Below are 72,089 nucleotides of genomic sequence, written 5' to 3'. Positions count from 1 at the left end.
TAACATCTGGTGGTCACTATGACATTGGCGGTTAAAGTGGCGGTAATACCACCAACAGGCTGGTGGTAATTACTGCCAAATTATGACCATGGCGGTGATAACTCCCATGGACAGACAATGTACCATACCAACCGCCAGGGAGTGAACACCACTGACCACGGCATTAGCCACCTACAGCCAGGCGGAAGCCAAGGTACTGCACACAAAATTATGACATAGAAAACTGCCAGGATTTCTGGGATGGTACCAACGCCATCAAAAGCCTGGCAGAAACACAATACAGAAAAAGAAAGACTCACCATCAGGGACACAGAGAAGACCACCGTCACAATGGAACCGGAACTACAAGTCTTCCTGATGCTCTTCTACACCATGCTCCACCTGGAACACCAACGCTGACTAAGATGACGACGGTGAGTACAGCCGCCTAGCACACAAGAGAGGGAGGAAGAAAAAGGAGAGTGACACAAACACGCACAACACACACTATTCACACAACCAGATGCAGATGAAAAACAATGTCACAGGATACATGTCATAATAATGCAAGGACAAAAGTTAGGCAGTACTGATTTTGTAATTGTATGCCAACAGCCACCATATTGTCTATATGACAAAAAATACTTGATTTACTGTTCCAAAAGGGCCAATGGCCAGTCCAAAGTAGAAAAAAAGGCCCACATGGCCACAGGGCACAGTCCAAGGCCCAACTTGTTCCGTGACGTAATCTGCACTACAGTGAGCAGGGACATCATGTTGTTAATGGCCACGGACCTCAGGGGGAAAGGGGGTTGGGGGCACCTCAGCTGAAGTGGGGGACTTGCTCACTGGTTCTTTAGGGGGCTCTATACCCATTACAATTAGCTAGAGAGTGAAAGGTCACAGTCTCTGAGTTGTGGAAGTTGCCCACTGGTTCTGGATGGGGCTCCATGCCCATTATCCTTTGCTGGGGAGTGCAAGGTCACAGTCTCTGAGGTGGGGAACTTGCCCACTGGTTCTGGATGGGGCTCCATGCCCATTATCCTTTGCTGGGGAGTGCAAGGTCACAGTCTCTGAGGTGGGGAACTTGCCCACTGGTTCTGGAGGGGGCTCCATGCTCATTATCATTTGCTGGGAAGTGCAAGGTCACAGTCTCTGAGGTGGGGAACTTGCCCACTGGTTCTGGAAGAGGCTCCTTGTCCATTATCCTTTGCTGTGGAGTTCATGGTCACAGTCTCTGAGGTGGAGAAATTTGTTACTGGTTCTGGAGGGGGCTCCATGCCCATTACAATTAGCTAGGGAGTGCAAGGTCACAGTCTCTGAGGTGGGGAACTTGCCCACTTGTTTCTGAAGGGGGCTCCATGTCCATTATCCTTTGCTTGGGAGTGCAAGGTCACAGTCTATGAGGTGGGGAACGTGCCGATTAGTTCTGGAGGGGGCTTTATTCCCATTATCCTTTGCTGGGGAGTGCAAGGTCACAGTCTTTGAGGTGGGGAACTTGCCCACTGGTCCTGGAGGGGGTTCCATGCCCATTACAATTAGTTGGGGAGTGCAAGGTCACAGTCTCTGAGTTGTGGGAGTTGCCCACTGGTTCTGGAGGGGACTCCATGTACAACAGTCCCTGGAGGGCGGCCTACATACCCTCTGCTGATGGTGAGGGCTGCTGTATCCCAGCTGGAGGTGAGGGCTGCTGTGTCCCAACTGGAGGTGAGGCCTGCTGTTTTCCAGCCAGAGGTGAGGGCTGCTGCATCACAGCTGGAGGTGAAGGCTGCTGTTTTCCAGCTGGAGGTAAGGGCTGCTGTGTCACAACTGGAGGTGAGGGCTGCTGTTTTCCAGCTGGAGGTGAGGGCTGCTGTGTCCCAGCTGGAGGTGAGGGCTGCTGTTTCCCAGCTGGAGGTGAGGGCTGTTGTTGTCCAACTGGGGGTGAGGGCTGCTGTTTCCCAGCTGGAGATGAGTGCTGCTGAGTCCCAGCTAGAGATGAGGGCTGCTGTGTCCCAACTGGAGGCGAGGGCTGCTGTTTTTCAGCTGGAGGTGAGGGCTCCTTGCCCACTGCTGTTGGAGGGGGCCTCTTGCCCCTCTTAGTTGGTAGAGTGAGAACCTTCCATTTCCTGGGAGTGTAGTGGGATCCTTCCCTCTCTTGGGTGGTGGAGTAGCATCCTTCCCTATCTTGGGTGGTGGAGTGGGATCCTTCCCTCTCTTGGGTGGTAGAGTGGGATCCTTCCCTCTCTGGGGTGGTAGAGTGGGATCCTTTCCTTTCCTGCCTCCATGACTAGGAGGTGCCTCCACTGTCCCTGTGTACTGTTTGGCTAAAGTGCTGGGCTGGGTCCTTGTGACCCTGCTCTTATGGGCAGGACAGGGGGAGGGGGAGGGAAGAGGTCAAGTTGGGCAGGGAAAAGCTTCTTAGGGAAGGTGGGACGGGATGAGGGAGGAGGGATGGTAGTGGTCATTGAGAGAGTGGTTGTTGGAGGTGTATGTCTGCTGACTTTGGATGCAGGTCCATGGGCAGTGTGTTGATGTGAGGTGGATGGTTGTTGGGTGTCTGAGTGAGTGCGTTTGTGTATCTTCGGAGGGGAGGCAGTCAGGGTGGGAGAGGACACAGGGGACGCATGGATGGATGTTGTGGAGGTGTCTGCAAGTGAGGTGTGTGTGCTGCTTGGTGTGGTGATGGTGGTGGTGGCTGTTGATGCAGTGCATGCATGTGTGAGTGCGGATGTGACAGTGAGGGAGGAGGGGGAGACAGTGGAGGCAGTGGATGTTGTTGTGTGTGCAACTGTCTGTTATTTGAGTGAATGCTTGTGGAATGAAGTGTGATGCCTGTGTTTGTCAGTGCCACTCTTGTGTGAAGTTTTGTGTGCATGTTTGTCTGTATGTGTCCATGGGATGGGTTGGGGTTGAGGAGATTGGGACTGGGAAGTGGTAGTTGGAGGGGGGACGGTAGCAACAGGGACAATGGCTGCCATCAGAGAGGAGGCCAGAGCGTGAAACGATCTCTGTTGGGCTGCCAGTACACTGTGAATGCCCTTCAGGAATGCATTGCATTGCTGCATCTGGGATGCCAGCCCCTGGATGGCATTCACAATGATTGGCTGCCCTACAGAGACGGATCCCAGGACCTCAATAGCCTCCTCACTGAGGGCAGCAGTGCTTAGTGGTGCAGGGCCTGAGGTGTCTGGGGCGAAGGTGATGCAAACCCTCCTGGGTGAGCAGACGTGGGCAACTCAGTGAAGGGCTACTGGGAGGGTGGTGCTGGTACGGGGGTGCCATCTGTACTTGTAGCTTGGTTGTCACAGAGGTGTCCACCACCACCAGGGAGCTTCCGTCGGAGGAGGAATCAGAGTTAGTGTTCTCACCTCCTGTCTTTGCCGTGGTGCTCCCCTCGCCCTCTGTACCACTGGTCCCCTCGGCGTTGGTGGACTCTGCCTCCTGTGTCCTGTGGAATGCAGCTCCCTCTGTCGCAGGTGCCCATGCTCCTCTGCCAGATGATACTAATGCACACATGGACAGGATGACAGAAGAAAAAAGTGGGGGACAGAAAGGGAGCACTGAGTCAATTACAGCACCAACACCACAGATGGCATACACATTACCATCACACACAGGGATCAGGATTGAGCACCATGCATCACACTGGCATTACATTTGCTAGGTACCACAGCAAGACCTGAGCAAAACACCACCAACGGCACCCCTCCTGGGAGTCACTTAGCCCTGTCACACATGGAATGCAATCTAGCTAGGTTATCAGATTTAGCAATACAACCATTATCCTTCAGCTGGATCACGCTGTGTTGTCTGAGCAGGCATTAAGGGGCACCCACTAACTGACACCCACCACCAGGTTCCCATGCCACCTGCAAATCATAGTTGTAATGCACACTGTACTCACTCACTCCCTTGTGGCTGCTGTGAAGCCCCCATCGCCCATCCAGCTCTGGGTAGGCCACCGTCAGAATGAGGGCCATCCGGGGGGGGTCAGGTTCTGATGGACACCCTGCCCTTGTTGGGAGGCCATCCCCAGCTTTGCCTCCGCGGTCGTCCGGGCCCAGCATCTCAGGTCCTCCCACCTCTTCCTACAGTGGGTGCTCCGCATGCTGTAGACTCCCAGCGTCCACACGTCCTTGGCAATGGCATGCCACAATCCCTTCTTCTGATGGGCGCTGTCCTGCAGAGGAAACACAGACAGGAGGACACCATTAACCAGACAATCCAGCCTGTTACACATATGGGCCACAAATCCCCTTCCATCCCCATTGACACACCCATCAGCCAGCGCCCACTATGTACACCACCACCAGACATACAACCCCCCAAATGACATGATGTTTGCACACACATCTCCATGCAACCTTGTCACATGCCTCGTGCCCAAGGTGTACTCGCCTCTTAGTCTGGAGGCCCATACAGCAGCCCTTACTGAGGTAGGACCCCATCCACCAAGCGTTCCAACTCCTCCGAAGTGAAGGCAGGGGCCCTTTCCCTAGTCACACGGGCCATGGCAGGATCCAGACACAGGTTTCAGCAGCACATGCAGTCAGGAAACAAGTGAGGTTATAGGCAGAAAATGGCTGTCACGTGCACCGCGGTGTACACCGTCACTGCCACCGGTGATCCTTATTGGGCACTGTACTTCATAGAGCCCCATGTTATCCAATGAGGAATTGCACAGCGGTGCAAGACCGCCTTCCACCATGACGTGCAACACCGGCAGAGTTAGCTCACTTCCACCTGTCCCTACATACTGGAAAGGCGTTCCCCATTTTATGGTGGTGGACAATATTCAGATCATCGAGAACTGCGTCATATCTATAATTTGCACATACATTGCCATTACCAATGTCCCATCATGTTACTGCTCTATGTACACTGAGGTGGTGGTTCCATTGTTCAAATTCTGACAGCCTACTCACTCTTGTATCCCTTAGATACATTCCACTGTGGAGGAGTCGGAGGAGGGGCAAGACCCTGTGTACAGACCCCTTGTGGACTTGGCTACACTGGAATACAGGCACATAATACTCACCTATAAACTTGACAGGGCCACAATCACAGAGCTCTGTGCTCAATTGGAGCCTGATCTGATATCTGCTATCCGTCATCCCACTGGGATCCCGCCTCTTGTGCAGGTTCTATCTGTGCTCCATTTCCTGGCAACTGGCTCTTTCCAAGTGACAGTGGACTTGGCAGCAGGAATATCTCAATTGTGTTGGCAAAGGTTTTGTCTGCCCTGGTAAAAAACATGTGCAGCTACATTCCTTTCCCCCAGGTGGAAGATTTGGCCACTGTGAAGGCTTGATTTTATGCAATGGGACATATAGCCAACATTATTGGGACAATTGACGGTACACATGTTACGTTTGTCCCCCTCCTCTCCCCCAGAATTAAAAAGAGTTCAGGAATCGGAAGAGTTTCCACTCACTCAATGTTCAAATGGTGTGCCTGGCTGAGCAGTACATCTCCCACGTCACTGCCAAGTATCCTGGATCGGTGCATGATGCCCTTGTCCTGAGGAATAGCATCATCCCAAATGTGATGGCACAACTACTAATTTACAAGTACTTGCCAAGCCTTAAACTCCCCTTTTTCTACATATAGGTCACCCCTAAGGTATGCCCTAGGTAACCCATAGGGCAGGGTGCTATGTAGGGAAAAGGCAGGGCATGTACCTGTGTAGTTTATATGTCCTTGTAGTGTCAAACTTCTAAATTTGTTTTACACTGCTATGAGGCCTATTCCTTTCATAGGCTAACATTGGGCTACCCTCATATACTGTTTGAGTGGTAGATTCTGATCTGAAAGGAGTAACAAGGTCATATTTAGTATGGCCAGAATGATAATACAAAATCCTGCTAACTGGTGAAGTTGGATTTAATATTACTATTTTAGAAATGCCACTTTTAGAAAGTGAGCATTTCTCTGTACTTACATCCTTCTGTGCCTTACAATCCACATCTGGCTGGGTTAGTTGACAGCTCCCTTGTGCATTTCAGTCAGACAACCCAAACACAGGATGCTTAGTCACACCTGCACACATCTGCATACTGAATGGGTGTTCCTGGGCTTGGAGGGTGGAGGGCCTGACACATACATGTCTAAGGACAGTAGCCTGCCTTCTGACAATGGATTGCCAAACCCTGTACTGGGACCCTGTCAGACAGGATGGAACTGAAAAGGGACCTTTTGCACTTTTAGGCCACCCTTTGAAGTCTCCCCCACTTCAAAGGCACATTTGGGTATTTAAACAGGGCCTCTGACCCTACCAACTCAGATATTTCTTGACAAAATACCTACTGGGAAAGGAACTCTGAACCAGAACCTGCAACCTGCTAAGAGAAGCGGCCTGACTGCCCAAAGGACTCACCTGACTGCTTTGTTGTAAAGGACTGCTGCCTTGCTGTTTCCCTGCTTCCTTGCTGCCCACTGGCTCTGCTGAGAAGTGCTCTTCAAATGCTTGGATTGAGCTTGCCCCATAGTCTCAATGCTATCCTACAGTAGGCCCTGAATGCGGTCAAAGTCATGTTTGTCATCAATATTAGGCACATAGATATTAAGGAGAATGATGGGATGACCATCCAGCGTACCCTGGAGCAGAAGGCAGTGCCTCTCTACATCCACCTTGCTATTTGTGTGCCAAAAGGGGACTCCAGGTGCAATCCACATGGCTTCCCCCTGGCATTACAGGAGCACATGGCTAAGAACAATTGATCCCGCCATTTCTTTCCCAACTTCTGTGATTCGTCCCCATTAAATGTGTTTCTTACAAGGAGGTTATCTGCACCTGGTGACACCAGAGTAATGAATGAACCCTATACCTCTTAGAGTAGCCTTTCAAGCCCCTAACATTCCAGGTTAAGATATTTGTACTTTCAGCCATGCAAAAATACAATAACTTCTCTGAGGTACCAACCTCAGTCCCCTTCTCAGCCAGCTGCTCTTAAGTTGCATTCCAGTTGACTGTCAGGAAGAACTAGACTGCTCATATGCACTGCAACCAAAAACTCAAACTCCATAACTAGTAGGAGCATCAAACAATGTAAAACATCCAACTCCCCCACCTCAGATAGGCCGTAGAACAACAATAACACATACTGCATATCCATCGGACCCAAACTCATGGCCTACTGCTTGATGTGGAAAAGAAAGTCCCCCTAGCCCGGCAGTAGAGTTTTTCCATACCTAAAAATAAACAGACATATCTGCTCAGGTGACCTTAGGCGGCAAAGCTTCATCACCTTTCTGGGAATGGCCTCTTGCAGCTCCCAAGGAAAAGAAGTTAGAAAGGACAGAGAGAACAGAAGAAAATTGCAAGTACACATATAAAGGAGACCATTTCAAGTAGCAGAATCCACCTTGTCCAGGGCTGACCCCAGATCGGGCACTGTCCCCCTAGTGATGTGCTCAGAAGCCCGGGGTACCAAAGCCATGTTGGCGGCACTCTGGATCTGAACTCTAGGCGGGCTCCCCTCCATGAGTGATGATGAGCCTTTAAAAAATCATCCTCTCTGGTTCTCCAGCTTGAACTGCAAGCCCTGCGGGCACTGCCTGGGCCACCCCATAAGGAGCCCGCATGTTATCTGGGAGCCTCGTCCCATACCTCCAACCACCTCCACACATCTTCAGGAGTATCAAAGAAGTGGGACCCACTTGCAGGTAAGACCCTCAGGTGAGCCAGGTACAGTAGCATTAGTGTAGACCCATCGATCACAGCTTAGCCTTCACCACCCTGAACCTTGTTGGTGTAGCCAGGATAAATGGAGATCCTATGATTTTCAACGTTGGCAGTGGCTGTCTCACAGGATGCAGAGAGGATAAAGTTCCTGTCTTTGCAGTTCAGGATGCGGGCAATAATAGTGCACGGAGGTGCCACAGGCCTCGGAGAGACCACCAGTGCTTGATGTGGCCTTTCATTCACAAAACACCGGGGAGACCTCAGACAGTTTCAGCAACTCCCTGATCCATCGCTCCACAAACAATTCCATTGCACTGCCTTCGACTCTCCCCAGAAACCCAAGAAAATAAACATTATTGTAGTAGGACCTACCCTCCACATCCTCCACTCATGCCTCAAGGGTCCTAGCTTTAGAGGTGACCATGGTCATCTGTTTCTGCAGAGTAGTGACCTCAGATTGAAGTTTGGAGATAGAAACCACTGCGATTTGCACCATATCCGATACCTTCCTGAGGTCCACCTGGAGAAGGTGGACCTCATTTGCCACCATCTCAATCTTTCCCTGAAGGGCTGCCCTCGGTCTATGTATCACCGGCAAAGGTTGAGCCCCTGGAGGGCTTCTCAGCAGACGAACTAGATTCAGGATCTTCCCTGTGACCAGCTTGACGCATATGCCACTGTGCCCTGTAAGGGGGCCGGCTGCTTGTTTCTTCCCATGAGAAGAGATTAGGGGTAGCCCACACCTGTACCATTCCTGGAGAACTGTAAGGCAGGACCTCCTCCCCGTGAACACAGGGAGTCACCTCTTTTCCCCACAGTCACCAGCAGAATGTCTGGTCTGGCATCCACCAACTCAGCAACCGTATAGCCCCTGCAGCACCACTCTCAGCATCACACTGGGCCCTCAATTCTCACCATTCTAGGAGAGGGGGAGCACAGACATGCCCACCTGGGTCCATGTCATACAGCTCCAGTCAAAAAGTGCACAGACATCCCACAGGCTCAGGTCAGGTGATTGGCCAGCACTATCTCCCCAGTGGCCAGGTGACCAGCAACGCCATAGAGACAACATCCCTAAGGTCACACAAGGATATAGGGCACCAGATGTAGGGCCTCCTGTTCCAGCTCCACAGATGCTCAGCAGGGCCCCTGGGGCCTCAGCAGCACAGGTCCGCTGCCAGCAAATGCCTCCAATGTGCAGGGCACCCCTATCAAGGAAATCAATCCATCAGGGGACCCAGGGCCCATGACATATACAGGGCCCACACCAGCACCTTTGCTGCAGCCCCCTCAGGCTCTCACCAGTGCTGACCTCTCCACGAGATAGAAGTCAGTCCGTAGGCAGCCGTCATCCACTGCTGGAGGTCAAGTCCACTGCATGCAGCAGAAGATTTTGGCAGCCATGCGTCACCACAGCTCAACTTGACCCACACAGTTGCTGGTCCGTGGGGGGAAGACAGCCCCCACGACTCAAGGCCACGGCACAGGTCCCCCCGCACACCATTTACATGTCTTCTTGACTCTCGTTCTGCCCTGTACAAGCACTACAGGCCAAGTGATACCCTCTGGCCCCGCCTGCAGTCGCAAGCCAGCACAGGTCCCAGGCAACTAACCCCGCCCCTCCAACTGATGCAGCAGGAAGCAGTCACCTGTCTGTCAAACGGCCTCTCTCCACCTGTAACTTCTGTTGTCAGTCATGCTCAGGGCACCAGCACAGAGCTGGACATCTGCTGCATATTATCAGGGACAGTAGGTGGGAGGTACAGCAGGATGTTAGATGATAAAGTCAGGCCGCATGGAGTTCCCTTGAAGCACATCCTGCTAGCTATCTTTCATGGCCATGCCCCCACGCAGATGCTATAATTAAGAAAAAGGCACACAAATTTTGTAGGGACTAGAAGGACTATGAGAGTGAAAAAATGTACACTTTTAAAAGATGTTTTGACAATATCAGGAGATAGAAGCTGAGTGGGCAGAATTGTGAGAGGCAGGAAGTGGTGCAAAGTAGTAATTATAGCTTTGACATGGATTATAAGGATGCTGGAAGGCTGGAGAATCCCACCACACTCAGGAATGAGTTTCATTTTTTAAGGCAGGACATGCGATCAAACCACAGGCCCTGGATCCGTAAGGCAAAAAGGAAATGGAGGAGGCAGCAAAGAAAAAGATAAAAAGGCAAAAGGTGTGATGGGAAATGGCAATGGGAAGATTGCCAGGAGCAACAAAAGATATTAAAGGAATTCAATACAGTAATCAATTTTACAGATATGGAACTTTCTATCAAAGATATGTCTAATTGATCTTTAGGACGATCATTTTTTGAGAAAAGTCATTTAGATTTTTTACAGGAAAGAAATTACCTATACATGTTTTCTAGGAGGTCGAAATTATGCAAAATACAGAAGTTAAAAATGTTAAATAAAACTTGTAACCCATCCCCAGTGACAGAGAACCCCTCTTGTAATTTGAAAACAGGTGATATGGAGTTAATGAGAGAATTGATGAAATTAGAAGAAGGAGGGGAGGTGACCGAGAGTGATGTGGTGGAAACGCTTGAAAACCAAGGGGTTTGGTTGGGGGAGGAAGGAGGTTCTTCATTCAAACCAAAGTCCAAAATAACTTTACTAAATGTGAATGACTGTATAGATCAATTGGTGGAAAGTGTGACGAAGGAATTTAAAAACATACCGAGAAAGATTATGAGAACCAGACCTAAAATTGATAAAACCTTTAGGAGTACTTTGACCAAATTAGCCCAAAACAAATCCATTGTGAACAGAAGTGCTGATAAGGGTGGCCATACTGTTTTGTGGTCACAAGTAGCATACATGAGAGAGGCCTACAAGCAATTGAAGGACCCTATGTGTTACACCAAATCAGATTTGGTAGACTTCAATAGAACATGTGAAGGTTTCATCAATGTGTTAGTGGAATGGAAAGAACAGGGTCTATTGACCAATTTGGAATATATTTTTCTGATGCGTGATTGTCCTAAACTCCCTGAGTTCTACTTGATCCCAAAAATACATAAGGACAGGACAAGACCACCGGGCAGACATAATATAGAGGCAAAAGAGAGTATTTTTGAGAATGTGCCCAAATACATTGACATTTTGTTACACCCTTTTGTAAAGAATCATTCTTCCCACATAAAGGAAACAACTGATTTGCTTAGGAGGATATTTGATATTAGTTGGGAAGAAGGGTAGTTATTAGTGACTTTGGATGTTGTTTCACTTTAAACGAGCATTCACCATAAGGATGGTCTAAGGTATGTGGAGTACATTTTGAGAACTAGGCCTATCAGATTTTATAAGCATACCAAGGTGCTTCTCACATTGATTGAGTGGTGCCTTAAGTATAACATCTTCTTCTTCTATTATGACATCTATCAGCAGTAGAGGGGAACATGTTTTGTCCCAAATTTTGTGAATCTGCATAAGAGGTGGTGGGAGGAACAGGTGCACAGTAAGCACCCCCACAAACAGTTGGAGTGAGAATATAATCCTATAGGTGCGATTCATAGATGATATCTTTGTGATATGGAGAGGTGACACAGAGTGGACAGAAAGTGTTTTAGTGGATGTGAATGAGAAACTTACATTTACCAGTCATATCAGTGATTCATCTTTGGAATTCTTGGATGTGAATCTGACTATTAAGGTGAGGCAGATAACAAAAGAATTATTCAGAAAACCGACAGCAGGAAATAGTATCCTACATGCCAATATTTTTCATCCTGTACCATTTAAAGAGAGTATTCCTTATGTGGAATTTTGGAGAGTTAAGAGACTATGCAATCAACCAGATGGCTTTCACAAAGCACAGGAAGATATGGTAGTTCGATTGAGGAGTAGAGGGTATAGTGAGCCCACCTTAACCAAGGCATGTAGTAAGGTCCAACAAGTGACAGGGAGAGTTTGTTGTTAAAAAAATCTAAGAAAAAGAACAATAATAATAAATTAAGATTCATAACTATGTATAATACAGAACACACTTTGTTAAATTCTGCCTTGAGAAATCACTGGTATCTCCTGAAAAGTGATGTGATTATCGGGAAAGACCTTCAAAGAAGACCACTGATCACCTACAGGAAAACCATATTGATGAGGGTCTCCCTCTTCAGAAGTGATGTGAGGGAGGAGAAAGGTTCCTAACTCAAACCACAAGAAGGTTTTACAAAATGCTTCAAGTGTAAAGCTTGTAAGAACAGAGAAAACATTACCAAAGCTGAGATTTTTATAAGGGGGACACATAAGATCAGAGGACATTACACATGTAAAAGTGTATATGTGGTGTACATACTTAAATGTCTATGTCCTAAACAATATGTAGGTAGTACCAGTACATAAGAAATAATTACAATATCTTCAAGCCATCAAGAATTTAGACACCTTTAGCGAGACGTTTTCATGCTGAGCACAAAGGCAATGGACAAGAGCTGAAAGACAGTGTGATAGATGGGGTCCCTAAGAATACGAGGGGAGGTATTAGAGAAAAACACCTTAGAATGATGGAGTCGAGATACATCATTGCCTTTGACAGTATGGAACTAGGTGGACTTAATTTTGATGAAGAGTTGTTGGTGCATATATAAGGAATGAAAGATTACCATAGGAAATATAATTAGTAACATCTATTGAATGTTTAATTAACTGGTGTTAATAAATGATTATTTGACTTTTTACAGTAAATGTTCCAAATGGATATCCCCTGTAATGGAACTGAAGAGCTATTATATCTATCTTGGGCAGGGCCAAGATTGTCAGGAGCCAGAACAACAACATTACAGGTCATGTTTTGGAACTGGTTATCTAGGTTAATTACTGTGTGTAGCCCATAGGGGTCAGGGAGATTTTTATTTCATTTTTTGAATTTTGATATGGATAACATTTGGATTAATATTGTTCTGCGCATGAAGAATTCTTCAGTAGTGCCCACTAGCGAGTGACATTTGCATTCAGCAAAGGGATGATTTGTAACCTATTGTTGTTGTTTTCTACACTTTAATAGGGACATACACTTAGAATGGTAAATGTGTATTCACATCTCTATACAGGACTGACAGGTCAAAGAAAGTATGATGAGGGAAAAATAAGTAATGTTTCTTGTGTCTAATATTATTGTTTAACCCACAAGTTATTATTTAGTATGGCTTTCCTTCATTTCCATTGCAACTGTATGAACATGTGAGAAGTGCCTACTGGGGCTCAATATTGAGATTATTGAGAGCCACAAGAGTGACTTTTGCTTTTAACAAAGGGGTGTTCTTGTAACATATCATGATCATTTTATATACTTTTAAGGGGACATGTACACGGAACGACAAATGTGTAATCACATTTCTACACAGGAATGTTATTTAAACATATGCATAATAAGTGAAAAATAAGTATAATTCATTGTGCCCAACATTGTTGTTTAAACCCACAAGTTTTTATTTGGCATTATGGCTTTCTCCCATTTCTAATACAACCTTATGAACATGTGATTATTTATGTTGTCAGCATTAAGGAAAATGTGAAATTAACGAAGGCAGTTTTCCTGCCGAAACGCGTCTCTCCTTTTGTCAACTTAACTGCGATCAAAGGTTATTGAAGTGCCCCAAGTGCCTGTCGCCCTTTCAAGATTGCGGAAGGAGTTTGTTATTGCTTCGATTCTGAATTTACTCCTATAAAACTATAGAAATTCATCGGTAATAGTTAGTTATTTCAAGTAACTATAACTCCAGCCCTGAGGTAACTATATATAGCGCCTTCACCATGCACATTTTTTCTCATCAATAATTTTATTGCAAATGTTTCAGTGATAATATTAAAGATGCCATAGAAGGTGTCATTAATGATATAATATGTGGAGTAATTAGCTGTGCATGGTGAAGGTGCCAGTTATAGTTACCTTAGGGCGTAAGTTACTTGAAATGACTCTAACTGCTGAAATTCAATGGTTTTAAACGAGTAAATTCACAAACTAACTATAACGTCCCTGTAACATTTGTTTTTTTTCCAGTGAATTTTTATTTTTTTAACATAATGTATTTTTATTACTACACGTTAATCCAACCACCTCTGAGCACGGCCTTAGGCCGTGCATGGCAGACAGCGGCTGAAGAGTCTTGCCTGTAGCCAATGCAGTGCAGCCAAGCTCTTATAACAACCTTAACCCATGCATGGCCTTTGGCTGTGTACAGTGTAGGTTTGCCACAGAGACTGTCTCTGTCAGTGAGTCTGTGAGTAAGTGTCTGAGTGGGTCTGAAAGTGGATGTGTGAGTCTATGAGTGGGTCTGAGTGAGTGCATGAGTGGTGTGTGAGCGAGTGTGTGAGTCGGCACATGAGTCTCTGAGTGCATCTATGAGCGAATGAATTAGTGCATGGATGAGTGTTTATGTTTAAATATTTGCTTATTCAAAAATGTTCGCAATTAATCCCAATTAATCAGGATTAATAGCTAATATTGCCCATGGTGAAAAATAAAATAATTTTAAATCGATTAATAGGACCCTCAAACACTCCTATATCACAGCCCTGGGTTTCTGCCTTGGAGACCCTGTCCCCTTCCCTAAAATGGCAGCTGCAACTTTCAAGTCAGGTTGCTGCCAGCCAATCACAGCAGTCCTATTCACATGCACGTGCACGAATACGTTACGATCGTCATGAAAATATCAGGATGAATTTGTGACCTCAGATATAAAAATGTTTTTCCCCTTCAATATTTCAGGAACTACTGAACAGATTTACACCAGACACCCCAAAGCACAATCTGCTTACCGACAGCTAGCTTTCTGACAGAATTCTGCCGAATTTGGTATAATTCCATCCAGTAGTTTGGGCTGTAGTTGTGTTCAAAGGTCCTATGGGAATTAACATGGGAAACACAACTTTTTGACCCTCCCTCCCCATTTTACTCATCCCCCATTTGACAGATTGCCCTGAAACTTTTAATGTACAACAAGAATCACAACGCACCTTTTTTTTGGGAAAATCACATTAAGATTCGTAAAATGGTGCCAAATATGTAAGCAAGTTAAAAAACACTTTTTATGGAAACTAGGTCCCAACTATAACTACCTATTGGTGACTAAAAGTAGGTAATTAATATATATATATATATGTGTATATATATATATATATATATATATATATATATATATATATATATATATATCAAAGTCCCAAATCCTCAATAAAGCACTCACTCAGGCACTGAATAGTTGAATAGATCACAAAAATGTAATCACCCTCCAAAAATGTTGTGATCTATTCAATGCCTGAGTGAGAGGTTCATTAATGATTTGGGACTTTGATATATTTCGCCAGTGTGCTTGTCTGGTTATGCACTCCACCTTTCTTGGAAGCAGGGTCCTGCATGAGCGTTGTAAATTTATATATATATATATATATATATATATATATATATGCATATATATATCTTTGGCACGCTACTTGACAAATCCTTGTGAAATGTGATGCTCAGGTCAGCTGTTGTCCCTCAGGGCAGCTTTTGTCTGGAAAGTTTTGGCATGATCCACCAAAGAAAAAGGGGGTGGTCAAAAAAGGTGAGTTTACCATGTTAATTTCCATAGGGTTTTTTAACAGGTCTGTAGCTCGAACCGATGGACAGAACTATACCAAATTTGGCAGAATGGTAGGACTTGGTGCAAAAAGCGACCTTTTTCTTATTTGGTGTGAATCTGTTCAGTAATTTTGTAATTATTTTGTAATTAAGTGAAAACCAAATTTGTATATATAGAGATGTGGATCTGGCACAACTCCTGCACAAGGGATGGTTTGATTGGCTGGCTGCAACCTATGCAGAATGTTGCGGCTGCCATTTTATGAACTGGGCAAGGTCTCAGAGGATGATAAGGGTAAAAAGTATAAAAGGGGTCAGGGTAGAGGTACTCTGACGCCATGGGAACATCTAACTGATGTCTGAGGAACCCCATATTAGTTTAAAAAATCTGAAAAGTATTTTTTCCCACATGCTTGGAGTTCTGACTCCGTCATGGCATTGTGCGTGCCCCTCCTTGTAACGTTAATGGGGTACCAAACCTTGCTGAAAAATTTAAACACTCAGACACTCCTGCACCCTCTCACAGACCTAGTCAAAGACCCACTCACAGACTCATGCACCCACTCACTGACCCACTCATAGACTAATGCACCCACTCACAGACCTACTAAGACAATCATACACCCACTCACAGACCCTCATTCACAGAACCCCTCCTACACTCATGCATCCACTCATCCCCGTAAGACATTCATGCACTCACTCACAGACCCACTAACACAATGATGCAACCACTCGCAGACCTACGTACAGATTCATGCACCCACTCAGAGACCAAGTCAGACACTCTTCAACCTACTCACACACTCATGCACCCACTCACAGACCCACTCATATATTCAAACACACACTCTTACATTCATGCAGCCATTCACAGACCCAATCAGATACTTATTTACCCACTTACAGACCCACGCACACACTTATACATCCATTCACAGTCCCATTCAGACACTCTTCAACCTACTCACAGATCCACTCACACACTCATACACCTGCTCACAGACCCATTCAGAAAGTCATACACCCACTCACAAACCTACTCACACACGAATGAACCCACTCACAGACCCACTCACACACTCTTCAACCCACTTACAGACCCACTCACACACTCATGCACTCACTCACAGACCCACTCATGTACTCATGTACCCACTCACAGACCCACTCATACACTTATGCACCCACCCACCGACCCACTAATACACTTATGCACCCACTCACAGACCCACTAAGACAGTTATGCACCCACTCGCAGACACAATCAGACACTTATGCACCCACTCACACACCCACACAGACACTGATACAGCCACTCACACACCAACTCTAACACTGACACACCCACTCACACTATATTGGCAGTTATACATTGAATGTGTGATTTTGGTTTGCAAATGTGCGATGGAGTTGAGACTTTAACATGTTAGATAAAAAAGAATGCTGATTTTTAAATAAAATTAACAATGATTGGGAAGTAGGGTGGCGCTAAGAAGAGCCTTTGTGTTAATTGTGTGTATATGATTAATACACATAAGAGTGGATGCAGAGTTTGAATTTACTCAGAAGCACCCTGTTGCTTTCATATGTAGAGTGAAAACCATCTCTTCTATATATTCCTTGTCTGTCAAAGCGAAAATTATTTTGTATATAGAGCCCACTTTATGGTGTCTGAGGAATGCTGAAACAGTTTTATTAACATGTTTCCTGGATTTCTCAATCTGTGGACAGAATGTAGTTAATCTTAAATTTCTACCTCTGGCATATGTTAGAGAACACAAAGGAAGTGTGAAGGAAAGTGTCATTAACTGACTAAAGGTATCCTTCATTAGGATTTCCAGTCTTACTCCAGTCAGAGTGCCCAGGTCATTACCACCACAGTGCACAATCATGAGGTGAGGGGGTTGGCAATCTATGAATTGAACAAACCCAGGTCCCTGCCAATGGCAGTCGTTCTAGCATACTCACTTGTCCACAAAACATAGCTGTTACCTACAATCTGACCATTTTGAAGGGAAGAAGCAGTAGCACACAGGAGAAGGCTGCAGCTGAATGAGGCAGTTTTCAAAATGTAAGGTGGATAAAATGGAGAGAAGCACCAGTTTAAAAAAAAAATCATTGGATGTTGTAAACACATTGGTAGATAAAAGTAGATAGTAATTTAAAAGATTAAGACCCTCATTATGACCCTGGCGGTGAGGGATAAAGTGGCGGTAATACCGCCAACAGGCTGGCGGTAACTACCTCCAACTTATGACAATGGGTGTGATAACTCCCATAGGCAGCCAATGTCCCACACCAACCGCCAGGGCGGAAACAAAACTCACCACGGCGGTAGCCGGCAACAGCCAGGCGGGAGACAAAGTACCACCCTCCATATTATGGCACAGGAAACCGTCACATTTTACAGGGTGGTGCCAATGCCATCAAATGCCTGGTGGAAACACATCACTGAAGAGAAAAGACTCACCATCAGAGACACAGGGAAGAACAATACCGCCATGGAACCCAAACTGAATTTTTTTTTGATGATCTTCTATGTTATGTTCTACCTGGAACACCAACGCCGATGAAGACGATGACGGTGAGTACAGCCACCTAGTATACAGGGGAGGGAGGGAGGAAAACGAGAGTGATACACACACGCACAACATACACCCGACACACACACACCATACACACATCCAGCGCATACGAAAAACAATTTGCACCTGATACACGGCAGAATAATGCAAGGACAACAGGAATGCACGAAGGTGAATGTATTAATATCAAAAGCTAATAAATAATCAAATTGTCCATGAAACAGATATGTACACATGTACACAACGGGACACTGCCCAGTCCAATGTTCAAAGGGCCCTTATGGCCACAGGGCACAGTCCAAGGCCCAACTCGAATCCTGACTTCATCCGGATAAAACTCTGCAGGGGCATCAGCTTGCAAGTGGGAAGGCACCTCAGGTGCATGGGGGGCACCTCAGCCGGAGTCAGGAACAAGCCCACTGGTTCTGGAGGGGGCTCCATCCCCATTACTCTGTCCTGGGAAGTGCAAGGCCACAGTCTCTGGAGTTGGTGATTTCCCACTGGTTCTGGAGGGGGCTCCATGCCCATTTCTCTGTCCTGGGGAGTGCAAGGCCACAGTCTCTGGAGTGGGTGACTTGCCCACTGGTTTTGGAGGGGGCTCAGTGCCCATTGTTCTGTCCTGGGAAGTGCAAGCCCGCAGTCTCTGGAGTGGGTGACTTGCCCACTGGTTCAGGAGGGGGATCCATGTCCATTGCTCTGTCCTAGGGAGTGCAAGGCCACAGTCTTTGGAGTGGGTGACTTGCCCACTGGTTCTGGAGGGGGCCCCTCATACAGCAGCTCCTGGAGGGTGGCCTACATGGTGTCTGCTGGTAGTGATGGCTGCATGTTGGTGGCAGTTGTTAGTGTCTCCTGGGCAGCCTCTGCACTTGGTGATGACTGCAGTGTGGTGGCAGATGGAGGTGCTTCCTGGGCAGCCTCTGCAGATGGTGATGGCTGCAGTGTGGTGGCAGATGGAGGTACCTCCTGGGCAGCCTCTGCAGGTGGTGATGGCTGCTGTGTGGTGGTGGCAGATGGAGGTGCCTCCTGGGCAGCCTCTGCAGGTTGTGATGGCTGCACTTCCTCAGTTGGTGGTGGGTGCCCCATGACCGCTGGTGATGGTGGAGGTGTCACCCTGACAGCCTCTGCTGGAGTAGAGGGCTTCATCCCCTCCATGACATGGGCTGTGGATTCCTTACCTTTCCCTTCAGGGGTTAATGGCTTCTTCCCCTTCTTGGCTGGAGGTGCAGGCTCTTTCCCCTTCTTGCCTGGAGGTGCAGGCTCCTTCCCTTTCACAGCAGGAGTTGCAGGCTCTTCCCCTTCTTGGCTGGAGGTGCAGGCTCCTTGCCCTTCTTGCCTGAAGGTGCAGGCTCCTTCACCTTCTTGCCTGGAGGTATGGAATCTTTCCCACCATGACTGGCCACCACTGTCCCCGTGGACTGTTTGGCTGAGGTGCTCGGCTGGGTTGTTGGAACCCTGCTCTTATGGGCAGGACGGGGGGGGTGGAAGAGGTCAAGTTGGGCAAGGAAAAGCTTCTTAAGGACTGTGGGCCGGGAGGAGGGAGGAGTGATGGGAGGTGTATGTCTGCTGGATTTGGGTGCAGGTGCATAGGCAGTATGCTGATGTGAGATGGATGGCTGTTGGTTGTGTGAGTGCTTGAGTTTGTGTCCTTTAGGAGGAGGGACAGACAGGGTTGGAGAGGACACAAGGTACGCATACATAGATGTTTTGGAGGTGTCTGCTAGTGAGGCGTGTGTGCTGCTTGGTGTGGTGATGCTGGTGGTGGAAGTTGGTGCAGTGCATGCAGGTGTGAGTGTGGAGATGACTGGGAGGGAGGTTGAGGAGGAGGAGTAGGGGGAGACAGTGGGGGCAGTGGATGTTGTTGTGCCTGCAACTTGGGTGTTGTCTTGTGTGCATGCTCATCAGTATGTGTGCCTGGGATGGGTTGGGGTTGAGAAGAATGGGACTGGAAAGTGGTAGTTGGAGGGGAGATGGTAGAAACAGGGACAATGGCTGCCATCAGAGAGGAGGCCAGAGCCTGAATCGAATTCATAATGGTTGATTGCCCAACAAAAATGGATCTCAGGAGGTCAATAGCTTCCTCACTCAGGGCAGCAGGGCTCACTGGGGCAGGGCCTGAGGTGCCTCGGGCGAAGGAGATGCCCACCCTACTGGGTGAGCGGGCACGGGCAACTTTGTGAGGGGTGACTGGGAGGGCAGTGCTGGTACGGGGGTGGCGTCTGTACCTGCAGCTGGGGTGGTCACAAAGGTGTCTGCCACCATCAGGGAGCTGCCATCAGAGAAGGTATCTGAGTCTGTGTTGTCACTTCCTGTCTCCTCTGTGGATCTCCCTTCACCCTCCATCCCACTGGTTCCCTTGGCGTTGGTGGACTCTTTCTCCTGGGTCCTGTGGGATGCAGCTCCCTCGGTCGCTTGTGCCCCTGCTCTGCTGCCAGATTATGCTAATGCACACAAGGACAGGATGACAGAACAAAAAAGGGGGGGAGAGACAGAGGAAACACTGAGTCAGTGACTGCACCAACACCACTGTTGGCATACACAGTACCATCATACACAGGGAACAGACTTAAGCACTATGCATTGCACTGCCAGTGATATGGCTAGATGCTAAGGCAAGATGAGGGCCACATACCGCCACCTGCACCCCTCCTGGGACCCACAATGCTGTGCCTAAAATGGACTGCTAACAAGCTAGGTTATCTGTATTTGATATACTTCCATTCCCCTAGCGTTGACCCATGCTGCAATGTCTGGCCTGGCCTTAGTGGCACCCACTAACTCACATCCACCACCCAGATCCCACCCCACCTGCCAATATTTGTAATAATACCCACTGTACTCTCCCGCTTGTGGCTGCTGTGATGCCCTCAAGCACCCATCAAGTTCTGGGTAGGCCACCGCCAGTATGCAGGCCCTTCCTTGTTGGGAGCCATCCCCGGCTGGGCCTCCGCGGTCTTCAGTGACCAGCATCTCGGGTCCTCCCACCAATTCCAACACCTGGTGCTCTGCCTGCCATAGAATTCCAGGGTCTGCACGTCCTTGGCGATGGCACGCCATATTCCCTTCTTTTGATGGGCGCTGACCTGCAGAGGCAATACAGACAGTAGAACACCATTAAACAAACAGTCCAGCCTGTCACACACATGGCCCACCATACCCATTTCCATCACCATTGGCACACACATCGCCTGACGCACACCATGTACACCACCACAAAACATCACCCCGCCCCCGATGACACGATGCTTGCACACACATCCCCATGCATCCTTCCTTCATGCATCATGCTCAATGTGTACTCACCTGTTGGTCTGGAGGCCCATACAGCAGTCCGTACTGGGGTAGAGCCCCACCCACCAGTCGCTCCAACTCCTCCGAAGTGAAGACAGTGGCCCTTTCCCCGTTCACATGGGCCATGGTGGTTTCCAAACACAGGTCAGAGCAGCACACGCAGTGTAGGTGTTCTCCTGTTGAAGGTCCGGAAACAGGTGAGGAATCAAATAGAAAATGGCGGCCACATCTGCGGCGGTGTACACAGTCACCGCCGGCGCAGATCCCCATTGGCCACTGTACTCCATAGAGCCCCACATTATCCAATGAGGAATTGCACGGCGGTGGAAGACCGCCTTCCGCCACTTCGCCCAACGTCGGCAGAGTTACCTCACTTCCACCTGTCCCTATGTACAGGACAGGCGGTCACCCTTTCAAGGGGGGGAAATAGTCATATCAACATTAACTGCATCACAGATCAGATTGGCACATACCTCGCCATTAACACTGTCCCATTACATAAGTGCACCAAGTATACTGAAGTTGTGGTTCCATTGTTCCAATTGTGACAGCCTACTCACTCTTGTGTCCCTCAGATACCTACCGCTGTGGATGAATAGGAGGTGGAGACATACTCCCCGTGTACAGACCCCTTGTGGGCTTAGCTACACTGGAGGACAGGCACATTATCCTCACCTATAGACTGGAAAGGGCCACAATCACAGAGCTGTGTCCCCAATTGGAGGCAGACCTGATCTCATCTATCCGTCATCTGACTGGGATCCCCTCTCTTGTGCAAGTGCTATCAGTGCTTCATTTCTTGGCAACTTGTTCTTTCCAAGTGACTGTGGGCTTGGCAGCAGGAATGTCACAACCAATGTTCTCAATCGTGCTGGTAAGTGTTGTCTGCCCTGGTAAAACACATGTGCAGCTACATCTCTTTCCCCCAGGTGGAAGAATTGGCCACTGTGAAGGCCGGATTCTATGCAATGGGACATATCCCCAATATTATTGGGGCGATTGATGGTACACATATTGCGTTTCCCCCCCCCCGCAGAATGAACAGGTGTTCTGGAATTGTAAGAGTTTCCTCTCACTGAATGTGCAGATGGTGTGCCTGGCAGACCAATACACATCCCATGTCAATGCTAAGTATCCTGAGTTGGTGCATTATGCCTTTGTTGTGAGGAACATTAGCATCCCCAATGTGATGGCCCAACTACAGAGGCACAGGGTGAGGCTAATAGGTGAGCCTTGGTCCCCACTCACTGTATGTTAGTGTATGACTTCTGGTGTTAACCCCATAGGATTGTGTGAGGCTAAATGTTGACCCTCACTACTTGCAGGTGACTCTGGCTATCCAAACCTATCATGACTGCTGACCCCTGTGAGGAATGCCGGGACAGGGGCTGAGGAACGTTATAATGAGGCACGTGGGTGAACCAGACGGATCATCGAGGATTCCTTCGGCCTCCTGAAGGCCAGGTTCAGGTGCCTCCATCTGACAGGTGGATCCCTGTACTACTTACCTGAGAAGGTTTGCCAGATAGTAGTGGCATGCTGCATGTTGCACAACCTGGCCCTCAGACGCCATGTACCTTTCCTGCAGGAGGAGGAGACTGGAGGTGCCCCTGTGGCAGCAGTAGACCCTGAGGACAGTGAGGATGAACAGGCTGAGGATGAGGATGAGGACAACAGAACATCAGTTATCCATCCGTACTTCCAATGACACACAGGTGAGACAGTGCAACTGCACAATCCTATGACTATTGGTGTATTCTGTGTTGCTGTAGCATGATGGCATTACTTACTATTACCTATGGTTTATCATTTTACAGATGTTGGTGCTTTGACAAGTATGTACTGATGTACTGATGTACTGACTACAGACAGTTACAGGTCATTATTTCAATGCTCTCACAGTGGATAGTTCATTTGCACTAGATGTGACTGTTTCCATAAATACACATTTTCAAAACATAAAATACTAGTAGTCAAGTTGTGTTCAGGGGTGTTTATTGTAGTGATAAAAATGTGAGGGGAAAGTGCAATGGAATGGGGTAATGATGGAGGAAAGTCCATGGTATTGTTCCAGTCTGTTTGTAGCACAGGTCCAGTGTCCAAGAGGCCATAGAAAGGGGAGCAAAGGCAGTTCAAAGTGGACAAGGGGACTGAGTCGGACACAAGGGGAACAATCAGGAGAGTCTCATTTCCTGGCAGTGGTCTTGGCAAGTGTCTCTGGCTTCTGTCTGGTTCACAGGGAACATTTGCAGGGTGGTTCACCTTCTGCAGGGGGAGGGTTGCTGGTGGCCTGTGGGTCCTGTGGGGGGGCCTCCTGCCCACTAGCTGCAGCGGAAGCTGGGGGCTGGTCAATGGACTGGCTAGTGGCAGGGGCCTGCTGGTGTGCTGTTGCTTCCCTCATGATGTTGCCCATGTCTGCCAGCACCCCTGCTATGGAGATCAAGGTGGTGTTGATGGCCTACAAGTCCTCCCTGATCCCCTGATACTGTTCCTCCTGCAGACACCGGTTCTCCTGCACATTGTCAAGGATCTGGCCCATCATGTCCTGGGAATGATGGTAGGCCTCCTGGAGAGTGGGTTCCCTGGTCTTGTCCTCCCCCGGTGCACAGAAGTCCTCCCAGTGTCCCAGTTGGTCTGTGACTCTGTCCCCTGAATGGTGTGCCCACTGCCACTGACCCCAGGTCCCTGATTGTCTTTGGTATGAGAAGTGGCCTGAGGTCCCTGTACAGGTGGGCACACTGCTGATTGACGTGTCCTGGGGACGGAGGTGTGGGTATGCTGGGTGGGTGCTGTGGTGTTGGATCCTGATGGGGGAGGCTCCGTGGTGGACTGTGATTGTGGCCGGCTGTCCAGTGGTCCCTGATGGGCCAGGTAGGTAATCTAGATCTAGAAGTCCAGAGTTACTATCATCACAGGGGGACATCTTCTGTTGGGCGACTGGATAGTCGTGCACCTCCTCTCCGCTGACATTGGCTGGGGTACCTGTGGAGATGTAAGTGATGTATTATGCTTCATGTGTGTGACATATTGTACATCCCTGGCTTCCCCTCTATCGTTGGTGTTGACCTGCCACCTTTTGCTTGTGTATGGTGATGTATTGTGGGATTGTTATTTCCTCTATGCTGTGCATGCTTTTGTGATTGATGTCCATGCAGGGCTGGGAGGGCTGTCCATGCATTGGTATAGAATGCAGGGCTTGGCATTGTGGTTAGTCATATGTGTATGTGCAGTGTGTGGGATGGAGTGAAGTGATGGGAGTGAGGGTGAGGGGTGGTAATGGCATGTAGGTATGGGGTGATAAGTAGTAAATGTTGACTTACCAGTGTCCAGTCCTCCGGCTACTCCCTCAGGATGCAGTAATGCCAAGACTTGCACCTCCCATGCTGTGAGCTGTGGGGGAGGAGGGGGGTCCACCGCCCATCCTCTGTAGGGTGAGCTGGTGCCTTGCTGCTATGGAATGTACCTACCCCCGTAGGTTGTTCCACCTCTCCTGATGTCGTCCCTTGTTCTTGGATGCTGTCTCACGGCATTCACCCTGTCCACGATTCTCCGCCATAGCTCCATCCTCCTTGCAATGGATATCTGCTGTACCTGTGCTCCAAACAGCTGTGGCTCTCCCCTGACAATTTCCTCCACCATGACCATTAACACCTCATCAGTGAAACGGGGGTGCCTTTGTGGGGACATGGGTGTTGTGTGGTGTGTGTTGGTGAGAGTGTGTTGAATAATGTTGGTAGGGGTGTGTGATGTGAGGTGCGTGAGGGATGTATGGGTGTAAGTGGTGTGTGTGTCCAGTTGTCACAGCAGTCTTGGTGTCAGTCTGGTGGCAATGATTTGTATTCGTAAAGGGTTGTGGGTAATGTGGTGTGTGTTTTATAGTGCTGGAGGTGTGTGGGTGTGGTGTGCGTATGAGTGTCATGTGTGTCTTTAGTATTGACCAATGTGGTGGTGTTTTGTATGTAGGTGTCCATTCTGAGTGCGGCGGTATTTACCGCCAATTGTTTACCGCCGTTGAATGTCCGCCATGATGATTCCTGGGTCATAAGGTGATGGGCATTGTTTTGTTGGTGTAACGGTATGGATGTTGGGACCGCCACTTTATCATTGACCTTCGGGCTGGTAAATTTGTGTATGTGGCTGTATTCTGTTGGATTGGTGTGTGTGTCATAATATGGTGAACGGATTTTCGCCACCGCGGCGGTAGTTTGGTGGCTGTCAGCGTGGCGGGAAGCATGATTTACCGCCAATGTCATAATAAGAGCCTAAGTTAGTAGATCTGTAATTGGCTCTGATTAGTCCACAAAACACCAATGGCATTTTGGACATGCTTACATTCTGTAACAGTCAACCACTGGAGAAGAAATTGAAGCTAGTATGCTGTTGGCAGACAGACTGTGGTGAGAACTTTTGAACTACTAGTACAGTGAAGTGTTCCAAACGAAGTTGGTATAGCAACTGAGGTGAAACACTGTGGTGAGAAGGGTGGTTCCATTGAGTCGGATCTAAAATGTTCAAAAAAGAGTGTTTTTGGCAGAGTCTGAGTTGGAAAAAAAGTATTTTTCCAAATCAGTACTATAACTATATATTATATCTACATAAACAATGATTGAAACAGGATTGTAATACATTTAAGATCCCCTGTCTGGTGTCGTGACTCTGTTGCAAAGTTGCACAAGGGGCCGTGCTGAGCACCATAACAGAGTCCCAACTACAGTGTCATACACTACCAAATTCGGCTTCTTTATAGAACAAAAACAAAGGCTAAACAGCCACTAGCCATTCAGATGTTGGATATTAGAAATAAAATATTAAAGCCAGTTTTTGATTTGTTCACTAGCACAATATCACTCATAGCAAAGTTGAAAAGGTTGCCATTCATACTTCTTTGTGTGTGAGTGGTGTACCATTCTTATGCTGAGATTTCATGCTTATACAAAGAAATGAGTTAAAGTGATATGGTGAGAGTATGTTAACTATCAACAAAAGCTATTTAAGAGGTATATGAATTAGAGTATATGTTTACAACCAGTATATATACACAGGTGTATGTCTAAATAAGAGGAATAGAAAATGTATATGACATTGAGAAAAGTATAGTGTGTCAGAGAGGGCTACACAGATATTGAAACTCTCATTTAAATTTGTAGCAAGGTATTTATTTTTTGAAAAAATGACTAAAACTAGTAGTCTTTAAACTATGATTTTTCCATGCTACAACAGACTTCAAATACCAACTTCAGTTTGAATTTCTAACCACTTTTCAAGACTTAGGCCCTAATTACGTGAGTGGCGGTCTCAAGACAGCCACAATCGCAATGGTGGTTGGACCACCACAGACACGGCGGTCGGACCGCCCTATTATGACCGTGGCGGAGCTGACACACTCCAACCGCTGATACTTCCCGGCTGCTGTCAGCCTGCAGCCTGGCGGTCCGGGCGGTTGTATTCTGCCAGGGCAGGTCTGCTAGCAGCGCTGCCCTGGTGATTACGAGTCCCCATCTGCCAACCTTTCCATGTCGTTTTACACCACCATTGAAAGGCTGGCAGAATGGGGGTGTTGGGGGCCCCTGGGGGCCCCTGCACTGCCCATGCAATTGCCATGGACAGTGCAGGCACCCCCATGAACAGCCCGTCACGCATTCCACTGCCCGAATTACAGGCAGTGGAATGCGTGACAGGTGCTGCTGCACCCGCCACACCGCCACATTGCAGCCCGCTCGATTATGAGTGGGCTGCAATGTTACGGCCCTGTTCCCCGCTGGGCTAGTGGGCAGAAACACTGTTTCCGCCTGCCGGCCCATCTGAAAACTCAAAACAGGGTGGGCAGGGTTTAGCCCGCAATGGCGGTATAGTGGAGAAATGAGTTTGGCGGGCGGCCTCCGCCACCTGACAAACTCATAATGAGGCCCTTAGAGTGTCTTTTTAGTTGAAACAAGTTATATCTAAAGTATGCTATATGCAGGTTATATTGAGTATGATATGTGCTTATAAGGTAAGAGATACAGTTTGAATTTGCAGGTTTTCACTTCTCTACTTTGAGAGCTTCATTTAATACGTTTTGACACAGGGTAGTGCTGAAAACCTTTTTGCTGTACTCCCCTGTGTCAAAAAAAGGTTAGGAATGCACCTTATCTAGTACGTATGGTGCATTCTTGTTCCTGTCTCCTGTGCTGACACACAAATTGCTCCCTAGTACCAATGTAGAAACCCTTTTACCATAGTGTAAGGGTTCCTATGTTGCACAGATGAGTGTTTATGTACATGAAGGACAGCTTACTGTACATTAGCAATAATTAATGGTGTTTCAATCTTTAATATGTGTGCTGTAGAATGCACCACACATAGTAAGAGAAAAAAACTGGGAGAAATAATGCTACTTGTCTCTGTTCTGGCATTTTAACACCACACATGAGGTGGCATAGGAATTTGACACATTTCCAACTTTGTAAATGTAGGAATGCATCAGATTCCTTCATGTTGCATGGGTGTTGTGTGGGGACAACCCAAAGAACACCCATTGAACACCGTTTTCACACAGTATTATACATGGAGGGGATCCATGTTTGCTAGTCCTTTAAAAGCCATGCAAGGTAGGTTTTCATGCCCTTGTAAATATTGGCTGGCACATTACCCCACTTCAGTGACAAACAAAATTATGCTCCGGTGGCGCAGTGTGCTGCTAGCGCCTCATAAAAGAGGCATTTACTTCAATGTGGTATATAATGGGTCCAGTATGTCATCTATATTGTATGCCAGAAACTTTTCCCTAAAGCTTAGTGCTACTCACCCACCCAGTCAAAAATATATTTAGGAAATTATATATTTGAGAACATACACACAGAGCAGACCCAGCCACATACTCTGCATATAGTACAATGGCTAGGCACAGACTTATTCAAACACTAACACACCCAGGCATATACTCTTTGTTGGACCTGGCCCTTTTACAGGGTCATTCCCCAGACTTTTTGATTTTTGCCTCCTTATTTTTCTGACCTTTGTTGGCTGACGTTTTAACTCTGAGCACTTTTTCACTGCTAACCAGTGCAAAAGTACATGTGCTCTCTCTGACAAATTTTGTATGATTGGATTATACCTGATTGGCATATTTAATTTACCTATAAGTCCCTTGTAAAGTGGTATCCCTATGCCCAGGGTCTGTAAATTGAATGCTACTAGTGGGCCTGCAGCGCGGCTTGCGCCACCCACTGAAGTAGCCTGTCAAACCTATCTAAGGCCTGCTAGCGCAGGGCCTGTGTGCGCAGTTTTCTGCCACAGGGACCTGGCATCTAAATTTACTTGCCAGGCCCAGAACTCCCCTTTTACTACATGTAAGTCACCCCTAAGGTACGCCCTAGCTAACCCTTTGGGCAGGGTGCCATGTCTGTAGAAGGCAGGACATGTGCCCTGTTGCGTGGCCTGTCCTGGTAGTGACAAACAGCCTGACTTGGTGTCTCACTGCTGTGAGTGTTGCCTCCTCATAGGATTGCATTGGAAATGCCCTGCCTTATGTGTAAGGGGTATTGTCTGATTTATGAGGGGTAGCGTAGGCATGTTTGGTATGGTTGTGATAGTGGTGAGAAATGCTGCTTACTGGTGTAGGTGTATGTTTTATTACTATCACAGAAATGCCACTTCTAGAAAGTGCACATTTATCTGTGCTTATGACTTTGGTGTTTTGCAGCTTGTCTCCAATCCACGTCTGGGCAGACTGACAGTTGGGGCTTTGTGCATACTTCTCAGACAGCCTGAACACAGGGAGGGTAGAGGTGTCACAGAGGTGCATCTACATATTGTAAAGCCTTCCTGGGCTGAGAGAAGGGAGAGGCGGGGCACACCTGCATTTGTAAAGACTGTGCCCTGGCCTCACACAATAGGGTTGTTAACCTCCCACTGATGTTTGGAGCCTGTGCTGAAAGGAGAGAGGGGGCACTCCCAGAACCAGTTGTAACTGGTTGGCACCTCCTCTCCCTACCATTGTAAAACACACTGTAACCCTAGAATAAGTACAGGGGAATTTACCCCACAATTTGAACATTCTTGGAACTTGGAACTGGACACAGAACGCTGATGAATGGACTCACCAGGAAACCACCTTGGACTGCTGCTGCTGTGCTGACTTGTGACCTGCCTGGTCACTAAGAGGAACTGCCACCATCTGCACCCCTTGTGCTGGCCTGTAGCTGGGCCCACCAGCCCTCTGCTTTTTCTTGCTTTATTGTTCCCAGGGGCAGGGTGCTGTGGCCCCTGATTCCTGACACGATCTCTACAGCTTGGTCTGTAGCACTTGGGAAAAGCGCTCTTTCTTGAAGTCCTGCAGAAAGATCACTGCCGCAGCGCGGGCTTTACCTTTGCCCTAACGCTTTGAAAAGCACTTTACTTTTGCCAAAAAGTCACTGCCCCAGCCCGGGTTTATGATCGAGCTCCTCGCGCTCCCCACGGCGCCTCTTCTTTGGTTTAATCACCGCCACATCCCAGGCGCCGCATTTCGACTTCAGCGTGAGGATCGCGCTGACCCTAGCGCCCCCGGTGCACTTACCAAAGATAAAGGAAGGAGCTCGCACGCTCCTACCGTGACCCCAGGTGACGTGCACTTTTCAGAGCGCCACCGGGGCACACCTCGGCTTCGATTCCTCACGCTGCTTTCCTCGCGGACGAGGGAAGGCAGAAACGCGGCTCGCGCACTGGACCGGGTGCGGCAGCCTGTGGAAGCAGGTGCAGAGCCTCATCAGAGGCCCCTGCTTCCACCGTTTCCTTATTAGGCAGCCGCACCGCGGAAAAGGCCATCTGCCTCCTGTGTTGCGCATAGGAGTGCCGGGGGCTCCAGTGCTCATCTTTCAGGCACTGGGAGTGCCTCTTCAACTGGAAATAGGTACTCTTTAGGGAATCTAGGCTCTAGGAGCTTAGTACAGACTTTTAGATGTTTTAGATTTCCTACCTGTTTACGGTTCCTACATATATGTGCTTATGTCCCTTTTTATGGGCATGTCTGGCTGATATGTATTTATTTGACTTGGGAGATATTCTCTAATGTTCCTTTTATGGGTATTTAGGAATTGTTCATGACAAGTGCATATATCTTTTGCTATAATTCCTGACTACTGCTTATGTTACAGAATCCTGAGTACTTTCGTGTGCTAATGTGACAACTGCATATTCTTGCAGAGTATTAGTAACTTGTGTAACATTCTGACAACTGCTAAGGTAGCAGGGTATTACTTATGTGTAATGTTGGTCCAATTATGTTTTGTGCAGTACAGATTATTTTTACATAGCTCAGTGTTGTGTTTACTTTGTGGTGTACATTTTGTGTCAAATGTGTTGTGTGTGTTGTGCAAACGCTTTACACATTGCCTCTGGGATAGGCCTGACTGCTCGTGCCAAGCTACCAAGGGGGTGAGAAGGGGTTATCTTGGACGTGTAACTCCCTAGCCCTGACTAGAGTGGGTAGGTTCTGCCTGGCTGAGGTGCATGCCCTAGCCAACCAGAAACCCCATTTCTAACACTCTTGAATGCAATAACGTCCTCAGGTTCACACTGATACTTACACTGAGACACCCAGATACACACTGATGCATACAGCTACACTCTGATGGTTTTACAGAGACACCCACAGACACACTGATGCATACACTTACATCCCCATATATACACTGATGCATACAATGACACACCCAGGGACACGCTCATGTATACACAGACAAACCAAGGCACAGATGAATGCATACACTGATACGATCAGGCTCGCACTTATGCACATAGTTACATACTCAAAACCACACTGGTGCATGTGATAAGATATCCAGACACACACTGAACCATACAGTTACACACTCCAGTATACACTGATGTAGAGGAGGAAAACACTGATCAGTGATACACCCAGACACATTCTGATGCATATACTTATAAAACTAGGCACACACTGAGGGACACACTACCACACTCATTCATACACTGACGCATACTCTAAAACACAGAGCTGCACACTGATATATACCATATGATACACGAGCACACACTGATGGATCAACTGACACACCATGGAGAGACTCATGTATACAGTAGCACACATAATGGCACACATATACATACACTGATATACCAGTCACATAATGATCCATACAGTAATACACCTAGGCACACACTTATGCATCAACTGACACACCCAGGTATAGACGCATGCATATGGTGACATACCAAGAGACACACTTATGCAGACACTAACATATCTAGAGACCCACTGATGCATGTCATAAGATACAGAGGCACACACTGATAGATACAGTAACATACGCAAGAATGCACTGATGCATACAGTGAAACATTGAGTCAGACACTGATACTTATAAGAACAGAGACTAGCATATTCTGCTTTAAACATGAAAAGTAACACACATAGAGTGCCTACAACATACTGATGTGACTGTCTAAGAATGAAATGCTTATAATATATTATTGAGTAGTTTGAAATGCAAATGTAAATATGTTGATATATTTTTTTCTTTTTAGACATCTATATATATTAAAAACAGATATCTAAAATGCCAAAAACAAACAGAAAGGCAAAAGAAACTGAGGAAAGCATACTATGCACTTGCAACAGAGAAACAAAAGGGAAAACATGAGGACAATGTGGTTAAAGAGAAAGAAGCTACTGGTATGAAAGCCAAAACATGTCTTAAAGTTGTCTGTGGGAAATTGCAAAGTCTACAAAGGGAAGTACATGAAAAGGAAGGTTTGAAATCAGCCAGAGAAGGCCAAAGATCACGTCAGATGAAGAGGAAGGAAGCATTGAAGAAAGCAAATAGCATTAACCAGAAGACTGCAGCAGTTCAAACAAATTAGAGTTAAAATGTTCTGTGGCAGGGTAATTCAGAATCTAATGAAAACTATGAAGTAGTATAAAAAGAGAACAAAAGCAATGTGTTGATGGTGTAGTTGATAAGACATTTGCCTTAAAGAGGAAGCTTTTGATTTTAATACTCAAAAGAATGAAAACAGTGGACAAAATAGTGTTGTGTATGAAGAGATGCAGCCAACGGAAAAGACTTATTAATAAAAGTATTTTTTGCAAAATGTTTAGTGGTGAATGGAAGCATTGCTCCAGGACAGAGCCTTTGCTTAATGAAAAGGGGTACATGCAAGAGAACGCATCAGTGCATGCAATTAATTCAACTGGTCAATGTTATGAGGTGAAAGATGAGAGTCCCATTGAAACAGAATAGATTGTTGCAAGGAATGTTGAAGAAGTGATATCTGAAGAGGCTCAGGGAAGGCATTAGCAGGCTCCTGTATATAAGTGGAAATGTAGCAGTATTTGTAGTATTCAGCAGCAATCAATTGTGTTACTTGGAAATTGTGCATGTGATTTTCCCTGCAGAAGTCTGAAACAAAAAACTTCAATTTTGCAAGGATTGGATCCATGCAAAGTAAGAAAGCATAGTAATTTATAAAGACATTCATTAGCATACCTATCAAAGAAAATGTGCCAAAGCACCTTTCATCTTTTTAAAATATTGGCAGTTCACCACTCAGACATCCAGGATTTCTTTAGGAGACTTTACTATGTGAAGACTCCAGCCTATGTTTAGGAGAAATGAACAGTGTACTTTTGCACGGTACAGTAGGAGAGGTAGAAAAAGTTTGTGAGGAGATGCAGTTTTGTTTCTTTGGTGCTAAAGAGGATTGTAGGGAAAATTAAGAATTTGTAGGTACATATATTGATTAAGAGAGCTCAGGTATTAGTACTGTGAATTGTGAACAAGAGGTCACAAAGTGAAACACAGCTTGTTCAGAAAGAGAAAAAACGAATGATGTTTATATTTGTTGTAGACACACTCACTACAAAAGTCAAACACACAATGTAGATGTATTTTCTTAAACTGGAGGGGAAAACAGAGAAAAATGGCAAGAATGCACTGCTTATTTATTTGTAGAGGAGTGGTTTGACTTGTCCATGCAGCAAGTTATATGTAAGTACTGCTATGATAAGTTAGAGAATCATAAAGCACCAGCTAGAGCAGTACATAACAGGTTGGAACCAGTGACTATTCCAGAACAGCTATGAGAATTAAATGTATACAAATCAATCCTTATACAGTATGTACATCCATTTCAATCAATTATACAATTGGAACCAAAACAGGTATATTACATTCAACAGAGTACTTAAAGGAAGAGTAGTGTATTTGCTATTAGACTTTAAAAAGAATATTGAAACTGTGGGGGTAGACAAAGACACTGATGAGCCACTTATTATTCTAGTAAATGGCGTGCCAACTAAGAATAAAACAATTTGGCAAGAGTTAGTTAATGTTAATAAAGTAAAACAGGCAATGTAATACCTGGTACAAAATAATGTTTATTATATAAATGTTGATGTTGAACCTGATGTACCAAACGTTGAAGATGACAATTTACCAACAAGCGGACAAATAGAAAAGTGGGTTGATCCCAATCCGAACAAATGTATGAGCACTACAGCATTCCTCTGTTACATTCCACAGAAGTCATTGGTGGTCTATTGAACTGTTTCAAATGAAACAAGCAAAGAGAGCTCTAATGAGTGTGTTGGAAAAAAGTTCAGAGGCTTGCTGTTTTAACCAAGTGTTTCTCACTAGAGTAGGTGGTCACTATGATGACCCTCCCATACAAATACCAGCAGCTGAATACCAGTCAACACGATTATATTCAGAGGATCCAAGATTCAGACAGTGAATCCCATACATATTTCACCTTCTATTTGAGAGTGACTTGTCTGGACTCTCATATGCAGTAAATCACTTTTTAAAACAAGACTTAATCTTCAAAATCTTTCTGCGTGATTTTGTTTACAAAGTTCAAGTAAAGAACGAAAACTTAGAATACAACTTCATTAATTTAATGCCGTGTCGCCGTGGCATCAACGAATATTGGTTCCGTCATTATAGAGAACTGAAATGCATGCTGAGAAACCTGGGTGCTCCCACCTGGTTTCTGACACTCAGTTGTGCTGAGTATGTGTGTGATGGCCTCCTTTGATTCATGAGAGAGGAGAACTCAAACCTAAAAGACATCTATGTAAAGACAATTGGAGAACTTTATTCATTAGATCCTGCTAATGTTTGTAGATATATCAACCACAGGTTCTAAGTATTAATGACTTTTATCTGCAACAATAGCAATCCTTCTCTTGTAGGAGTAACTGATTTCTTTTCACGGAAAGAGTACCAGGCAAGAGGTGCTCCTCATATTCATATGCTGCTATGGATAAAAGATGCACCCCAATTTTGAATAGACACTCATGAGTCTGTAATGTCTTTCATAGAACAGTATGGGACATGTACCATACCAAAACACACTGGTGAAAGAGGTCTCAGAAAACACGTTTTGCATTTCCAAACACATAGAAGTGGGAAGTACTGTTGTTTTAAATACAGATCCAAAGGACATTTTTACACAAGATGTAGATTTGGATTTCCAAAACCTGTCATTTCAAAAGGAAGAGTGAACAGCTTCTTGTCTTCAGTCATACATACACTAATACAGGAAATCACCAAAGAACACTTATAACCTATCAAAAACAGAGGCTTCCAAATATATTAATGACTATAACCCTGTGATTTTAAAAATGTTGAATCCTAATATGGACATTCAGTTTGCTGCAGGCAACTCCATGGCTGTGGCTCAGCATGTCATGTCATACATTACAAAATCTTGAAAGATAGAGATGAAGGAGATGTGGGAAGAGATTTCTGAAAGAAGACACTTAACACGAAATTGTATTCCTTCAGCTTGAAAATGCTTTCCCATAGGGAAATGGGATCCTATGAAGCCTGTGACAGTTTGAGTTTAGCAAGTTTGTTCGCAAAATTGAAAGTAATTGTCTGGGTAAATCTTGGTCTAGCTAGTACCACGAAACAGAGTGGCAAAGTCTTTCCCAGAAATTCAGCACCTAGCAGAGTTTGAACTACTAAGTATAGATTTTGTGAAATCAGATATGTTAGATACATATTATCCAAGAAGAAGTCCACATCTAGAAGAAAAGTGCCTTTATGAAATTCTTCAAAACTACAGATATAAAAGCAATGTAAGTGAAAACATAGACAAAGGGAAATATGCAGACTTTGGATGTGACAGTTGTTTAGTCAAACATGCCAAAGAAAATTGAATTAGCCATCAAAAACGTATTTGCCAAATTCCTTACAAAAGAGAGTTTTTCTATTTTACTCTTCTTCAACTGTTCAAGCCTTGGTGTAGTGAATTGGAATTACTTGGAGACTATAACAGCTATGAAGATTCTTTTAATGCTGTCAAAGATACTATTCACGGTTCCATTTTCACAAATTATTTACAAATGATAAATGATGAGATACAACAAGAATAAACGATTGCTGGTGAGATAACTAAGGATAGTTCTCAAAGCAGCTAACATTCAACACCACTGAGACAGGATCATCTTGGACAACCTACGATTAAAAACAAACTGCAATAGCTATGAATGAAGTGGAAACTGAAATTGAACAAGTGAGACAGGAATCTGTAGATCTATAACAGTAAATTGCACAACTCAGCAGTGAACCGAAGGACATTTATGTTGAAGTAAAAGACAAAATAGAACATGGATTTTGTCGTGAGAAGAAACACTGCAATTGCTCATCATTTAATCCAATACTTTTATAAATCAGTAGCCAGCTGGTACCGGGAAAAGCTTTTTAATTAAACTTCTGTCCACTTACCTACACAAGACTACATAATCAAATTTATTGTGTGTATTAACAGCACCAACTGGATTAGCTGCACACAATATCAAAGGAATAACTTTACATAGATTACTTATGGTACCAAATTTAATGATTGCCTTTGTTCACCTCAGAATGCAACAGATTTTCAAAACTGAATACGTTGTCTTATTTGGAGGAAAGCATTTAATTGTTTTTGGTGACCTACTACAACTTACCCTTCTAAAAGGCCAGTCTGTTTTCAAGAGTCCTTCACATGAAGGAACTCGGAGCTCTTTGGGAAGTTGTGGCAATGTAAACATTTGGCAATATTTCAAACACAAGTGACTTGTGAAAAATATGCGTCAAGCCTCTGACATGGAATAAGGAAACATTTTAAAGGACATTAGAGTAGGAGTTCTGACAGAGGAGGGAAAACATGTGTTGGGAAGTTGACTTATTAAGGAACTGTTTTTCTGTAATAGTATGACAGCAGAGCTAATGTAAAACTTTTGTAAAGAAAGGAAAGTCCATAGTTTCTTTCATACTTACACTTCAAGAGCGTGCTAAATTTAATGAGCAATTACTAAAACTAGAGAACTAATACATTTTGGAGATTACTGCTATAAAAAAAATAGAATACCAAGGAGCCACTGTGCTACCCAGTGGAACATTGCAAGACAAATTGAACTCTTTGGACAAATCGGTGTCCAGGACTGCTGGACTAGAAAAGTGTTTGAGTGTGTAAAAACTGCAGAGTTATTTTGAGACATAATTTAAATGTTGAAGAAGGATTAGTAAATTGTGCCATTGGAAAAGTTATTGATTTAATTTAATTCCCTGACCTTGATGAGGATGAATACTTAGGTATAAAGTTTGATCAGGTAAATGGCATGAAGCAAATTGGTTGATGTGTTGTACGTTATTTGGTTTTAAAAGGTTCTTATGTGCGGCAGAAGCAATTCCCAGTTTGTCTTACATATGCTTTCACTATCCACACACCATATGGTTTAAATATAGATGCTGCATTTGTTAATACGAGAAGTACAGTATTTAAAGAAGGAATGTCATATGTAGCTTTGTCACAAGTTTGAACATTGTCCGGTTTGTTTCTGGTTGATTTTGATGATAAGAAGGTTAGTGCAGATGCAAGTTGTGTTAGAGAGTATAACTGATTTAGAAGCATATATGCTCCTCACTCAGGAAAGTATCCTGTTTATGAAAAATGGATATTGTGTTCTAAGTGGAAACTTTCAAAAGATTCAATGCATATTCCTGAAAGAAGGTGAAGAAGAAGAAACAAGAAGCTCATAATAAAAAGAAGATAGCTGGTTGGATAGCACTAATGGCCTAACCTGCAATGCTAATGTTGTTCTCAGTGTTCTCTTCCATCTACCAGATGCTGCAAATGCAATTCAAGAAAAACCACAGAGCACATTATGCACAGCACTATTTCATTGCCTTCAACTATTATCTCATGACAGAAGTGTAATACATTCTGCTTCCGGCATTTGAGAAATAGTAGACAAATATAGTGGATCTGTAGTATTTACTCGAAACACTCAACAAGATGCACAGGAATTTATTAAGGTGATCCTTGGAGTTTTGTAAATATTGATGACATATTTGGACTGGGTTATGCATGGAACCATGAGTGTGAAGATTGCTCTTTCTCATCTACTACTGAATTCCAATCTGAGCGATTTCTCTGCTTAATTCTGCCTGATTCCAGAAGTGTCTTTTGAGAAATTAATACAAAAACAGTGAGCAAAACATGACCTGGCCAAATTGCAAATCAAATGTATTGCCTACATTACTTATACAGAGATGTTGTAAATACATTATAGCAATGTTTCAATGATGCAGAGCAGATGGATCAACATCGGAAACCAAAATTACACACTTTAAAGATGGACATATATAAATTTCTGTGAAAACATACTGTACTTTGGCTATCATCTTCCATAAAGGTCTTATTATAACATCTGGACATTAATATACTGTATATTTGAAGAGTCAAACTGGATGGACAGAATGCAATGACAGCAGTCTGCAATTCAAACAAAAACTACCTTTCAAAATTCCTAATTCTTACTTATTGTTTCTTCAACCAAAGTTCTAACAAGGATGTGTACAAACAAATTGGGTACAGTGTTCTTTCTATGTGGATCATTACTGCTTAAAACATCATTCATGCTAGTAAGGGTGACGTCTTAAAAAATGTAGTCAAATGGATTTCTGAAAGTAAACAGGTGTCATTTGCCTATCAAGGGTGATGTCAACTAGATCTGGGTGGAATTCCGCAGAGCTAAAAAAAAAGTCTGTGGAATTCAGCGGAGGCAGAGTTGTGAACTGCGGAGTCCTGAATGCGGCAGGTCTTCGAAGAGCTATGTAGGGTTGAGCCTGGTCAGCCAGGCCCGACCATGCTTTGTGCTTCCGAGATTGGGAACATTCAGGAGAGGGTCTTGGCAGTGAAAACTGCTGTTTCAGGCCTTTTGTGCACTGGCCTGACCTGTGCACACAGGACAGGCTGGGGAATAAGAGGCCTGAAACTGCAGCTTTATTTTGCTGCCTATGGCCTTGGCCTGAATTCAGGCCAGGGAAGTAGGCAGTGAAAGCTGCCAGGCCTGTTGTGCACCGGCCTGCCACATGGAGCAGGCCGGTGCACAAGAGGCCTGAAACTGCAGCTTTCTTTAGCTGCCTATGGCCCTGCCCAGAATTCAGGCCAAACCTATAGGCAGTGAAAGCTGCCAGGCCTGTTGTGCACCGTCATGCCCCATGTGCACTGCACATGGGACAGGCCGCTGCGCAAGGAGCCTCAAATGGCAGTTTTCACTGCCTATGGCCAGGCTAAGGGCTGTAGGCAGTGAAATAAAGCTGCTGTTTTATCCCCTTATTTGTGCACCAGTGTGCACAAACAACGACCACAATGAGAGGAGAGAAGAGGACAGGAGAGGAGAAGCCTTACCTGGGTCTTCCAGTGAGGTCCTCCTCTTCAGTAGCTGCCTTCCTACTCTGCTCTGCTGTGTGGTGCAGCCCAACTGGGCTACAGCAGGCACTGGGTGAGCTTCACTCTGCTGGCGGGGCTAACTGAGTGTTTTGGACAAGTCCACCCTCCAAGCAGAGCACGGAGTTCCAAAAACTTCATTAGCTCTGCCAGTGGAGTGGAGCATCGCACACACCCTTTATGTAAACAAAACTATATTAAAAAATAAAGTGTGAATAAATATATTAATACTATTTCTTGGAAATAGACAGGGGTGTGTCTGGAAAAGTATATCCAAGAAAGAGCTCTGGATGAAATATGTTCATTTAATGTTGGTTAAAAGTTAGTACACAGTCTTTCCTCTACATGGACCATTACTGTTTAACACAATATTCAGCCTATTGGGTATCACGTCTACAAAAGGATATCCAAAATTAAACAGTGGATTATATATGTTTGTTGTTTTGTACAAGGTTTAATAATATGCAACATGTTTTTAAAATACATACTTTTGTTTAGTCTAGTAATTGTAGCTTAATTAAATATTTTACAAATTGTAATGAGTGCATTTCACAGTAACAATTATTGTCAGTGAAGCACTGTGAAGCAATGAGTGTGATGCATAGCAATGTTAATTTTAAATAATATGCTAAGTACTTATGTTTTTTTTTTTACAGTTATTATGATTGCCCCTCCACCACCCCTGACTGTTCAGGAATGAGCAACTATACACACTCTTTTTATAGTGAAAAAGTATAGAAACTGAGAACAGTGGACGAGAGAACATAAAATGTGTAAATGTTATGTATAATTGCTATATAATGAAATGAGCCTGTGTTTTCTTATTAACAATATAGTTTTTATTATAGATTTAGAAGTTTTAACAGATACATTCATAATATGAAACTTTGACTTTTATTTGTCTTTTCTCTCTTTTGATACAGATTGAATGACGTATTGTTAGGCATTCATGTATGTAACTAATTTCATCTTGGTTTATTTATACATGATCCATACATATACTTTGTACAAGTACTTCATAATTCTACAACAGTAATAGGGACTGTTGGAAATGGCCTTTCTGCAGGGTCACCGCCAAACTTTTTGCCTTCCTCCTCTTTATCTGACCTCATTTTTGCTGGCTTTAGGACTCTGCGCACTTTACCACTGCTAATCGGTGCTAAAGTGCATATGCTCTCTCCATAAAACATGGTGACATTGGCTCATACCCAATTGGCTTATTTAATTTACTTGTAAGTCCCTACTCAAGTGCACCACATGTTCCCAGGGCCTATAAATTAAATGCTACTAATGGGCTGCAGCACTGGTTGTGCCACCCATATGAGTAGCCCACTAAGCATGTCTCAGGCCTGCCTCTGCAGTGCCTGTGAGTGGAGTTTCACTACCACTTCGACTTGGCATTTAAAGGTAATTGCCAAGCCTTAAACTCCCCCTTTTCTACATAGAAGTCACCCCTAAAGTAAGCCCAAGGTAGCCGATAGGGCAGGGTGCTATGTAGGTAAAAGGCAGTATGAACATGTGTGTTCTATATGTCCTGGTAGTGTACAACTCCTAAATTCGTTTTACACTGCTGTGAGGCCTGCTCTCTTCATAGGATAGTATTAGGGCTACCCTCATATACTGCATGAGTGGTAGATCCTGATCTGAATGGAGTAGCCAGGTCATATTTAGTATGGTCAGAATGGTGATACAAAGTCCTGCTTAATGATGAAGTTGGATTTTATGTTACTATTTTAGAAATGCTACTTTTAGAAAGTGAGCATTTCTCTACACTTACATCCTTCTGTGCCTTCCAATCCACATCTGGCAAGGTTTAGTTGACAGATCCCTTGTGCATTCACTCAGACAACCCCAAACACAGGATGCTCAGTCACACTTGCATACATCTGCATACTGAATGGGTCTTCCTGAGCTGGGAGGGTGGAGGGCCTGACACATGTCAAAGGACAGTAGCCTGCCCTCATACAAAGAACTGCCACACCCCCTACGGGGACCCTGGCAGACAGGATGGAACTGAAAGGGGGCCTTGTGCACTTCTAAGCCACTCTTTGAAGTCTCCCCACTTCAAAGGCACATTTGGGTATTTAAGCAGAGTCTCTGACCCTACCAACTCAGACACTTCTGAGGTAGACACTCTACTTCATCAAGACACTTCCTGGAGAAGAGAACCTGAACCAGAACCTGCAACCTGCCAAGAAGAACTGCCTGGCTGCCCAAAGGGCTCACCTGACTGCTTTCTGTGAAGGATTGATGCCTTGCTGTTGCCCTGCTGCCTTGCTACTCTCTGGCTGTGCTGAGAAGTGCTCTCCAAGGGCTTGGATAGAGCTTGCCTCCTGTTCCCTGAAGTCTGAGGACCAAAAAGACTTCATTCCTGCAAGAAGAACACCCTGTGCTGGCGGAAATCGACTCACAGCCGGCAGAAACTGACGCACAGCCTGCATCGTGGTGAAAAATGCACCGCACGCCGGACCGGAACGACGCAGCCCGACTTCACAAGTAGAAGATTGACGCAGTGCCAGCATAGTGACCGGAAATCTAACGAACGGCTCACTGGATCGACGCACAGCCGAGCTGGAATGACGCAGCCGGACTTCCTGAGAGGAATCGACGCAGTGCCTGCCGTGCAGAAGAGATTTCCACGCAACACCCACCAGATCGATGCAGCCCCAGTGACTTCATCCTGTCAGCACCCCCAGATTTCAATGTATCATTCTCGGGGTGTCCGAAAACCCCACCGGAAATCGACGCAAAGCCTTCCCTGTGTGGAAAATAAACAACGCATCACTGTGTGTGCCCGAGAAATTGACGCACACCTCCCTGTTTTCCACGCAATTCCTCCTCCGCGGTTCCTTGCAGAGATTTTGAACACAAACCATGAGACTAAAGACACTTTAAATCATTTCTACAGCAATATTTTCAACATATACTTATTGCATCTTAATCGTTTTGCCCTGCATTTATCCAAATAAATATTATATATTTTTCTAAATAGTGTGTGGTGTATTTTTGTGGTGTTCTACTGTGTTATTGCATGATTTATTGCACAAATACTTTACACATTGCCTTCTCAGTTAACTGTGACTGCTCAGTGCCAAGCTACTAGAGGGTGGGCACAGGATGATTTGGATTGTGTGTGACTTACCCTGACTAGAGTGAGGGTCCTTGCTTGCTTATACAATGGGTAACCTGACTGTCAACCAAAGACCACATTTCTAACAGACCAATTAAAACACACCCACATATGCATACACTGTCTCACCTAGGATAAAACTCATGCATACAAAAATACACTGAGTCACATACTGATACATGCAGTGTCACACCCACACACTTATACATACACTGATGCCGCCTGTCATTCACCTGTACAGCCTCTGATGCATCCACCCACTCACCTACATACCCACTCACACATCTTCTCACTAATACAGACATAACCACTCATGCAGCCTCTCACTTACCCATACAACTGCTCATACACTCACTCACCATACACCCATTCATGCACCCACTCACACAGCCACACAGCCACTCATGCACTCAGTCACCCATATATCCTCTTATGCACTCAGTCACTCACCCATACACCCACTTGTGCACTCACTCGGCCATATACCCACTCATGCACTCTGTCACTCACCTATACAGCTACTCATGCACACAATCACTCACCATGCACCCACTCATGCAGTCACTCATGCGCTCACACACCCATATAGGCACTCATACACTCACCCATCCATACATCCTCGTATGCACCCATTCAATCATCCATATACCCACATATGCACTCACTCACCCATACACCCACTCATGCACCCACTCACTCACCCATACAAACACTCACACAGCCTCTCACTCATCTATACACCCACACATGTAAACACTCAGGGGGTCATTCTGACCCTGGCGGTCCATGACCGCCATGGCGGAGGGCGGCGGAAGCACCGCCAACAGGCTGGCGGTGCTTCCTGGGCGATTCTGACCGCAGCGGTAAAGCCGCGGTCAGAAAAGGGGAGCCGGCGGTTTCCCGCCGGTTTCCCGCTGGCCCAGGAAATCCGCCATGGCAGCGCTGCTTGCAGCACCTCCATGGGGATTCCGACCTCCTTCCCGCCAGCCTGTTTCTGGCGGTGTCCACCGCCAGAACCAGGATGGCGGGAACGGGTGCCGTGGGGCCCCTGGGGGCCCCTGCACTGCCCATGCCACTGGCATGGGCAGTGCAGGGGCCCCCTAACAGGGCCCCACAAAGATTTTCACTGTCTGCTTTGCAGACAGTGAAAATCGCGATGGGTGCCACTGCACCCGTCGCACCCCTGCAACTCTGCCGGCTCCATTCCGAGCCGGCTTCATTGTTGAAGGGGCTTTCCCGCTGAGCCGGCCGGCGGTCTTCTGGCGGTCGCCTGCCGGCCCAAGCGGGAAAGCCGGAATGGCCGCCGCGGTCTTTTGACCACGGAGCGGTCTTTCGGCGGGAACTGCTTGGCGGGCGGCGACCGCCGACCGCCGCGGTCAGAATGACCGCCTCAGTCACCCATACAACCTGTCAAAAACCCACTCACTCACCCATACAGCCATTTCTGAACCCACTCACTCACCCATACAACTATTCATGCACTCTCTCTCTCACTCATACAGCCACTCATGCACTAACTCACTCAATCATCAAATTACTCAGACACCCTATCAGTCACCTATGCAACCAGTAATGCACCCATATGCCCACTTATACACTCACTCACCCATACACCCACTCAGGTACCCATTCACTCACCCGTACAACCACTCACACACCCTCTCACTCACCTATCCACTCACTCATGCAAACACTCATTCACTCATTACACCACTCACACATACTCTCACTTAGTGGTACAGCTACTCATGCACCCACTCAGCCATCGAGCAACTTATGCTCCCACTCACTCACCCATACAAGCACTCATGCACCCTCTCACTCACCCATACTGCCAGACGTGCACTCACTAGCTCACAAATATAATCACTTATACACCCTCTAACTCACCCATACAGGCACACACACACCCAGTCACTCACCAATACAACTTCTCAAACAACCAGTAATTTACACACACAGATACTCACACACCCAGTTATTCACCCATACAACCACTCATGCACCTCCTCACTGGCTTATATACCCTCTCATCCACCCCATCACTCACGGATGCAAAACCTCATGCACCCACTCAATAACCCATTCAACAACAAATACAGCCATTGATGCACCAACTTACTCAGGCATACAACCACGTACGCACCCTCACTTACACATACAAACATAACATGCACTCCCTCACTCAACCATACAGCCATTCATGCACCCACTCACTCATGAAGCTACTGAGACACCCTATCAGTCATCTATACAACCAGTAATGCGCCCACTCACTCACTCATACACCCACTTATGCACTCACTCACCCATGCACCCACTCATGCACCCACTCACCTCACTCACCCATACAACCACTCACACAACCACTCACTCACCTATATACCCACTCATGCAGACACTCAGTCACCCATACAACCAGTCAAACACCCTCTGACTCACCCATACAGCCACTCATACACTCAGTCACTCGCCCTTACAACCACTCACTCACTCTCTCACGCACCCATACAGCTACTCATGCACTCACTCACAGAGCTACTCAGACACCCTGACAGTTAGCCAGTCACTCATGCACCCAGTCAGTCACCCATTCAACACTCATGCACCCACTCACTCATCCATACACCTATTTATGCACCCACTCACATAGCCACTCATACACTCACTCACCCATACATTTTCGTATGCACCCATTCACCCATACATCCATTCATGCACCCACTCACTCACCACTACAACCACTTACACAGCCTCTCACTCACTCATGTAAACATTCAGTCACCCATACAACCAGTCAAACACCCTCACACTCACCCATGCAGCCACTCATGGTCCTACTCACTCACCCATACAAACACTCAGGCACTGCCTCACTCACCCATACAGCGACTCATGCACCAATTCACTCACTGATGGAGCTACTCAGGTGCCTGGTCAGTCACCTATACAACCAGTAATGCACCCACTCACTCACCCATACAAGCACTCATGCGCCATCTCACTCACACATACAGCCAGTCATGCACCCACTAACTCACCTATACAACTACTCGTACCCTATTGCTCACCCACACAGCCAGTCATGCACCTATTCACTCACCCATACAGCTGCTCATGCACTTACTGTAGGAGGCTGGCCTGGTTTGTAGTGGGTACCAAAGGTACTGACACCTTATTCCAGGTCCAGTTATCCCTTATTTGTGAAATGTAGTCAGTTTCTAGAAGCTAGGCTGCCTAGAGGTAGCTGTAGGCAGAGTAGCCAAGGCTGAACTAGGAGACATGCAGAGCTCTTGCAATACCACTGTAGTCACACGGTACTTACAAACATGAAAGACAATACTCAGTGTTACAAAAATGAAGGTACTTTATTTTAGTCACACAATGCCAAAAATACTTTGTAGGCTATACTCTCTTAGCTCTCTTAGGAGGTAAGTAAATCACATAATATTTACACTAGTAACCAGAAACAGGTAAATGCACAGTAGGAAAACAGTGCAAATAGTGAAAATCACAATAGGTTGCAATGGGCCTACGGGGAGCACAAACCATATACTAAAATAGTGGAATGCGAAAGTTGTTTTCCCACCTAGGCAAGTGTAGTGTGTAGAGGGGCACTGGGAGTGTAAGAAAACACCAAAGGTAAGTACTGTACCCCACCCAAGAGCCCAGGAAAGCAGGAGTAAACCACAGCAAGTTTCCTAAAACACACTAGAAGTATTGATAGGAGACAGTGCAAGAACCAGGAGAGACTGCAAGACCAATGATGGATTCCTGGACCTGAAGACCTGTGGAAGAAGGGGACCGAGTCCAAGAAGCACTGAAGAGACCAGAGAGAACAGGAGCCCCTGCTAACCTGGATAAAGGTGCAAAAGTGGAACGATCTGTGAGAAGACAAAGTCAGTATTGCACCAAAGAAGACAGATGCGGGTTCCTGGTAGGTGCAGAAGATGTCCCACACCGGATGGATGAATGCAGCAAGGTTTGCGTCACTGGATTCCGCCAACAAGCCTTGGCACACACAAAGATCAGGGTTAGCAGAACATGGAGCTGCCCGGGACCAGGAGGGACCTGGAGGCCTCTACCCAGGAGGGGGAGACAGAGGAGGCTCTCAACAACTCAGAGAGCCCTAAGAAGACCAGGCATTGTGCACAGGAGTTCCAGAGTGTGTGGACAAAGAAGGTGCAAATGGAGGCCCACGCAGGATGACACAAAGGATTCTCACGCCGCAGTGTGTCACAGGATGGAGTGCTGGGGTCCTCAGCTGCACTGTGCATGAAGAACTTCTTGGAAGGTCGCACACAAGCCTTAGCAACTGTAAGTCACACAGTGCACAGGTCTAATGTCTTGCTTGGGGAGGCAAGTCCTTACCTCTACCAAAGTTGGATAGCTGGACAGTGGGACTGCCGGGGTCACTTTAGTCTACCACTCATGTTGCTGGATCCACACCTGTTGTCTGAGAGGGGGGTCCAAGCCACTGGTCATCTCTGCAGAGAAGTGCCTGCTGAAGCAGAGAAGTGACTCTGTCACTCCACAAGAGACTCCTTCAGTTCTTCTGGTGCAGGATGAAGGCAGGCAGCCCTCAGAGGATACACAACCTGGAAACCATTGCAGTTGGTGGCAGGAGCTGAAGATACAATGTTGCAGAAGTCATCTTTGCTTCTTTGTTGCAGTTTTGTAGAGTTCCTGGAGCAGTCAACGATTGATCTGTTGGTAGAAGGTGAAGTAAAGGATGCAGAGGATACCTGCTGGAGTCTTGCAATCTGAATCTGAAGAAACACCCAGAAGAGAGACCCCAAATAGCCCTGAGATTGAGATTGGTCACCGAACCAGATAAGCACCTTTGAGGAGGGGTCTCTGACATGACCTGCTGGCACTGGCCACTCCGATGCTTCCAGAGTGCCCCACCAACTTGGAATCCAAGACGGCAAAACCCAGGGAGACTCTGGAAGAGCTCTGGGAATCACCCCTGGGGTGGTGATGGACAGGGGAGTGGTCACTCCTCTTTCCTTTGTCTATTTCATGCCAGAGCAGGGACTGGGGGTCCCTGAACTGGTGTAGACTGGATTATGCAAGGATGGCACTATCTGTGGCCTTCAGAGCATTTCCAGAGGCTCTGGGAGGATACCCCTCCCATGCTTTAACCCCTATTTCCAAAGGGAGAGGGTGTAACACCCCTCTCGTAAAGGAAATAGATAGTTCTGCCTTCCTGGGATTAAGCTGCTGAAGCCCCAGGAGGGCAGAAGCCTGTCTGTGAGGTGGCAGCAGCTGGGGCTGCAGTGAAATCCTCAGAAGACTGGTATGGCAGTACTGGGGGTCCATGGTGGAGCCCCCAGAGTACATGGAATTGTGCAACCAATACTGGACTCAGTATCAGGGTACAATTCCCAGTTGTAAGACACCTTACTTGGCCATATTCAGAGTTACCTTTGTGAAGCTGTGCATAGGTATTGACCTATGTACAGTGCACACTTAAAATGGCATCCCTGATCTCACGAAGTCTGGAAAAATGGCCCTGGATGACATGGGGGTACCTCTGCTAGTGTAGGGGGTGCCCTCACACTGAGATACTTTGCACTCAGCCTTCAGGGTTGGAAGACCTGACATATAGGTGACTTATAAGTCACCTGGTGCACTGAAAATGGCTGTGAAAGAGTGCATGCACTATTTCACACAGGCTGCAATGACAGTCATGAAGAAGCCTTTGTATGGTCTCCTTATGGGTGGCAAAAGAAATGCTGCAGCCCATGAGGATTACCTGGAGCCCCAATGCCCTGGGTACCTAGGTATCATATACTATGGACTTACAAGGGGGTGTCCAGTATGCCGATTTGGAGTGAAATATTGGATTACCATGATGTAAGTACAAATTTGGAACCAGAGAGAGCATAAACACTGGAGTTCTGGTTAGCAGGACTCCGGTGACACAGTTAAGTATACTGACAAAAACAGTGAAACAGACTGACAAGTCAGCCACAAACTATGAGCACCGGGGTCCTGGCTAGCAGATCCCAGTGGCACAGTTAAAACACACTGAGAAACACTGACAAACAGGCCAAAAATGGGTGTAACCATGCTAGAAAGAGGCCACTTTCTCACACTTACCCATACAACCACTCATCCACTGACTCACCCACACAGCCCCCTACACCTCATCTCACTTGCCTATACACCCACTCATGCACCCACTCACTAATAGAACCACTCATGCAACCTCTTAGTCACCGATAGAGTCACTCATACACCCAGTTGCTCACCTATACAACTGCTCATGCACTCTATTATTCACCCATAAGACCAGTGATGCACCTAGTCACTCACCTTTGCAGTCACTTATGCACCCACTCACTCACCCATACAGCTACTCTTGCACTCCATTATTCACTCATACAACCATTCACACACCAACTCACTCACCCGTACAACCACTTGTGCACCACTCACTAATCCCATGCAGCCACCCGTGCACTCACACACTCACCCATACAATCACTCATGCAGTCACTCACCATACACCTATTTATGCATCTTGTCACTCACCCATATACATACTTGTGTGCCCATTAACTAAGCATACAGCCAGTCATCCACTTACTCACTCATACACCCATTTATTTACCCGCTCACTCACGCATACAACCACTCATGCACTGTCACACTCACATGATAAACCACATTCAAACTGCTACAAACAAACATTTCTCCTCTAATTTTTTTTTCTTAAAGTGGAGTAGGTTGTTCTAAGAAGAACAGTTTTTGGGGGTTCTCTTTATTTTATTTACTTTTTTAAGCGATTGTTTTTTTTTTTTTCACAAAAAATACCTTTCCTTTGAAAAAGACACACACAAAAGCAAAATGTGCACCACTAGAAATTACAATACTAATATTTGTGTGCATTAATAATCTGCACTAGTGTGGGTACAGCCTGTTTTCTTACACTAGGTACTGCCTTACATTTTGGGGGAAAAAGTGCCAACTTTAGAAAACTGTGGAATGGTGTTTGGCATAGTTATAATACATTCTACAGCAGATGATGTGCCTGCTTCTCCTTCTGCACTAGCAGGTCTTCTTTGCTCACGTCTTCCCCTCTCAGTTTCTGCTCTTGCCAGACAAGTACAATGGATTGTGGAAAGATGCTTATACATACTGGATGTACCACAAGAATACATCCAGTCACTGCCATGAAAGAGGAACTTTTGACATAAAGTGCATGTCACCTTTCTGGCATTCACGTTTATTTCTCCTGGTGGTATTGAGAAAAACCTCCAAACAATACTTTCCTTTTCTGGGCTGCAATTCATTCTCTGCTTCTGAAAAGAAAAATCAACTTTTTCTCCAAGGTCTTGAGCAACAAATGCCATACTAAATAAGTGAAAAAAAAATCTAAAGAAATACAGAAAAGCTATAAAGAAGTGTGAAAAATTACAGCCACTCCTAACAAAGCATGAAAAGGAGTGGGAACTTCTTATAAGAATAAGTGAAAGGTGTTTAACCAATGAAATTCCTTTATTTCTACGTGACATGGGATGCTCGACTCTGTTGCGTCTCTACGCGGCTCGGTTGCGACTTTGAAAAATACAGTAAAATAATGTTTTACTTGTATTTCTCTGTAATTTTACTACTTTCATTAGTATATTAATCAACCTCTTTCCATGATGTCAACTTTAAGAGTTGCTACACAAGTGTTTTACTACTTTTAAAAGAACGCTGAAGTCACTACTCCTGCGCAAACCAGAAATATGTGCCGTGATGGTACGTAACGGGGTCGCAACTCCTAAAAATGTTTTGCAACCATCATTTAAAAATATTTACACTATTATTAGTGAAGTTTGTCACACAATTAATACACTTTTTCTATTAAACTTAATTTTTGGAGAGTCTAAATATATCTTTAATTATTATCTAAAACAAACCTAAGTCTTGTAGCACAGACGTGGGTTCACAATGGGTGCCTCACTCTAAAGTTTTCAAGAAAAAAATATAAATGGAAAGAATTAATTATCCAATCAAAGGAATAATATTAGAGCTCCAACAAACAGACAAGAAATGAAGTTAATCGTAACTGTAGAAAGTTTTTTACGTTGATGACATCTTAGTGGACTAGGTTTTTATGCAGTCACACTCAACGTGCCTCTTACAACTGGTGCATAGATTTACAAATGTACACTTATTACATTCTGCACCATCTGGTAAAGTGCAAACATATAATAGTTTCAACAGGACACTGAAAATAAATCCACATATCAATCTAATTTAAACAATCTAATTCATCAGCAAAGGTATCAATGTTGAAATCACTGATAGACTCTTGAAAAGCCTTAACCGTAATATATATCACCTGACCTGATCTTTCCAATGCCTCTCTGGAATCAGATGAAAAGGGTAGCTTAGAGACCAATCTATATTATTCATTAGGTTGCTCTCTCATTGCAGACACACACAAACATCTAAAACCAGACATGCTGCTGTTCAACACCAGCCACTGCCTCATATGCATAGACTAACAGAAGACAACTCATGATCAATAATGAAGAATAAACTGTTTCTTAATCAGCATGATGCAAGTCTTAACTGTGACATAAACAAACGCTACCATTCTCACCTACTTCTACATAGGTTATAATCAGTATGTGGGTAGCACTGGGAACAATGGTTGTAGGGGGGTTGGCCTCCCTGGGGCTGTAGAAGTTAGAGGGGGGCCACGCAGCACCCCTTGAAGAGCCACAGATAGTCCTGGGGATGGCTACCCCCCAAGGCCAGCTCCTACTATGTCCTGGGATGCCCACCCCTGGGAAATAGCTGTTTGCTCTGACTTAGCAGAAGGTTAGACAGGTCCCGGCAAGTCAGAGCAAACACTCTGCACCCAGCAACAGTGTCTGGCAGTGATTGGATTAACACACGTCCAATGTGCTGCATTAATTAATTAATTAAAATTACTTAAAATAACAAAATTGAAATTCACTGAAAAAACAAACGTTACAGAGACCTTAAAGTTAGAAAATAGAATTTAAAAAACCCTAGAAACTCACTTAAGAAACCAAAAGGTTACAGGATGTTATACTTAGGCTCACTTTTCACTCATACAAAACTAGTGAAATTCAGCATTTATAGTTACCTGAGCTAACTATAACTTGCACCCCCGTAATGCACTGCTTACGACCTCACATATTACATCACTCATTACATGGTCAGTGACAACACTGATGGCATCACTTATGAGATCTCAAATGACATCACTGATGACATCATCCACAGAACCACTCACACACCCACTCATACGCCGATACAAACTCTTGAACATCCACAAACACACAACTACTCACACACCCATTAACAACTCTTGACACACACACAGCCACTGACACAACCACTCACTCACCCATACAGCACTAACTTAGCTATTCCCACACTCATACAGCTACTTACACAGCCAGTTGCAGACCCATACACCTACGTACACACCCACTCACACACCTGTGCAACCACTCATATACCCACTAGCAGACCCACACAGTCACTAACATACCCACTCACCCACCCATACAACCAGTCACACCACCACCCACTCAGCCACATAGTCATTGACACAGTCAATCACTCACGGATACAGTCACAAGCACAACCAGTCACTCACCCATACAACCACTCACACAGCCACTTACTCAGCTGTACAGGCACTGACCCACCCATTCACTCATTCATGCAGCCACTCACACATCCTCTCACTCACCAATACAGATACTCACACATCCACTCACTCTCCCATACAGTCGCTGACACACCACTCACCTATGCATATCAGCCACTCATATACCCCCTCCCTCAACCAAACAATCACTGATTCACCAATTCAGTCACTAACACACCAGTCACTCACCTGCACAAGCACTCACACACCCACTCACTTACCCGCACAGTAACTCACACACCCACTCACTCAGCCAATGCAGCCAGTCACACAGCCACTTGCTCACCCAAGCTGCTTCTTACACATCCACTCATTCTCCCATACCTCAACTGGTTCAACCACTCAGTGACACATAGACCCACTCACACACCCATATAACCATTTACACTCACGGGATGTCATCAATCATGTCATCAGTGATGGCATTTGAGATGGCATCAGTAATGTCATCAGTGATGTCACTGACCAAGGAATGATGATGTAACATGTGAGGTCATAAGCAGTGCATTACGGGGCGCAAGCTATAGTTAGCTCAGGTAACTATAACTTCTGAATTTCATTAGTTTTGTACAAGTGAAACGTGAGCCTCACTATAGCATCCCTGTAACTTTTGTTTTTTCAATGAATTTCTAGTGTTTTTCTATTCTATTTCCTAACTATAACGTCCCTGTAACCTTTGTTTTTTTAAGTGAATATATATATATATATATATTTATAAATGTTGATAGATAGATAGATAGATAGATAGATAGATAGATAGATAGATAGATAGATAGATTATTCTTTTTTTTATTAGTATTGTATTTTTTTTATAATTTACTGTTCATGATTTAATGTATTTATGAAATTGTGTAAGCAAGTGCATTGAACTGTTAACACTGATATGCCAAATATCACTCCATGCATGGGATTTACTACTGTGTAATTGTGTGCAGTTGTGTCGTACATTTCTACAGCAGTAAGTTTAAACAGCATGTCCAATGTTTTCAGAAACATAAGTCTACCATTGTTTCTGGTTATCCTCCTTCCTGTGTGCTGTTTGATGTCTGCACATTTTGAACTGAGTACCACAATTCATCACAAATCCGACTTAATGCCCATCAGCTTTTCGAAAGTGATTAATTGCTTTTACGGATATTATGGTGGAATTATTTTTTTAACCCACGCTTTTGCCAAGACAAATTAACCTGAACGTTTTCTTAAGTTTTCTAGAACTCCCCAGCCGAAATACTGGAAAGTACATATTAAGCTATTATAAATCAACCTCCAATTTTTTGGAAACATAAAGTGTATATTTGTTTCTTCAAAAAAAAGAGCAAGAATAAAAAAGTGTCGGCATGGAGCTTGCCTGAATATTATAAAGTATGGATCCCCCAGTAATAAGTGCAAAGCCTGATAAAAAAAATCAATCCTGTTGAAATGTTACAAAGACAGAGGAGCTATGCCTTCTTTAATTGGGCAAAGTGAACGACATTAAAGATCTAGGGCCAGATGTAGCAAAATGCAAAATTGCGACTTGCAATTTGCGAGTCCATCCGACTCGCAAATTGCAAGTCGCAATTTGCTATGCAGTACGGTGTCTCAGACACCGACTGCGACTCGCAATGGGGTCGCAATGAGCCACCTCATCAATATTCATGAGGTGGGTCGCAAATTGCGGCCCCATTGCGAGTATAGGCTCTCGCAAACATGGAGGCCTGCTGTAGTCAGCAGACCTCCGTGTTCGTGACTGCTTTAAATAAAGCAGTTTTTTTTTTTTTAAGTGTAGCCCGTTTTCCTTAAAGGAAAACGAGCTGCACTTAAAAAAAAAAAACGAAACCTTTAGTTTCGGTATTTTTTCAGGGCAGGGAGTGGTCCCTTGGACCACTCCCTGCCCTGAAAAAATATTTTTGGGTCCATTCACAAAGTGGAAGGGGTCCCATGGGGACCCCTTCCAATTTGCGAGTGGGTTACCATCCACTTGAAGTGGATGGTAACTGCGAGTCCATTTGCGACCGCGTACGCGGTCGCAAATGGAATTGCATCCCACTGCGAGTCGCAAATAGGAAGGGAACACCCCTTCCTAGTTGCGAGTCGGAAATGCATTTTGCGAGTCGGAGCCGACTCGCAAAATGCATTTCTGAATAGCAAAGTGGCTTTTGCGCCTCGCAAACGGCGATTTTCGCCGTTTGCGAGGCGCAAACACTTTGCTACATCTGGGGCCAGATGTAGCAAAAAGCAAAATTGCGACTTGCAATTTGCGAGTCCATCCGACTCGCAAATTGCAAGTCGCAATTTGCTATGCAGTACGGTGTCTCAGACACCGACTGCGACTCGCAATGGGGTCGCAATGACCCACCTCATCAATATTCATGAGGTGGGTCGCAAATTGCGGCCCCATTGCGAGTATAGGCACTCGCTAACATGGAGGCCTGCTGACGTCAGGAGACCTCCATGTTCGCGACCTGCTTTTAAATAAAGCAGTTTTTTTTTTTTTAAGTGTAGCCCGTTTTCCTGACAGGAAAACGAGCTGCACTGCAAAAAAACCGAAACCTTTTGTTTTGGTATTTTTTCAGGGCAGGGAGTGGTCCCTTGGACCACTCCCTGCCCTGAAAAAATATTTTGGGGTCCAGTCACAAACTGGAAGGGGTCCCATGGGGACCCCTTCCAATTTGCGAGTGGGTTACCATCCACTTGAAGTGGATGGTAACTGCGATGCCATTTGCGACCGCGTACGCGGTCGCAAATGGTATTGCATCCCACTGCGACTCGCAAATAGGAAGGGAACACCCCTTCCTATTTGCGAGTCGCAAATGCATATTGCGAGTCGGTAACAACTCGCAATATGCATTTCTGCATGCCAAACCCACGTTTGCGACTCGCAAACGGCGAATTTCCCCGTTTGCGACTCGCAAACGGGTTGCTACATCTGGCCCCTGGCCCCTAGTGCGCTTCAAACAGGTTTCATGTCATTTCATCTCGTGCTATTGGTTCACAAAAGTGACATAGGCCCTGTGCAAAGTGTTATGCTGGGATTTATTTTCCAACGCAAACACTGAAAAATATTGAACAGATGCCTTAAATAACACAAGTAGCACTCTGTGATACTTTGCAACAAGGGGATGTTCCATGGATCGTGCCATGGGTTTTGAGGCAAAGCACAATCAACTAAAAAAGGTATCTCAAATGTTTTCAAACTTTACATCAGTGCTGCACCCTACAGCACCCATGAAAAGTGGGGAAATTATTAAACTATTTCAAAGCATAGTTGTTTTTTACTGGAAGTATATCCTGCCCTTACAAAACGAATGCTTGACAGAACACATATACGCTTGCACTCTGGTGCAAGAGTGTGTGCATTGGGGCAAATGAGCCAAAAGCGCACCATTACAGGGGAAGAGAAAGACAGCTCCATATCTTAACAGATGTCATGTTATTAATCTCTCCTCCTTTGATGCAATGCAAGGCAGCTGCTTTGAATGCTGCGCTTCACTTTGTCAAGGTTCAGTCAATTTCTCTCTTAGTCCCTAAAATGTAGGCACAGCTAATGAATTGCTCTCTTTTTCTCTTCAACATCTTGTGCAACTACATCAGTGGGTCCCTGAAGAATGCAGTAAATGGAACTTCTAGATTTGCTAGCCTGTTTTAAAACTATCCCTACAACTCTATAAATCTCATAAGCAAAATTCCTATCCTTTCTCTTATTCTTGCTATGTTTTTTTGCCTCCTGATCTTCTCTAGTCGTTAATACCTTCCAACAGTCTCCTACTGCTATGATTTGGTTTCTGTGTTTCTGGGAGTTGGTATACATGGTATGGCTTCTGCCTTTCCCCCATCAATCATATAGAAATTACAACACCAATACTTGTTTACATGGACTACAGATCTCAGAAAGCATTGCCAGGTAAACATGGAACCCAGCAACCCGTGTGCAATGCCTTCGAAATTATTAATCGTGCTCTAGCTCACCAGTATATCCTCTTTCCCAGGTCACATGAGAGCATGGGATTAGAGACATCTGTGAGTGGTCTTGAACATGCCAATCATGTGACTTCAACCTAGGCCTGCTGCTGCTTGAAACTGCTTATAACTTGCCACTGCGTAAAGCTCCATGGCAATGTGTCGCTTAACAACCTCAGTGTACTATAGCTCTTGTCATTTGTTTGTTAAATGATTCCTGCCTTGCAACTACCATAGTCTGTGCCCTGTTCCAGTGTAGCTTGCAGTTTTCCCCCAGCCCTGTACGATGTATTACTTTTCTCTCTGCTCTGATTTTAGTCTGCAATCCCCTACAGTTTTTGAAGAAACCTTTTGTGTTTTGCTTCTTAGTTTATTTCTTCCATGTTTTCCTAGTTTACTTTACTTGTTTTATCTGCTTATTACTTGTAAAACGCCCTTTAAATCTATTTTTTATGTTGCTATTGTAGGAGTGTGACCTTTAAAATTAATATTAACATGAAAAGCTTGCAAATTAATGTGTAAGAAGCTGCATAGAAAATGTGTTAGAATAATATTAATGCACGCGTTTGAAATGTGCCCACGGGGAGTGGCCACCAATGTATAAGATGACTAATGAAACTGATTAATAATGAATTAATAATGTATTCATGTATGATTTTGCATTAGCGTTAAGAGTTATATAATAAGGTTTTGCTAAATTACTCACTAGGCCTTAGTTAACAAGGGTTTGGACCTAGCTGCCTGTTCTCATATTAACTGTGTTTTCTAACGTGCAATGTGCTGTTTTCCTGAAGGACATGGAGCTGTACTTTTCCCGAAGCTAGAGAGATGTGTGTGTAGCCATAGTAAATTCTTTCTCATGAGACCCGACTTGCTCAAGGAGACATTCTTGCCGAATGCAACAGTGTAATTCGCAACAGGTACAAGGTCGCCTAAACCAAGGAAAGACAATGGAACTACTGACTGGAGTGACTAGTGTAACTTTTCCTACCTGACATTCTACCCTTTGTAGACGTCAATCGCAGGAGCCAATAAACTGCATGAGAACTGCCTTAGGTGAAAATTCTAGTAAGGTGAGCGACGGATTATTGGACAAAGATAACGATGCACCAAATATTGCCCAATGAGAAATTAGAGTCTTGTCCGACAGATTTGATATAACGGCGTGACACAAGGAGAAATCATCCATTACCAAGCCATTAATACTTTGCCATTATTGAGCCATTACTTGCCTTTACCCTGCCACTCTTGAAGCCATTATTCTTCTTAGCTATCCTGAGAGACTTTGGCCCTCATTACAACATTGGCGGTAAAAGCCGCTTACCGCCGTGCAGAACACCGCCAACCCACATCTCGAAATCCGACAAAATTCAGACACCTGCACAAGTCCGCCACACCAAAGGTCAGTGATAAACTGGCGAAAACAAAACCTCCACCGTCACGCCAACAGAAATACGCCCATGCTATCACGACCCATGAATCCATGCGGCGGTCTTTCAACCGCGGTATTCCATTGGCAGTACACACCGCTGCGCTCAAAATACACTCACTTCTACAAAACACCGCCACATTGGACAATTCGAAATACACACACATGATACACATACACACACCACTCCCACACTCCCAATACAATATAAAACACACACCCACATCACCCACAAACCCTTACGACAACAAATCACGAACGAAAGCCAGAGAGAGACAGCACCAGCAAGAACACTAGCATCCACAGGCACACAACACCATCACCCACACTACTTCCACGCACAAAACACCACACACCACTACATATCACCACACTTATCACCACATACACCACCCCACACATCACCTACACCACCCAATGGCACGGCAAAGACACCACAGGTTCTCGGAGGAGGAGCTCAGGGTCATGGTGGAGGAAATCGTACGGGTAGAGCCACAGCTATTTGGAGCACAGGTGCAGCACACCTCCATAGCTAGGAAGATGGAGCTATGGTGAAGAATAGTCGACAGGGTTAACGCAGTGGGACAGCACCCAAGAAATCGGGACGACATCAGGAAGAGGTGGAACGACCTACGGGGGAAGGTGCGTTCCGTGGTCTCAAGACACAACATCGCGGTACAGCGGACTGGCGGCAGACCCCCAACTCCTCCCCCACAACTAACAACATGGGAGGAGCAGGTCTTGACTATTCTGCAACCTGAGGGCCTCGCAGGAGTCAGTGGAGGAATGGACTCTGGTAAGTCAAATCTTAACTATCATATCCCCCACCCTACCTGCATGCTATCACAGACCCCACCCTCGCCCCCTCCCCTATTACTCCAACTCCTCACAAATGTACTAATAACACAAACCACCCATCCCAACACCAAGCCCTGCATGACACAACAAAGCATGGACACCCATCACTAAAGCATGCCCACTGCACATACCCATAACACCCCCCTCAACCATCACTGGGGTACACGCTCTCCCACCCATTGCCCACCATGACACACACAGATGCAATAATCATGCGTTTATACCCCTGCAGGACCACTACCCAACGTCACCGGACAGGAGGGTCCAGACATCTCCACCCCACCCACAGAAGAGGCCCACAGTGATAACAGCTGATCTGTCCAACTGGATCCAGATGACCAGCCCGGACCATCGTGGGCCTCGGGACAGTTGGTTCCCCACACCCAGTCACAGGCCACCACAGACCTTCCACCCTCTGGTAACACCAGCACAGCACCCACCCAGCGGGCCCATACCTCCGTCCCCAGGACACGTCAATCAGCTGTGTGTCCACCACTACAGGGAACCCAGGATAACCCACCACCCCAACAACAACAGGGACCTGGGGGCAGTGGTAGTGGGCACACGGTCCAGGGGACGGAGGCACAGGAACACAGGGGAACTAGGAGGGCTTCTGTGCGACGTGGGGCGGACAGGCCTAGGGAACCCACTCTCCACGAGGCCCTCTCCTCCATCATGGGAGGATACCACCACTCCCAGGAGACGATGGCAACGGTCCTGGCCAAGTTTCAGGAGACCCAGCGGCTGCAGGAGGAACAGTATTTGGGCTTGAGGGAGGAACTCAGAACAATCAGCTCCGCCCTGGGCACCATCGTAGGGGTGCTGAAGGAGATACTTAACACCAGGAGGGACACTGTGGCACTGCAAGGGGCCCCTGACACTATCATGGATGATGAACTGCCCACCACCTCCGCCGGCGCTAGTGGAGAGGACGCCCCGCCACAGGACCACCACACCACCACCCCACCCCCTGCAGACGGAGAACCACCCCACAAACGGTCCCTGAGATCCAGGAACAAGACAGAGCACGATGCCAAGACCCCCGCCAAGAAATGAGACCACCCTGATTGTCATCCTACTGTCCCACTTTGTAACCCTGTCCATCTTGGAACTGCCCCAGCTCCACTTCCTATGCCCATCTGGGCAATGCACCTGTGAGACTAATAGACTGGACTCTGCCATGGACATTCCTCCACCATCACCCCTCACCATTTTAGAACCCCCCTCCAATACTGAGCACTTCAATAACACCCTTGAACCACAAAACAATCTGGAGTCAGTCTGTGATTTCGAAAATGTGTATTAGCAATGACAGTGACAAAATGCGTTTTCAAATGTAATGTCAACATACCTATGTCACACATCTCAAGTCCATGAGGAATCTAAGCAGATGACACACGTTGTAAACCACACCTGTGAAACCGTAAGGGAAATGTACAACTCAGTTACCATATACTGGGTGAAATCGACAGACAGGATAGAGGTAGAAGTGTGAAAGTACTTGTAGTAGGCAGGAATGTGTTCTCACCTGTGTGTCACTGGAAATATTGCTGGATAACTGAGTCCCTGTTGTCAATGTCTTCTTCCTCTGCTTCCTCCTCATCACTGTCCAGAGGCTCCACAGCTGCTACAACACCGTCATCTGGACCATCCTCCTGCAGAAAATTCACCTATCGTCGCAAAGCCAAGTTGTGAAGCATACAGCAGGCCACAATGATCTGGCACACCTTCCTTGTTGAGTAGAATAGGGAACCACCTGTCATATGGAGGCACCTGAACCTGGCCTTCAGGAGGTCGAAGGTGCGTTCGATCACCCTCCTAGTCCACCCATGAGCCTCATTGTAGCGTTCCTCTGCCCTGGTCCTGGGATTCCTCACTGGGGTCAGTAGCCATGACAGGTTGGGGTAACCAGAGTCCCCTAATAGCCACACCCGGTGCCTCTGGGGTTGACCCATCACATAAGGGATGCTGCTATTCCGCAGGATGTAGGCTTCATGCACAGAGCCAGGGAACATAGCATTTACCTGGGAGATGTACTGGTCTGCCAAACATACCATCTGTACATTCATCGAATGATAACTCTTCCGGTTCCTGTACACCTGTTCACTCCTGTGGGGGGGGGACCAGAGCTACATGGGTCCCATCAATGGCACCTATGATGTTGGGGATATGTCCAAGGGCATAGAAGTCACCTTTAACTGTAGGCAAATCCTCCACCTGAGAGAAAACGATGTAGCTCCGCATGTGTTTCAGCAGGGCAGACAACACTCTGGACAACACGTTGGAAAACATAGGCTGGGACATCCCTGATGCTATGGCCACAGTTGTTTGAAATGACCCACTTGCAAGGAAATGGAGCACTGATAGCACCTGCACTTGAGGGGGGATCCCTGTGGGATGGCGGATTGCTGACATCAGGTCTGGCTCCAACTGGGCACACAGTTCCTGGATTGTGGCACGGTCAAACCTGTAGTTGATGATCAAATGTCTTTCCTCCATTATCAACAGCTCCACCAGCGGTCGGTACACCGGAGGATTCCGCCATCTCCTCACATGTCCCAGCGGACGGTGCCTAGGAATGACAACAGCGACCACAGAGTCAAACAACTCAGAGGTATGTACCCACAGTCTACACAGAACACCATTCATACACAAAATCTGGCCTGTATTTGTGTTGCGCGACAAGGCCTATGTCTGTGTGACGCAGTTGGTAATGAGGCCATTTGGGCCCCTGAAATGGCGGCTGCCTGACCTCTAAAGTGGGCCAATGGGATGTGAGGTAACTGCGCTGGCGTTGTACACCGTCGCGGTAGGCGGTCGAAGATCGGTTAACATTGGACCCTATGGGTCCCAGGAGCCAATGACGATGTACGCCGGCGGAGATGGTACGCACCGCCGCGGACGTGACCGCCGCGGACGTGACCGCCATTTTCTATCTGTTGAATCACTCGATACCTGATCTTCAACAGGAGAGGACCTACACTGCAAGTGCTGCTGTGACCTCGGTCTGGAAGAGACAATGGCTCGTGCGTCTGGGGAAAGGGCCCCTGCCTTCACTGCAGAGGAGTTGGAGAAGCTCGTGGACGGGGTCCTTCCCCAGTACACGCTACTCTACGGTCCTCCAGACCAACAGGTAAGTACACAGGGAGCACGATGTATGGGCTATGCCTGTGTGGAGAGTTCTGGTTGTAAGAATGAAGGGGGCACAGTTCTGCGTGCATGAAGGGCTGTGAATGCATGTGCCACATGGCAAGGGTAGGGATGTGGGCCACTCACTTCGACGGTGCAGTTGGTAATGACTTCTCTTCTTCCCCTGTACGTGTCATGAAGGTCAGCGCCCACGAGAAGAAGGATATTTGGCGTGCCATCGCCAAGGACGTCCGGACCCTGGGGGTCCACCACAGACGGAGCACCCACTGCCCTAAAAGATAGGAGGACATTCGCCGCTGGAGCAAGAAGACGGCAGAGGCTCAGCTGAGGATGGCCTCCCAACGTGGGAGGGGTGCCCGTCGAACCATGACCCCCCTGATGTTCCAGATCCTGGCGGTGGCCTACCCTGAGTTGGATGGGCACTTGAGGGCATCACAGCAGACACAAGGGGATGAGTACAACATCATTCAGCGAACTTTGCGCTCAGTGAAGTTGTCTGGGTGGGGGAGGAGGGCTGTGGGTTTCCCTAGGCCAGGCCGAGTTCCGTAGGCTAGGCCCCTCCGTAATGCAGGCCATGTGGCACCCCACCCCACCTCTGTAGAGTGCCAAGTACAGGTATACATGCCCCTGTGCCATCTATGTGTGCAGATGTCTACCATAGCCATGTAGGACATATTCCAGGAATTGCATCTGTAGAGCCCAACAGCGCGACGTAGTGCAGGGGGCTGCTGTGTCTGTCTTGTCCGCCAACGGTAGCGGTAAGCCATGCACTCAACCTGTCTTTCTTCTGTCGTCCCCCCCCTTTTTGTGGACTCCCTGTTCTTGTGTGCATCAGCATCATCAGGCGGAGGTACAGTGGAAACGGAGCACGAGGGAGCTGCATCCCACATGGCCATGGAGGGCCACACCATGGACTCGCAATACACCAGTGGGACAGCGGGCGAGAGGAGCTTCACGGCGGGGACAGGATCAGCAACCAGCGACACGGACTTGTCCTCCGATGGGAGCTCCCTTGTGGTGGCGGCAAAATCTGTGTCCCCACTTCTACAGGTACAGCCGCCACCCCCCCTACCAGCACCGCCCTCCCAGCAGCCCCTCAGCCTTCGCCCTGTGCCCGCTCAACCAGAAGGGTGGGCATCACCTTCGCCCCAGGCACCTCAGTCCCTGCCCCTGTCACCTCTGCTGCCCTCAGTGAGGAGGTCATTAACCTCCTCAGGTCCCTCACTGTTGGGCAGTCTACCATTTTGAATGCCATCCAGGGTGTAGAAAGGGAATTGCAACACACAAATGCATTCCTGGAGGGCATTCAATCTGGTCAGGCTGCCCTTCATCGAACCCTGCAAACTCTGGCCTCAGCACTGCTGGCAGCCATTGTCCCTGTGTCTAGCCTCCCCCCTCCAACTTCCTCCACCCAGACCCAATCCCCTGTACCCCAGCCTATCCCAAGCACACCATCAGACCAGCCTGCAAACACCTCACCACACAAGGGAAGCTCAGGCAAACATAAGCACCACACATCCCACAGGCACTCACGCAAGCATCACACACATACAGACACACCAACATCCACTGCCTCCACTGTGTCCCCCTCGTCGTCGTCTCTCTCCTCCCTCCCAGTCTCGTCTACACTCTCACCTGCATGCACTACCTCTACAGCCACTACGTCCCGCACCAGCACACCCACCACCACACCCCGCTCACGTGCACTCACCACCCCACTCCCATTTACACATCCCCTGTGTCCTCTCCCAGTGTGTGTGTGACGCCCCTTCCAAAGATACACAAACGCAGGCACACACCCACCCAACAGCCATCCACCTCACGACAGCCTCCAGCGCATGCACCTTCACCCAAAATCACCAAACGTACACCTCCTACAACCACTACCTCTTCCTCCACTTCCAAACCCCCTCCAGCTACCTGTCCCAGTGTTCCTAAGAAACTTTTCGCTCTTTCCCACCCCCCTCCAACTCATAGGTCCCGTACTAGCACCTCAGCCAAAAAATCGCCGGGACCAGTGGTGCTTGTTACAGGTATGTGGAGTGCACCGGCCACCAGGCCAGCCAGTGTGGCACGGAGCCACAGCACAGCCAGTCTCCCCCCCCCTGTGAAGCACCAGAAGTTGGACAGTGCCCGGCGGGAGAGGGGGAAGACTCCAGCCAGCAAAGCCGCTCACAAGGGTCCAGGGGGTAGTGTCGACTCAGCTGTGACTCCTCCCAAGGTGGGGAAGGGGCAGAAGAAATCTCCAAAGTCTGGGAGGGGCAGCACAGCAGAGAAGACCGCCATCATCCCCGCCTCCCAGGAGGCCACCGCCAGCCCAATCGTCACTGGTCAGGAGGCCACTGCCGGAATCACTGCCCAGGAGGCCAGCCTAATCGTCACTGGCCAGGAGGCCACCGCCGGAGTCACTGCCCAGGAGGCCAGCCCAATCGTCACTGGCCAGGAGGCCACCGCCACAGTCACTGTCCAGGAGGCCAGCCCAATCGTCACTGGCCAGGAGACCACCGCCAGAGTCACTGCCCAGGAGGCCAGCCCAATCGTCACTGGCCAGGAGGCCACCGCCAGAGTCACTGCCCAGGAGGCCAGCCTAATCGTCACTGGCCAGGAGGCCACCGCCGGAGTCACTGCCCAGGAGGCCACCGCCAGAGTCACTGCCCAGGAGGCCAGCCCAATCGTCACTGGCCAGGAGGCCAGCCCAATCGTCACTGGCCAGGAGGGACCCGCAAGCCACAGCCCAGCTGACCCATGAAGGACCGCCAGCCACAGGCCTGCTGGGCAATGAAGGACCGCCTTGGCAAGCACCGCTGAACAGGCCAGGGACCGCTGAACAAGGCAAAGACCGCCATGGAAAGCACAGCTGAACAGGTCAGAAACTGCCAACTCAAGCACTGCTGAACAGGGCAAAGACCGCCATGGAATGCACAGCTGAACAGGGCAAGCACCGCTGAACAGGTCAGAAACTGCCAACTCAAGCACCGCTGAACAGGGCAAAGACCACCATGGAAAGCACCGCTTAACAGGGCAAGCACCGCTGAACAGGTCAGAAACTGCCAACTCAAGCACCGCTGAACAAGGCAAAGACCGCCACGGAATGCACTGCTGAACAGGTCAGAAACTGCCAACTCAAGCACTGCTGAACAGGGCAAAGACCGCCATGGAAAGCACCGCTGAACAGGGCAAGCACCGCTGAACAGGTCAGAAACTGCCAACTCAAGCACCGCTGAACAAGGCAAAGACCTCCATGGAAAGCACCGCTGAACAGGGCAAGCACCGCTGAACAGGTCAGAAACTGCCAACTCAAGCACCGCTGAACAAGGCAAAGACCGCCACGGAATGCACCGCTGAACAGGTCAGAAACTGCCAACTCAAGCACTGCTGAACAGGGCAAAGACTGCCATGGAAAGCATCGCTGAACAGGTCAGAAACTGCCAACTCAAGCACTGCTGAACAGGGCAAAGACCGTCCTGGAATGCACCGCTGAACAGGGCAAGCACCGCTGAACAGGTCAGAAACTGCCAACTCAAGCACCGCTGAACAGGGCAAAGACCGCCATGGAAAGCACTGCTGAACAGGGCAAGCACCGCTGAACAGGTCAGAAACTGCCAACTGAACCACCGCTGAACAAGGCAAAGACTGCCATGGAAAGCACCTCTAAACAGGGCAAGCACCGCTGAACAGGTCAGAAACTGCCAACTCAAACACCGCTGAACAGGGTGAAGACCGCCATGGAATACACCGCTAGCCCATTAGCGGCAGGGACGCAACAGGAACCGTCACGGGGTGAGTGCTGCAATCTGGGCACCAGTCCCCCTCCAGAACCAGTGGAGACATGCATCCACTCCGTCTGTCCTGCACAGGATGAAGCACTCTGGGCACCAGTCCCCCTCCAGAACCAGTGGAGACATGCATCCACTCCGTCTGTCCTGCACAGGATGAAGCACTCTGGGCACCAATCCCCCTCCAGAACTAGTGGAGACATGCATCCACTCCGTCTGTCCTTCCCAGGATGAAGCACTCTGGGCACCAGTCCCCCTCCAGAACCAGTGGAGACATGCATCCACTCCGTCTGTCCTTCCCAGGACGAAGCACTCTGGGCACCAGTCCCCCTCCAGAACCAGTGGAGACATGCATCCACTCCGTCTGTCCTGCACAGGACGAAGCACTCTGGGCACCAGTCCCCCTCCAGAACCAGTGGAGACATGCATCCACTCCGTCTGTCCTGCACAGGATGAAGCACTCTGGGCACCAGTCCCCCTCCAGAACCAGTGGAGCCTGTAATCCACTTGAGAGACTGTGGCTTTGCACTCCCCAGGATGGTACAGTGGGCAAGCCACCCACTGTAGAGACTTGAGAGACTGTGGCTTTGCACTCCCCAGTATATGGCAGTGGGCAACCCACCCACTGTAGAGACTTGAGAGACTGTGGCTTTGCACTCCCCAGGATGGTACAGTGGGCAGCCCACCCACTGTAGAGACTTGAGAGACTATGGCTTTGCACTCCCCAGGATGGTACAGTGGGCAAGCCACCCATTGTAGAGACTTGAGAGACTGTGACTTTGCACTCCCCAGGATATGGCAGTGGGCAACCCACCCACTGTAGAGACTTGAGATACTGTGGCTTTGCACTCCCCAGGATGGTACAGTGGGCAAGCCACCCACTGTAGAGACTTGAGAGACTGTGGCTTTGCACTCCCCAGGATATGGCAGTGGGCAACCCACCCACTGTAGAGACTTGAGAGACTGTGGCTTTGCACTCCCCAGGATACATCAATGGGCATGGAGCCCCCTCGTGGATCTAGTGTGGTGCACTCATCCGGCTGAGGTGCTCCCCCTTCCCTTCCCCCTGAGGTGCCTGTTGTAGGTCTATCTGATGCCCCTGCAGTGTTCTCTCCGTTTTGATCAGGTATCTAGTGTGGGGCTCGCCCATGCATTTTGGGCCCAGTGGTCCACGGACAATGAATGGTGCATTACCTGCACTACTAATCGTGGTGTATATTTTGTTTAATGTGTATATATATATATATATGTATATATTTGGTTACTGTATTTTGATATATTACAGTGGTTCAACTCATTTCCTTTTGTCTTTGCATTCTTCCGGGGGGTTGGGGGTTGTTACTGTAATGTTTGGTTATGCATTGGTGCGTGTGTTGTAGTGGGTGAGGGTCGGGGTGGGGGTTGTGATGTTGGTTGTGTGTGTCCCTGTGTTTTTCCCTCCCGCTCCCCTATGTCGTAGGTGCAGTACTCACCGTGGTCTTCGCCGACGGCGTTGTTGATCCTCGTATAGGAGCAGGAAGACTATTGCAGGGAGAATATGGAGTTCCAGCTCCATGGCGTCCGGATTCCTCGTGGGGTGTGTAGAGGTGAGCGTTTTCCCTTTGAAGTGGCTGTTTCCGCCGTGTTTTTATCTGCGGTAAATCCGCCCCGGAAAAGGTGGCGGATTGGTAGGTTGTGATACTGTGGGCGGTACATTGTCCTCCGCCTGTGTGTTGGCGGCGACTGCCGCGCTGTTTGTCTGTACCGCCGTGGCGGTCGGAGTGTTAAAGTGGCTGTCTTTGTTGGCGGTTTCCGCCACGGTCATAATTAAAAAAAAAATTCCGCCAGCCTGTTGGCGGCTTTACCGCCGCTTTAACACCGACCGCCAGGGTTGTAATTACCCCCATAGTCTTTAGATGTTTGATGCCCTAAACCATCCTCGCCGTACCCCTTGCCTGATTTGCACTTCTCCTCGTTATGAGGGAAGAGCCCTTTGCTATGCCTTGCTGAGCTTTACCTGATTACCCTGGCTGTTGGTGAATCGACTGCTGTCCTGAGGACGAAGATTGTCACTGTATCCCGCCCCATTTGGATGGGTAACTATCTAATGATGAATTGAAATTGTCTGTTTGCCTTTTCTTTCTAGGTACCAACTGCTCTTTTGATAGAGGCCATAGATAGATGTTTTCTAAATTCGTGTTACTAAATTGTTTTGCATGAAGCCCAACATGCTGATGCAAAATAGAGGTTAGTTAAGGAGTTCACTAAATCGGGTGCAAATAGACAAATGACTGAATCTTTGCTTTGTTGAATAATGTACTAATGTTATTTTGCTAAAGTTTGATTCATGTTGACTTCGTGTTTTGTTCTAATGTTCATGATCTTTGCATTGATAAAATCTTATTCCAGTTGCCATATTGTAGTTTTATTGATGTGCTTATTGGTATTGAGACTAATGAATATGCTAGTAGGTTGTAACTAATAGGGAATAAATATCCAAAATCGTACTAGATGTGTGTTGTTATTCAATGGCCGAAAGGTCATGGTGTGTTTCATTCTTATTAAATGTCAATGATTAGTGTTATTGATTAGTTGTTGAGAATATTGATTTGGTTATTGATCTGTCGGTTGGGATGTTAAATTGATATCTCGTCCTGAGGAGTCTTCAATCAGGGTCAAAAGATTCATTGGCCTAAAACGAGTCCCATTGTAAGTAAATTATCAAAGCTGGGACGTGTTATCACTATCAATGATTCCTACGTGTAGCAGTTGCTAAGCTCCATGTGCATAACCTTCCTTAGTGTCCAAACTAGCCCTGCAACTTTGCCCTGCCTTTTGCAGTTCCTTGGCCTCTTACAATTCTTGCAATTCTTTGGCCCCTTGAAATTGTTCCTGCTGTCCTCATTCCTCATTTTTATTTTACTACCTTATTCTTGCAACCTGCTGCAGTTGTTAAAATATTTGCAGTTACGACAATCAGTTCAGTTCCCAGCTTTACCACTCCGTCTTGCTGGTCCCATGCTGCCATACTTATTTCTTCTTCTTTATCTGTGCTTCTTCACTTGGAGGAATCTTCCCTCTGCTACTCACCTTGGCTTTTACGTGGCCCTTGTGTACTTTGGTAAGTGTCCTCTTTTGGTGCCATCTGTGTATCAATATATATATATATATATATATATATATATATATATATATATATATATATATATATATTTATATACAGGGTTCACCTGTAGAATTCAAGAGAAAATACCTGCCTCATCCTTTGTTTTACTTTAAAAATGACCTTTAAGACTGAACTGTAAGAAAAACCTGCAATGAGAAAACATCTCTATGTCTGCACGTGATTCTGACTGTTACCTTTGTACAGTGTCATTGTCAAATTATTGGTTCCTTTTCCTTTTTGTGCCTGTTACTGTAGCCTTGACTTTTATATCCTTTATCTCTGCTTGTTTATCCTCTCTGCCTTTACTCTTTCCTAGTGTAAACCATTGCACCTCTGATTTCACACACCATCTCACAGCTCTCTAGTTTGACATTTCTTGACATAAAGTGCTCACCCCAAGAGGGCATGGTGTGTCTGGCAGCCAAGGTGGTCGCATACGGGGAGCTCTGAGGCCCCACTAGATTTATTTCCCTTAAAATGGCACCAGAGAGATTTGCTTGTACTTTTCATTTCACAGCATGGCACTGTTAATACTGGTGGGACGTGTGTGAGGTGATGCCACCGGGTGCCGAAGCTATGCTGCACTTTGTTGAGGCGCTGCTGCTGGCTCTCTTTGGTAAGGCTACTATCTCCGATACATTTTTGGTAGAGCTGGTGCATCATCCCTGGGTCCGAGGCCCCGCCCCGTACCTTCCATACCGTTTCATAGTCAAGATACTTAATTTCTGAGACAGTGATACTGTGCTGCGAAGGGCCCGTGGACAGGGGCCTTTGTAATATAAGGAATTGAGCATCCGTATATACCCATAATTCCAGCTGGCCACGCTGTGCTGAAACGCACACTCCACACAAACAATATAAAGTATGCCAAACTCTACTCTGCCAGACTTAGAGTCGAGTTCGGGGATACAGTTGTTGTTTTGACATCAGCGTGGAGGCCGCCTAGTAGTGTTGGTAAGTACCTCAAGGCAGGGAAGTCTCAGAAGATGTGATTCTACTGTACAAAGAGATCATGCCCATGGGTGTGAGTGATATGAAATGAGCCCTGTAGTTCCTGGTGTGCCAGTGTAGCCTTGGCTGCTTGAACTTTACACAGATACAAACATAGGACAGTCTATCTGTGTGGCGCAGCTGCATATATTGAGTTTCATTTGTTCCATTTCACTATTCTGTTGCTTATGAAGGGCCAAACTATCGCACTCGTCTTCCTCTTGAATGATATTTCTTGTGTGCTTTAGCTCTAGATATAAGTTGATTGGTGGGGCTGGTTGCCAACCTTTCACGCCCTCAGGTGTGGCTCATCATGATGCTCCATACTCAGATTGGGAATACACTTGGGAGAGGGATCCTTGGCACTGGAAGTTGGGGTGCATACACACTGCGGGTGAAGGCAGGAGGATAATATTACAATTTGCCCCAAGCCAGGCAAGGACTCACACAAATGTGCATCAGACGGGCCCCTAACTTTATTGAATCTAGATAAGATATTGGCGAAAATATTGGCAAATCACCTCTTCTTATTCATGGAAAAGCTAGTATTCCCAGTCTGGTTTCGACCCACATAGGTAGATTGGAATCAACCTTCGGACAGTGTTTTCGGTCTAGCATCAATTAAATCCTATAATGGAGGCTGTGGTTGCCCTGCTGTATGCAGGGAAAGCATTTGACTTGCCAGTGTGGTCTTTTTAAGAAGCCACGCTGGCACGATGTGCTAGCTCCGGATACTTCTTTAAAATGTTTATGTTGCTTTATGCACGCCCTGTGGCTGGGGTCAGGGCTAATGGCATAACATCTGATGTATTCTCGATCACTAGGAGCACAAGGCAGGGGTGCCCTCTGTCACCCCTGTTTTTCATTTGGCGATGGACCCATTGGTCCTGCACTAAAAGTAATGAAATATCCATAGAGCATTGTATTTCGCAGCTGGCAGATAGCTACATTCAATGTATGCAGGTGACATCTTATTGTTCTTTGGAGACACAAGCAGGAACTTCTCCCCATGATTAGAGAGGTGATAAGGCTCTGCAGATTTTCAGGGATAAATATAATTTGGGATAAAACTGAGCTATTCCTGCTCACATATACTACTTCGCAAATGAAAAGGACATTTCTGGTGCATTGGGTTGATGACTCGGGTAGATATTTTGGGATTCTACTGCATAGGGCTCCCGAAGAACTGCTCCAATTGAATTATGGTCCAGCAATGGAGAGGCTCATGCACCAGGTAGACACCTAGATTAAACGTCCGCTTTCTATGGCGGGTCCAATAGCGCTAGTAACATTATTGTACTCCCCCAAGTTTCTTTATCTATTTTTAAATATCTTGATTCCTCTCAATAAAGTGTTCTTCCACATGCTTAACACGCAACTTATTAGATCGCTGTGAGCAGGGAGGCAACCTAGAATAAGCTGGGATTCAACGGTCTTGCCGTATAAAAAATGGGGGTTTAAGGGACCATATTTCAAGTTGTACTATTTGGAGATGTGGGGGCAATTTCTTTGCCACTAGTGTCACCCTTTTAAAAGGCTCCCTTACCTGATACCAGAGAGACAGCAGGCTGACTCGACACCCTTGGCCCCCCTGTAGTCAATGGGGCTATCTCATCCTAGGACAAAGATACTTCCAGCAGCATCAAGATGTTGAAACTGGAGGGACTTTGTAAAGATGGTTGGGGTCCCAGTCATATACTCGCCCGTTCTGCTGTTGATGAACAACCCTGTGTAGCTATTAACTAATGAAGACTAAGTTGCAGATTCCCTCAAGAGGTCAGCCTAACCAAGATAGGACACCTTTACACAGTTGGGGGTTTTATAACCTTGGATCAGTTGAAGACTGGACATGAACCATCCCCACTAGATATTCTTACTTAAGACTCACAGCAAAAGATAGGCTTACCGAAGGGACCACCAGAACCCATACTACTCAAGCAAATCATTTAATCTCCAGACTCCACCAGGTGGGTCTCTAGTCCATGTGCAGTGGTCTCAGACCTGAAGGTGGGACACACACACAGACATAGACAGGCATAGAAGACAGACCTTAGGACTGAACTAAATATCAAACATTCAGAAAACTGTTGCAGACTAACCCAACTAATATCTTCTGATTACAGACATAAGATGATACACTGTCGGGCTTATTACACACCAGTAAAACACAACAGGATGGATATGAGCAATTAACTCAAATGCCCCTGCTGCCATCCAGAGCATGTGTATTGCATATACCTAGCTTGACAATGTGGGCCAATACTGAGATTCTGGAGTGACATATGCAAATTCATATCCTCCATGACGGAATTGTTGAGCAATATGATGCCACTGTGGTACAGCTAGTTCATAGCCATGACACTGCTGCTGGGAAAGAGCAGTATTCAAGTATTCGAAAAAATGTCTCCTCCCCCCTTTAACCCTTAGACCATTAACATTCCATGAAACAAACTTCAAACAAACACCCTCCTTATTAACCATTGTCCAAAAGAAAAAAACAAGACCAGGATACAAATAAACCCACACCCATTACTGCCCCTTTCACAAAATTCTTGAGGACCTTCACACATTTAATATTTACCCACTCCACCCCTACCCCTCAAATAGTGAAAAAAACCACCAACCAAACACAAACATGCCCTCCACATACCCCCCCCATGGGAACCCTCCCTCCACCTTTAATGGGATGAATATTACAACCCATATGAGCTCAGTATGGTTCCGGACGGCTAATATCCAAAACACAAAGTCACACAGTTATGGTGGCTTTTTCATCCTCTCAATCAAAGACTGGACCTCAGTCGGATCCCTAATATTGTACATTGTGTTATTCCACATAATTTTTAGGAATGCTGGAAATCTCATCTGCACTGTGGCACCCAAGGTTCTGAGTTCTCACATACATTTTCCCAGCTTCCACTGCCTATCTAGAGTCACTTTGGAGACATCTGACCGTATCCGAAAGGACCATTCTCCCATGGTAAAGCTGCCTACCTTAAGAGACTCAGACAGAATCTTCTCCTTAATGGAATATGTACCAAAATTGATAAGAGTCTTCCTAGGGACCTTTCTATCAGGCTTGCTTCTGAAAGGGTCTCGATGAACTCTCTGTATAACCTCCTCCAGGCGATGTTGGACCTGAGCTTGATTGACATCTGGCACCAGAAAGGCAGGGAGGACCC

Source organism: Pleurodeles waltl, chromosome 1_2 (genome assembly GCF_031143425.1).
Source record: "Pleurodeles waltl isolate 20211129_DDA chromosome 1_2, aPleWal1.hap1.20221129, whole genome shotgun sequence".
Classification (NCBI taxonomy): domain Eukaryota; kingdom Metazoa; phylum Chordata; class Amphibia; order Caudata; family Salamandridae; genus Pleurodeles; species Pleurodeles waltl.
Note: the sequence above shows the minus strand (reverse complement) of the source record.